Source organism: Diceros bicornis, chromosome 6, assembly GCF_020826845.1.
Source record: "Diceros bicornis minor isolate mBicDic1 chromosome 6, mDicBic1.mat.cur, whole genome shotgun sequence".
NCBI lineage: Eukaryota > Metazoa > Chordata > Mammalia > Perissodactyla > Rhinocerotidae > Diceros > Diceros bicornis.
In genome coordinates, this window is record NC_080745.1 from 55,580,928 (window position 1) to 55,636,465 (window position 55,538).

General features: G+C 41.6%; 2 protein-coding genes and 1 pseudogene across 3 annotated transcripts; all 3 read left to right on the forward strand.

The window, feature by feature from the left end:
• The first annotated feature begins 5,909 nt into the window (after positions 1-5,909).
• LOC131407608 (interferon-induced protein with tetratricopeptide repeats 2-like) lies at positions 5,910-11,946 on the forward strand (annotated as a pseudogene).
• Positions 11,947-17,378: 5,432 nt separating this feature from the next.
• Positions 17,379-34,685, forward strand: LOC131407234 (interferon-induced protein with tetratricopeptide repeats 1B-like). Its single transcript, XM_058543496.1, is given in 3 exon segments — positions 17,379-17,453; positions 32,074-32,549; positions 32,552-34,685. Coding segments are annotated over 3 exon segments (1,419 nt in total). The 5' UTR covers positions 17,379-17,448; the 3' UTR covers positions 33,490-34,685.
• Positions 17,385-55,303, forward strand: LOC131407232 (interferon-induced protein with tetratricopeptide repeats 1-like). Of its 2 annotated transcripts, none has more exons than XM_058543494.1 (2): positions 17,385-17,453; positions 50,969-55,303. In XM_058543494.1, exons 1-2 carry the CDS (start codon positions 17,449-17,451, stop codon positions 52,398-52,400), a joined length of 1,437 nt encoding a protein of 478 aa, XP_058399477.1. In that variant the 5' UTR covers positions 17,385-17,448; the 3' UTR covers positions 52,401-55,303. The 2 variants fall into 2 exon arrangements, with proteins under 2 accessions (XP_058399477.1, XP_058399476.1); XM_058543493.1 differs by lacking the exon at positions 17,385-17,453 and adding an exon at positions 39,280-39,465.
• Positions 55,304-55,538: the final 235 nt, after the last annotated feature.

The following is a 55,538-nucleotide window of genomic DNA, read 5'->3' on the forward strand; positions in this document are numbered from 1 at the left end:
CATGCTGTTTTTATAATGTAGGACCCAACAGAGGGGCATCCTGAATGAGCAGAGGTACCCCAGCCTGACTTCTGTTCCTTGAGCCCATGCCTGCTTTCAGTTCAGCACAGCATAAGGTAAGGCTGAAACAGCCCAACAGCAGACAGCCCCAGGTTTCAGTTTAGAGTCAAGGCCACGCGATTAGATCTGTGAATTCCAGATTCCAAAAGTCAGCTGCTTTTCCTCACGCAGCAGCAAAGCCAAGACACTGCAGGGCCCAAACAGTCTTGGTCCAAGGACAAGGGACAAGCAAGGCTTTCCTAAGCCCTTTTTGTCTTTTCAGTCTTAGAGTCCTAACTGACCCACTCAAAAATATGCACATGGGGCTGGAAAATCATCAGTCTCTAAGTGTCAGACATCTGACTTCACAAAGGGTTTCATTAGCAACTAAAAACTGCTTTTTCTAACGTCAAAAGTGTATCTCAGCCTGGAGATTGCCTCTCTTTTTATGCTGTCTCCCTTTTTCCAGAGGCTCCAAAAGGTAAACATCATAGCAAAAATCATTAGTTATGGAGACCTATTCTGTTTCCAGTACTCAAAAAATTTGAATTCCAACGCTGGCCAAAGGGGCAAAAAGCAAGACAGGTGCATCCTGCCAATACTTTTTTTTTCCTTTTGTTTTGGCAGCTTTACCTGACTGAAATGATCCCACTAGCATTTAGGAAATTATAAGCATGTAACAATGTATATTAATTTTTATCATATATCCAGATGCTATAGCCACAAAATACAAAGCCATTTCCCTCTTTTCTTCCTCATTGCAAATTTACTGAAACTCCTCTCAGTAAATTCAGCACTTACAAGGCTAACATGAGCTGGGGAGATCTGGGCTGGAATGCAAGAGGGGTGTGGAGGCAGCTGTTCAAGCAGTGGTAGTAGCCAGGCTGAAGAAATGACTAGACCCAGGGTTTTGTTTTGTTTTTTTCTTTTTCCCTGAGAACTGAGTTATCCTTTTTTCCTTGCTACTTGGAAGAAAGAGCAATACACACTTTTAACATTTTTGGTCTACCCAAAACTGGGAGGAGAGAATAAAACCAAAGGCATCGCCTTGGCTAAACAGTTTTTCTCTGCACTCTAGCCAGCTGGGCCAAAAGCAGCCAGAGAATCCCCTCTCTTGGGGGTGCATCCACCAGTTTCCAAATCCATAGGTAATTTTTACCTCTTACCAACAGACAGCAGTATCTTAGCTGCTGTTGCATACCTCGAATGACTCCATAGCCACCAGGCACAAAAGGTTTGTCATCCCCTGCCCCTTCATCCTTCCTTTTCCCAAACAATGCTTTCACCATATTTCAGTGAGTCAGGGTACTTCAACCATGGGGATAGTGGTACCCAAGACCACTCTCAGATGGGCTAATTTGCTTAAAGGACTCACAGAGTAATGTAGTAATAATCAGCATGTGGTAATGATCATCAGCAAGATTTACTACAGTATAAAGGAGAAAACGAATCCTTTTCGGGAGAACTCAGTGATGTGTAACTCAAAGAGGTGGTTAGAGTAGTTTATGTAGCGTAGGGGAGGAAAAGTCTTTTTCCTTCTACCCTCTTAGGTTCAATGGCTGGGCCTGCCAATCGAACTAGTAAGAGACAGATTAGCAAGAGAAAAAACAGTTTAAATTATGTACATACACACAGGGGTTCACACAAAAATATGTGGCTCCCAGAGGTGGCCAGTTGACTGAGGCTTATATACCATCGTGCAGTGTTGATACGTCAGTGGCAAATCTAATCCCTTTCACTAGTATTCAAACCTGAGAGAATCATGATGTCAATAATTTTTTCTAAGGCTTCATAGCCCAGTGTGGTGTCTCCTGTCTCCACGAACACATGAAGCTATAGGACAGGAAGACAATTCCTCTACCCTCTAGGTCCTCTGGCTGGTCTAAGTATTAAGTTGACATGAGACAGAATAACAGGAGAAAATCAAACAAACTTTAACAACATGTATACAGGGGAGAAACCCAGGAAAACTGAGTAACTCGCCAGCATGGCCAAAGCCACCACCTTAAATATCATCTTCAGCTAAATACAAAGGAGGATGTTGGGGGTAGTGGTTTGGGGCTTCAAATGGGGCTGGGGGCTAGCGGGTAGGGGAGAGCAATTACATGAAGATGGAAATGTAAACATTTGTTAAACAAGTATTTGCTGGGCTACCTAAAGACAATGTGACCCGAGAGACGGACTTTGATGAAAACGGGCTTGTTGGTGTCTTTCTATCACACCTATTTCAGCTCCTTCCTGGAACAAGGCCTTCTATCTTAAAGTTTTTTAGCCAGTTAGGGGGAAGGTCAAAGTTCCTTTCAGAGTCTTTTGTTCTTAAAAATAATCAAGGCAAAGAGACACATTTTGGGGTGGCCAATTCTGATCCTCTACAAAGCCCAGAGAGGTCATAGATAATTGAAGTGGGATGCTATAATGGCAGCACCAAGCCCCTGACAATTTGGAATGATGCTGACAGTGTTGGACTTGACCGGAGCCCTGTGCTCCTGGAAAACAGCTCAAGCCAAAAAAATCTACCCACTCCCTAACTTTTGCGTCTGGGAATGTAAAGAGTTGAGTTAAGCTACTCCATGGTATTGCCGCCTCGGCACCCATTTTGTTTGGCCAAGCAGCCTGAGGAGGGCCTTGAACTAACATTAGCCCCCTCATGGATGTGCATGCCCTAGACAGCAGCCTGCAGAGTCACAAGCAAAAGCAAATTTCTGATATGACTTCCCCAACAGCCTTTGTGATAACAATCTCCCCCACCTCCCAGGGCCTTCCTCAGCTGCCCTTCCCCCTTTAGATAAAACCCCTGTGGAGCTTAACAGTCCCCCCCTCCTCTTTGTGGTTTGAATTGACCAATCCAGCCTTACCCTGGGAACCAGAAAGCATTTCACCCATGGACTATAATAAAGGCATGTGCCCCAGGTCGTACCTCCCTCTCTCTGCCTGTAGCCGGCCTTGATCTCCCCAGGTGGCTTCAGGACTTGCGAGTAACATCTTCTTTATTTCAACTTCTCTTGTAGTCTTTTGTTAAACTGCACATTTAACAAACATTCCCATATTACTTAGGTCAGACACAGACCCTCCAAATTCCCATCCCATTCCATGTCTCGAAAATGATTAGCTGAACTAGTTGTCCCCACTGATCAATCAGAACAAAATGCCCGTAAATTTAACTTGACCAAATCTCTCTCCTTCCCGAAAGGACCCTGAAATTTGACTCACCCCTAAGGTTACACGAGCACTGGAATGTCAAAAAATCCTCTCAATACTTGCCTGATGACAAGGAAAGATATTTCCTGCTCAAATGTTGGATCTCATCACCTACTCCCCTCCTCTCCCACACCCAGTTCTTTGTAAACTTGTTTACTCGCCTTATGTATAACAGAAAAGCCCTTTTCTGACTAATCTTGGAGACATTTGCAGATCTTATGATCAGAGCCATCTCCCTATCGCCATAGTCACCCTCCTCCTATTGCAGTAGTCCCCCTCCCTTACCGCAATGGTCTTTTTCTGTTTTTCACTTAAACTTTATTTTTCAGAGCACTTTTAGGCTTATAGAAAAAATGCACAGAAAGTACAGAGTTCTAATATACCTTCCCCCTCCACACCCTCACCCCTCCTACAGTTTCCACTGTTATTAACATCTTGCATTCCTGTGGTATATTAGTTCCAATTGATGAAAAATATTGATACATTATTACCAACTAAAGTCCATAATTTACATTGGGGTACGCTCTTTGTATTGTACATAACATCGTGTATCTACCATTACACTATCATAAGAAGAGTCACTCCCCTAAAATTGCCCTGTGCTCCATCTATTCATCCATTCCCACTCTCCCTAAACCCCTGGCAACCACTGATCTTTTTACTATTTCTTTAGCTCGGCCTTTTCCAGAATGTCATATAGTTGGAATCATATAGCGTGTAGGATTTTCAGATGCTTCTTTCACTTAGCAATACACATGTAACATTCCTTCATGTTTTTCCATGGCTTGATAGCTCATTTATTTTTACTGCTGAATAATATTCCATTTTATGGATGTACCACAGTTTGTCTATCCTCTCACCTGCTCAAGGACATCTTGATTTCTTCCAGTTTTGGCAAATATGAATACAGCTGGTGTAAACATTTATGTGCAGGTTTTGCGTGAACATAAGTTTTTAACTCATTTAGGTAAATACCTAGAAGCACAATTGCTGGATTATATGACAAGCCTATGTTTAGTTTTGTAAGAAGCTGCCACCCTGTCTTCCAAAGTGGCTGCGCCATTTTGCATTTCCACCAGCAATGAATTAGAGCTCCTGTTGCTCCACATTCTCATCAGGATTTGGTGTTGTCAGTGTTTTGGATTTTAGCCATTCTAAGAGGTGTGCAGTGATATCTCTTTGTTGTTTTAATTTGCATTTCCCTAATAACGTATGATGTTGAGCATATTTTCATATGTTCATTTGCCATTTGTATATCATTGGTGAGATGACTGTTCAGATTTTCTGCCCATTTTTGTAACTGGGTTTTTTGTTTGCTTGTTGAGTTTGAAGAATTCTTTGTGTATTCTGGATAGAAGTCCTTTATCAGATATGTGTTTTACATATATTTTCTTCCAGCCTATGGTTTGTCTTTTCATTCTCTTAACACTGTCTTTCACAAAGCAGATGTTTTCAATTTTAATGAAGTCCAACTTATCCATATTTTTCGTTCATAGATGGTGCTTTTGGTATTATATCTGAAAACCTATAGCTAAACCCAAGGTCACATCGATTTTTATGTTATCTCTTATCTGGGTTATCTATTAAAAGTTTTATAGATTTGATTTTATATTTATGTCTATGATCCATTTTGAGTTAATTTTTGTGCAAGGTATAAGGCCTGTGTCTAGATTCTTGTTTTTTGTTTTGTTTTGCTTTTGGTAAATGGATGTTCAGTTGTTCCAGCACCATTTGCTAAAAAGCCTCTCCTATCTCCTTTCAATTACTTTTGGTACTTTGTCAAAGATGAGTTGACTATATATGTGTGGGTCTATTTCTGGACTCTCTTTTCTGCTCCATTGATCTATTTGTTTATTCTTTTGCCAATACCACACTGTCTTGATTATTGTAGCTCCATAGTAAGTCTTGAAGTAGGGTAGTGTCCGTCTTCTGACTGGCCACAGGACATGGAGGGCAAGGAGAGACCAAAGAAAGAGACAAACCACTCCAGATTGGTGGGTGGCAGTCTTAATAAGCAAGAGAACTTACATACAAGGTTTGCCTTGGGTGGTTGCAAGGCAAGTAGATCTCTGCACCGATCTGCTAGAAACTTAAAAGTTTACATAGAGGCCTAAATTGGGTTCAGTCACACATACAGTCCAGATGGTCTCAACAACACATCTCTCTCTCAAGGCTATGTCCTTGAAACAACTCCTAGTGTGGGAATGGTGGGCAGAATGTACATTCCAAGGACAGGGGAGGGAGTGAGGAGCCTCCAATTGCCCAGTAGACAAATAGCAAGGTCAAGAAAGTGCTCAACTAATGAGGACGAAGAAAGACTACAGTAAACAATGAAAAATGCTGTGGATTATTTTAAGAAAGTTGTCGAGCTGAATATTAACCTTCCTCATGCCGGCTTGGACCTTGCCTGCCTCTCGGTCATGACAAGTCAGTATGATGAGACGGAGTATTACTTTCAGAAAGAATTCAGTAAGGATCTGACTCCAGCAGAGAGACAAATGCTCCATGTGTGGTACGGCAACTTTCTGCAGGACCAGAGGATGTCTGGTCCTGCCATCCGCCATTACCTGGAGGGCTTGAACAGAAACGGGACAGTGACTGAGAAGGAAAAACTGATCATAAATTTAAGAAGAACTGCCAAGAAATAACTCTCTGAAAAGGCCTCAGACGCTATGGGTTGGCAACTCTCCAGATTCATTCGTGAACTGATAGAAAAGGGCACCCAACAGCTGACGGCTCGGAGAGAGGACTGGATGCCTGCTGGACGATCCAGCCTCAGACCCTGGCCGATTTGTCTCCCTGCATCTCTGGCTGGGAAGGGCAGTAAGGAAATGGTAGAGGGTACAGGTGGGGCCAACCTCCCAAGAGCAGAAGGCACTAGAAAGAGTGTATAACCAGGCTTCTGAGCTTCAGAGAGAGAAGAGAGAGCGCAAGAGAGAGGGGTAGGAGGCCTGTTTGGTGTTCACGAAGGGGAGGGAAATGGGGATTCAGAGAAGCCGCAACTCACAGAAGCAGGGCCCAGTGGCTGGGCTTTTCATTTTGCTGTCTCTTTTTACAGGTTCTGAAAATTCTCTCATCTAGATCTGGAAATTCAGAATCACTTTTGCTCTGGCCTATAGATATTTTGAGCAAAAGCTCCTTTGAGGGAAAGCACTTGCTTTGGGACTATGTGATTCGGATCTATTCTCAGTTCGCGTCATCCAGATTCCCAACACTCACCCAGGGCCTTGCACAAGGCCTGGCACCCAGTAGACACTGCATATTTGCTGAGTGAATGAGTGAAGAGAATGCCTTTGATGAATGGTCCTCTTTCCTTGCTCCTTAAACTCCAGAATGAATTCCACATAAGTCAAAGTTTTAAATGTTGAAAAAATACAAGTCGTAAAATTACCACAAGAGTTCTTGAGTGAATTTTTTTAATCGTGGAGTCTAGAAGTTCTAAGTATGAAATGAAACACAAAAGGCATAAAATATTAATAAACTCAACGACATTAAAAACATATTGTATAGAAGAAACCTTTAGAAAGTCAAAAGATAAATGACAAACTTAAAAATATTATTTCAACACTTCACTTGGTAAAAGATTAACTTCCTTAATTCTGAAATACTTCCTGTTAATCAATAAGGAAAAATCAACTCAATTGAAAAATGGACAAATTCAGGAACAGACAGGAAATAAAAACTGCTTTTAAACATATGAAATGATTATCAACATCACTCCTATTAAGAGCAAAGCAAACCAACACAACAAGGGAAACCATCTCAGGGCAACAAAGAAAACACCTTTATTAAGAGTATACTAACAAGGATGTGGGTAAACAGGCTCATTGTACATTGCCATAGAGAGAGGGTAAATTGTACAGATGGAGGGAATTTGTTGCAGGCCATCAAGTTTACACAAATCTTTGCACCAGCAATTCTACTTATTAATTTATCTGTATTTGTATATGCATGTAAACACATGTACATGGACGTTCATGAAGCTTTGTTTATAACAACAAGGACTGAAAATGCAAATGTCCATGATTAGGGGACTCATTGATTTAATTTTAATATTTCATACATAGAAAAACCATGCAGTTATTGTAAAAAATAATAAGGCAGTTCTAAATGTAATAATATAGAACACTATCTCTGAAAAATATTAAAAAATAAAAAGTGCAGAAGAGTGTGTACAGCACGCTAACATTATTCAAAAGAAGGAAGGAAAGGCAGGAGGGGAAAGAAAAAAAGGCATATCACAAAGATGTAAATATTTGGGGAAGGATATAGTCCCTCTGGAGTAGTCTCTAAAGAGGGAACTGGTTAGCTGGGAGTCTGTATGGGAGGAAGGCTTACTTTCGACTGTATATCTTTTTGAATTTTGAATGCAATGTTAAGGAGTCTAAAGAAAGGTGCAAAGTCTGCTTGGAAACTGTGAAGGACCCAAGCAGCTTTGCTTCCAGAGACCTGGAGAGGCAGCTGATAAGAGAGGTGGAAATGTTCCTACTGCCAATTTTTCAAAGAATCCAGAATTCATATACATGCAGAGAACACATAAACATTTCCACACATTTCCTCTGACTACCCTTGCTGTCCCTTGTACCTTTATGTGGCCTTTTTCACCTGTCTTTTACCTACCAATGCTTCCTTGATAATCTACTTTTAAAACTCTTTTTATTCTCAGAATCAAACATTGACAAGTATTTGAGGCATTCTTTGAGGACACTAATGTTTTGAATAAATGCTCTCCTAAGGGATACTATGAATAATGGACAGGGGTCTCTGGGACCAACAAGGTAAAAACAGGACCCCCACCCCATGGCAGAAGAGGTCAGAATAAGAGAGTAAATGTCAAAAAGAACCTCCCAGAGGATGGAGCCAGGGATGTGGTGAACCAGGGCAAGAGAGTTCCCATCAGAGAGCAGAATCAGGGTCTAAATTAGAAACTTCCACCATTGCCACCATTAGAGGATCTTCAAAATGCCTATCCAGCAGAATTTCGTCATTGCTACCAACTCGTGGCCTCTGAGGTGCCTCCATGTTCCCGTTTTTCAATTTGGAGTGTGTATTATAGTTATCATGCCCCGCCATTGCACGTGGTTCACATGAATTATCTAGTCTTTTAGTGTTTTTATCACCAGGTCACACGGAGTCACATCCAGACTAGTGGGGAGAACAGTGCATCACCCAGAGAGAGATCCCTGATCATGAGCTGGTACAATGATTGCTTTGACGCTGGGTTGACTCCCTTGGGAAAGGTCTGAGTATGCTCTGTGTTTGGGAAGAAGGGTACATTGTGGATATTTAGGCCCAGAGTAGGATACTCTGATAGAAATACCTCATGGCCCACCCAAACGAGTCTTCCCACTTCCATAGTATGAAGTTATCATTGGCAGGGGGGCTTCCCAGTTTGGAACTATATTTCCCAACTTCCCCTTACATTTAAGTGGTCCATGTACTAATTCTTCCTAATCGAGTACGAGTAAGAGGAACGTGTGTCACTTCTAGGAGGAGAAGTAGCTGTACTTTCTCTACTCTCCATTCTTAGGCTGCAGAGGACGGTAGAGCCACAGGATGGAAGAAGCCTGTGTCCTTGAATCATTGCATGGAGGAAAACTGCCAGCTGTCCGTGAACACCACCCTTGGACAGTTCTGTGAGGAAGAAATAAACCTCTTTACAGCGTCATTTATATTGTTTGAGTTTCATTGTTATAGCTGCTAGCCCCATGATAAGCTAGCCCAACAAGAGCAATATTTCTTCTCTTTTGAACACGTTCCCAAACCTCGATTCTCCCCAACTCTGAAATATTTTGGGTCTGGTTTAAACTTTTCGGCTCTTTTGGCCATACAAATATCCCTCTGTACAGAAGTCCTATCGCTTCTTCCTCCGGAGTATCATGCCAGTTTCTCACTATGGTCAAAGGATAAAGAGAAAAAGAGAATCTGACATGGCAACCCAATGACAGTGACCACTACCTGACAACACTATAGTTAAAGCCCCACATTACAGCACAGACCACTTTTAGGTGATGGTTCTTGGCCCTAGAAGTAAATGCCATTCCTAGATGGTAGTGGTGGCAGTAGTAGATGTAACTGGGCATTTATTATGTACCAGGCACTGTTCTCAGGGCTTGACATATGATGGTCCATTTAATCTTCATAAAATCCTATGTGGTAAGAATTAATATTTAACTCCCATTTTACCATGAAGAAATGCAGGCATAGAAAGGTTTCCAGCTCTATCACTTACCAGCTGTTAGACTTTGGCCCCTTTCTTCCCCCCATATATAATTCCTCTTACCCTCTCTAATTGTTCTTTCATTCCATGGCATTTATCACACACTATCTAATTTAATTTTTTATTATTGTATCAGTTGACTTGGACTGCCGAAACAAAATACCACAGACTGGGTGGCTTAAACAACATAAATTTATTTTCTCACAGTTCTGGAGGCTGGAAGTTCAAGATTAAGGTGTCAGCAAAGTTGGTTTCTGGTAAGGAATCTCTTCCTGACATTTAGAGGGCCACCTTCTCCCTGTGTCCACACATGGCCTTTCTTCTGTGTGTGCTCAGAAAGAGAAAGAGATAGGACACCAGTCCTATGGGATGAGGGCCCAACCTTTATATCTCATTTACCCTTGATTACCTCCTTAAAGGCCCTATCTCCAAATACAGTCATCTTGGGGGTTATGGGTTCAACATATGAATGAGGGGGTGGGTGGACACAAATCAGTCCATATTATGTTTATTATCTTCTTTTCCTGCTAGAATATAGCTCCATGACGACAAGGGTCTTTGTGTACTGATGTATCCCTAGTGCCCAGAATGGTGCCTAGTATATAGTTGGTATTCAATAAGTATTTATCAGAAATGTGAATGAATGATTGAATGCAACAAATACTTTCAGTGTTATAACAAAGACAGGGGTCCAAATGGCCCCAGCATAAGTTTACTTACGGGATCTGATCATCTGCTTAGGACTATAGAGAAGCAAAGTGATTTAACCCCTATCAAGTTCCAGAAGACTGTCCAAATGCAGTTTAAACAATTAATGTTGAACAGAAATAGTGTTGAATTAACTTTAATAAAAGGAATAGGAATAGGAAACTGGCAATTGCGAGCTACCATCTAGATAACTGGCCACCGCCTCAGAATCCCATTGACCCTCTGAGGCAAGCCATTTGGCCGAATCCTGACAACCAATATGTTAAAGTCCTCCTGGCTCTGAAACATCACAAGACGAGTGAAGAAGGTGAAGAGGAGGTTAGCGGAAGAAGCTTTGGAGAAAGGCCTGCATGCAACAGATGTGCTTCACAGTGCAGCAAAGCTCTATCGAAGCAAAGGTGCCCTGGACAAAGCTATAGAACTGCTTAGAAAGGCTCTAGAACGAGTGTCAAACAATGCCCACCTGCATTACCATATTGGGTGCTGCTATAGGGCAAAAGTCCTCCAAATACAGAAGGTAGGAGAGAATGAAACGTATGGGAAAAGAGAGAAGGTACAGGAACTAATAGGACAAGCAGTGGATCATTTAAAGAGAGCTGATGAGATCAACGGAAATCTCCCCGATGCCTGCTCCTACCTTGCCTGCCTCTATGCACAAGCAGGTCAGTATGAGGAAGCAGAGTATTACTTCCAAAAAGAATTCAGCAAAGAGCTGACTCCTGTAGCCAAACAAGTGCTCCATCTGCGATATGGCAACTTTCAGCGGTACCAAATGAAGTGTGAAGACAAGGCCATCCTCCATTTTATAGAGGGTGTGAAAATAAACCAGGAGTCCAAGGAGAAAGAAAAGATGAAAGACAAGCTGAAAAAAATTGCCCAGGGCACTTTCTAGAAATGGAGCAGATTCTGATGCTTTGTCTCTCTTGGCGTTTCTTCAGGAGGTGAATGGAGAATCGGGGCAAGCAGGTGAAAATTCTGAGGGGGCTTTGGACTCTGGAGGCCTCTTCCCTTCAGCATCTTTAGCTGAGGAATGAGGAACTGGGACATGGTGCCCTCAGGGCTACTGCTGGAAGGGAGCTGAAACCCCGCCAGCAAGTTGGTATTCAAAATATTAACAACTGGGGTGGCATAGACATGGACTAAGACACTGGCCTCCGGACTGGATCAGGGATATGGAGAACATTGCCAGGCCAAGTGTGAACACTTGAATTGCTCAGGGCGTTCTGGGAGAGGCACTAGATTGGGACAGGTCCTGGGGCTTGGTAAGGGGGCTATTTCCCAGTGGACTTCTTGGGACCAGTTTGCACGGGGACATTTGCTTAGTCACCTCCCACGCGTGGGGTTTGTTTCTATGTTGATAGAAAGCAGCCAGATTGCTCACATCGGTAACACTGTGGTCCATTTTTGCAATGTTTTTCCATCCTTAGAGTCATTTTAGATCCTCTACAGTTCGGCCCTGCATAGACACAAATGTCCTGTGTCCATCCAAAGGCTAGGGGACCAAAGCTTAGATAGGACTGGGTGTCCCCTCTCTCTGACTTCTGCCTTCTTCCCCCTCCTCCTCCTCACACAATCCTCAATCTAGACTCCCCTACACAACATGGGTTCAATTGTCTCATTAACTGAGGTGGGAATGTAGTTTGAAAATAAGAGCAGAGAACAGGTCAAATCTGGAAGGAACACAGTTAGGAGAAGCAATGGGGTCCAGGCAACCACAGTACCATTTTGCAGGAGCCACACGGGGAAATTTCACCTCTTCTCTGCCCTCCCTAGAATCATAATACAGCAGGTGAAGAACAAAAAAGAAGGACTCAAATCTTCAGGGAAACTACAAAATTCATGATAGGCTTGAGGCAAATGGGATTTTCTAGGTAAATACTGCATAGCCTGCAACATCAAGGTCGGTGTGAACCAAAACAGAGTCAGCTGACCCAGCATGACATCAGCAGCCACCCTCTGGGTTGCAAAATGTTTGCCTCTTAGAATTAGCTTAGATTTAAATGGTAGTTACCAGGGCCTGAGGGGTGGGGGAATGGGAGAGATGTTTAAGGGTACAAACTTGCAACTAGGAGATAAATAAGACCTGGAGATCTAATGCACAGTATAGTGATTACAGGCACACTGTTGTATTATAATCATGAAACTTCCCAAGCGATGAGATCTTAATTATTCCCACCACAAAAAAGAGATGAGAAATATACGGCATAATAGAGGTCCTAACTATCGCTACAATGACAATCATATTATAATACATAAACGCATCAAATCAACATGTTATAACCTTAAAATTACACAATGTTATATGTCAAGTATATTTCAATAAATTTAAGTAGATATTAACATTTTATTAAGCAATTAAAACATTATACTATAAAATTCAAGGTGTTTGTATATTAAAAATTCCAACTACTATCATACAGTTTTATGTCATTTTCTGTTTCTATTATAAAGTGTTGTGTGCACTTGAGATCATCAGTATGTACAGTATGGATTTCTGAAACAAAGTCATAGATTTCATTAATAAATAACTTAGATGTGATGGAACATAAATGGTGTCCTGGATTTTCTGAAATTTTGCTGTACCTTAAGTCTTCCAGACTCAGCTACTGATGAATGAAATGTTACACTGGGTACGAACTGGCTCCGTATAACCCAGACTGGTCTACCATCATAACCACTGAATAGAACAAACAGTTTTTTCTACAACCTTAAGAGTGCAGGGGTACAGCTTACACCCCGACCTCCACCATCATGCACCCCCATGCACACAAACAGCCTGCCCCCACAGTGACAGTGGGTGGACTGCTGCCCTTCTCTGTTAAATCTTGTTAACATCTTGTGCTTCTGGCCACATTCTCTGTCCTCTTCTGACCTCCGAAATGAGAAGTGAGCAAGTGTGGCCCATTCTGTTTTATGCCCCATTCTGGAGGCAATCTAAATGCATGTTGCAGAGTTCTCCCTATTAAGTACAAAATAGAGACACAAAACCCTGAAGTCACTCTTGTTTTTCAAGAGGGCGCTGGTGGAAAACATAATTCACACCAGTTGCAAAGGTAGACTCACTGCTTTGGATTGAATTGGACAAGTGTCCATCTCAGAGGAAGGTTTAGCTCACTTTGCCTGAGTAACTTATTATTGGATCTGGTGCCTGGGGAGGAAAACTAGGAATGTTCTGAGTGGAAAGTAAGATGGGCAGGTACACTGACCCTGAGAGAGGACCACTGGCACCTGTAGAGGGCTAAAGAAGGTACACCAAGTGTATGTAATCTTGTCCCTACATGTTATGCCACCCAAACCCTTGCTGGAACAGGACCCTGAAAGGAAAAAGGAGGAAAGGGTAGGGACGAGATGTATGACATATTATACTTGATATTTAATCGAGGACTTAAAGCTAACAAAATTGATTGGAAAACAATAAAGAAAATTATGTATCTAGCTCATGTTTCCTGAAATCTCTCTATCAGGGATAAGAAATGAGCCATATTAATTGGAATGACTGGAATTCCCTGGCTCTTAACCACATCGCCCAGTGCAGGACATTTGACTCCCCTCATATCCTCACCCAGGTAAATAACAAGCCCCCAACAGGCATCTCCTAGGTGTCGATGAACAAGTCTGTCAGAATCATCTGATCACATCTGCTGTTGGTACTGCTCCAGCACCCACACCCATCAATGTCCTCTGCCCACAAAACTGCTGCAATATATCTCATCATTCTCTGTATTTGATTGCCACCTGGAGAGTACCGACATCCCTGCCAAAGATGTTCTCAAGCATATCAGCGCCCATGAAGGAGGGAGGAGCATTTCTCTCATTCCTGTCAGGGTTCCAATTAGTACTAATTATTTCTCAGCCTCAGCGTCCTCAGTGCAAGATTCACCAGCCTCTGATAGTAGCCCCTTTTCCATAGAGCTCAAACATAGTCCCTGGGGGCAGCCGACCTTGAGCCAGGCTCTACTTTCATCTTTCCTCTCACCTCATGTCAACTGACTGCACAATCCGCATCCAGTAGGACCAGAAGCATGGAAGTGTTAGAATCCTGAAGGTAAACACAAATAAGACTGTGCTAGGATCCTTACCACGTGCACCACCAAACCTTGGAGGCCAACCTGGGAAATGTAGGTTTCAGCTAGAGACCATATACTCCTGTTTCCTCCCTTCCTCCACTACTTCCCCCATCATTTATTTTGGGGACGGGAGTAACTTAATTTGACTAATTAGAAATTGTCCGTATGATTTACAGTGCAGCTGCCTCCTTGCTGGTCATCTACACCTTGTTGGGAGGCTGCAAACAGGGAAACTGACTAAAATCCTTAGTGTAAACTGGCACAGTGACTTGGGAAAACAGTCTGGCACTTCCTCAAATGGCTAAGCATAGAGTTACCATATGACACAGCAATTCCATTCCTAGGTATATACCCAAAGAGAAATGAAAACATATTCACATGAACTTGTATCTGAATGTTCAGAGCAGCATTATTCATACAAGTCAAAAGTGGATCCATCAACCAATGAATTGATATATTAAATTAGGTATATTCATACAATGGAATATTATTTGCTAATACAAAAAAATGAAGTACTTACTGATACATGCTCCAACAAAGATGAACCTTGAAAACATGAGGCTAAATGAAAGAAGCCAGGCACAAAAGGTCACATATTAGATGATTCTATTCATAGGAAATGTCCGGAGTAGGCAAATTTATAGAAACAGGAAGTAGATTAGTGGTTGTCTAGGGCTGGGAGAGATGGGAGGATAGGAGGTGATAACAAATGGTTTTGGGGTTTCTTTTGGGGGTAATGAGAATGTTCTAAAACTGATAATGGTGACAGTTCACAGCTCTGTGAAATGCTGAAAGCTATTAAATTGTACACTTTAAATGGGTGAATTGTATGGTATGTGATTATATTTCAACATAACCATTAAGAAAAAAGAAGGAGCACTCTTGTTTCACGTATATAGAAAGCAAGAAAGCAAGCTTTTCTTTCATCGTCTTTTTTTTGTGTGTGTGAGGAAGATCAGCCCTGTGTTAACATCTGCCAATCCTTCTCTCTCTTTTTTTTTTTTTTTGCTGAGGACGACTGGCCCTGGGCTAACATCCGTGCCCATCTTCCTCCACTTTATATGGGACGCTGCCACAGCATGGCTTGCCAAGCGGTGCGTCCGTGCGAGCCCAGGATCCGAACCGGCGAACCCTGGGCCGCTGCAATGGAGCACACGCACTTCACCGCTTGCGCCACCTGGCCGGCCCCTCATCTCCTATTTTTAACTCTAAGTTTGTTTGCATTGCATTGTGCCATTCTTCTCACTAGCATTTTCAATACTCTCATTGCTTTTACACTCAACAGATATGTTAGAGAAATTCTGTATTCTATTTTCTGAACAGAGTATCAGTATGAAAATCTGGTCCCACATGATTTTATTTTTAAATACCCATACCCAGGAACCATTCATCAGCCAATTCCCACAAAGGAAGAGTCCAAATGCAGAAGAATATTAGACTCTATGTGTAAATCTAAATCTGCATGTGCACAGTTTTAGAGTACTATGAATTTCTTAACATGCAGAATGTTATTGAAACACCACATGCAACTGTTGCAAATACCATGCTAATTCATGTGTACTTCTTGAGCCAGGCGTTAGAACTAGAAGAGAAGCAAAAAAAAAATGGGCAGCTGGTGCTACTGTACTGGAAAATAATTCTTCATTAGGCAAGAATCTATTACATTCAGATTGAAAAGAAGGCTTTGACCAGCGCAGTAAATTTTCCTTATCTCTGATCTAACCACTTCTGTTGCTCAGATCTCTGCACTCCAAGCAGTGTCTGTCCCTAAAACCCGCATCCTCACAACACATGACACAATTTCATGAAACTTTCATGACACAATTTCTTTTTGTTTTGAGCTAAGTCAAGAGATAGAGATACATTTTCCCTGCGCTGGATGTTCAGGGTTTCAAGTCCAACTGTGCCAGGATTAAGCAACGGACTCTGAGCAAGAGAGATGCCATGTGTTCTTTTAAAAATTTACATTTTTTTGTGTCTGTGATATGTGGTGCCCTCTAAAGCACAAGACCACTGGTAGGGGTTCCCCTTACCTGGGTGTAAGGGTGGTATTTATACCTTTTATAGTATCACAGTATTTATACCTTTTAGCAAGGTATGTCACTTTATTACTTCCAGGATAAATTGTGAAGGAAGACAGCCCATCAGAATTACAGATTTTTCCAAGTTGCATGTTACTTTCAATGGACATAACAATCTCTAACCTCAAAGTATATTATGATACTCCAGCTGATGGAAAAACCACGTGTCAGTTGTGTTACACAGGAGTCTCTGCTTTCTGCAGCTTCAGAATGGAGACAGCCTTTCTCCTATCTAACTGACAATTACTTCCTCATCAACTCAGCTATGAGAACAGTATGAAAACTATACTCCCTAGGTTTTTATGGATGATTACATTATGGCTAGGAAGTTTTATAAAAATGAAAAAGGAATCTCTCAAGGTAATATTACTCCTTCAGAGCTCAAAGCATAAATATGCAAATTTATCAGCTAGCCAGCCAGCCATTAAACAATATTACAATGTGTTATTTCCCATTTTACAGCTGGGAATGATGGCCTTAGACCTCAGAGATTTAAACTGCTTGGGCTTCACTCCAGGGCTTGGCTTCCTACGTGGAGTATGGGGCAAAAAGGAAATTTAGGCTAAGTGATTGGACTCAGGGTTAATCCCAGAGTTAGTTAACTGAACACACACAAGTCAAGCCAGGTCTCCAGGAGCAAATTGTCTCCCACAAGTCAATTTACTGGAAGAAACTACTTTTTACAAAATATTTCTGGATTGGTGTTTCTCATCATGTGGTCCCAGAAACCCCTACATCAGCATCCCCTACAGACTTTATTAAAATGCAGTTTCCTAGGATCCACCCTAGATTTTTGGTCAAATTCTTGGCAGTGCTTGCACATCCCCTCAATCTGCAGTTTCAGAGTCATGATTTTAAACATTGTACTTCAACTGAGTCATCACAGATCTCAATCTTCAGTTTTCTCTTCCTCTTCTTGACTTGAAATCAGTTTCACTTTCCAGTTCCTCCTCACTTTCATAAAGGCAATCACTGAGAAACAGGGAGAAAGCATCAGCTGATGCATGCACCCCACCCCCAGTTTCCCTTTATATAGTTCCTTTAGCGCTTACTTGAGGCAGGCTAGGAAGATTTCTGAAGAGCAAATCGGCCTGGATCCCAGCTTTTCAGAACAGCAGAGAAGCAGATCGCAGTCATGAGGTCAGTGAAAGAGTTTCTCTGGTGCAGGCAAGTTCCTGAGTTGTCCTGTTGTTTATGGACTAAACATGCCTTTACCGGTATGGTCACTTTTTACTCCTGTGGCTTTTTCTAGTGTACACACTCAGGCTCCCTAAGCTTCTAGAACTGTTCACTGGGTGGAGCTGGGAGCCAGAAGCTGGGATGTGAGGGAGGCTTGGCAGGAGCGGTTAGATCCACTCAAGCACAAAGTTTGCTGATTCAAAGTTAGACCTAAGGGAAGTGCTTTTTGTAGGCTTTTCTGTTGTTGTTGTTTTCTTCGAAAGAACTAAGAGGCTCTCTTCTTGTCATTTTAAAAGAAAGCATTTCTTTTCGGCAGATATTATTACAGATGGAATTGGTAGTGCAAATCCAACTCACGTTGATGGGAATTTTGCCCTGAAAGTTTGATCAGTGCAAGGTGGGAAGTGGAAGAGATGATTCTCACAGATGGGCATTTTCCATTTCTTATCTGAAAACAAAACCCAAAGCACAGAGTTTGCTTTATACTGCTGTGACGAGAGCTGGGTAGCAGCAGAAAATAATTTCTCTTCAAAACATAATGACCTAATCTCTTTTCTTATACTGATCTCACCTCTAGTGATGGAAAGCATATCAGTGGTTGCCTGGGGATGGTGGAGGGTGGGGGTGGGATAGGCTAGGAAGGAAAGCACACTGGGAAATCTTTGGGGGTGATACGAAGAACCCACAAGGTGATGGTGGTGGTTACATGGGTATATACATTTGTCAGAACTCATCAAACTGTATACTTAAAATGGGTGCATTTTATTGTATGCAAAGTGTAATCTTTGTAAACTTGATTTTAAAAAATGCATGTAGACCTGCTCAAGATCTGCCACCAGATAGAGCAGAGCTGAGAGAGAAAGAAGTCTTTCCCACCAAACATCTATGAGGAGGGATTGAGGGCTTGATTGCCTGGGGAGGGAGGATCCCAGTGACCACTCAGAGAGTGAGGGAAGGAAGACCAAGGGTTCCCAAATGCTCTGCAGGCTCATATTTGGGGATGATACGAGGAATTCACTGCCAAGTGCCTCAGGTTACCCTTTTCTACATAATGGCTTCCTAGTCATGAGTGATGTTAATTGTGTCTGCATGAGTGAGGTTGACCAGAAAATCTGGCCCCGCCCAGTGCCCTGGCAGCCAGTCTGCTCAAGAGGTTTTGCAGTGACCTGTGCTTGGGTGTGCCAGAGCCCCGTGACTTGAAGAGGCCGGAGAGAGGCTCTCTGGACTACACTGGACTAAGCTCACATCAAGGGGCCACTGTTCCCAGAGGCTGCAGGCACAGAGGCAGGTTGGGCCGCTCCTCCCAGCAGTGCTAAAATTTGCCAAAGGGGAAAACCACCTGGGAAAAGCCTGGACCTGCCTGCTGATGGCTGCCTCCTCTGCCCCACCCACTGAGAGCCTGGGTCCCTACTCTCTTATACACAAATACACACAGTAAAAATGATAATGCTAATAACTAATACTACTTATTCTGCTTGGTAATTAGCTCCCTCTGCCTTGATCTTTCATTGCATTACCTCAGCATTCTCACTATAGTTCTATAAATAGAACTATAATATAATAATTATTATATTTATATATAAATGTCATATAAAATTATATAAAAACATGTAAATATAACATTAAAATATATAAATTTATATAAGTATATAATGTGTTTTATATATTTATATAATAAAATGAATATTATTGTCATTTTGCAAATGATGTATTTGGAAATTGTAGTTAATTGTTTAAAGCCATACAGCTAGAAAATGGCAGAACTGGTTTATCAACGAGGTTCTCTGACTCTATGTTTCTCAATCACAAATGTATATAAGAAATGAACTATCTTACTGCTCTTTATTTATTCAGTTTTGAAAAGGAATGGGAACCTAGAAAATTTTAAGTGCTTAGCATCCTATTTAGAGAGTAAAGACAGATCTTTGATGACATTTCACCTCATAGTTTGCCTATGGCTCAAAATCTAGAAGCTAAAAGACGACACATGTCAGAGAGGATGCACCCGTATTCAAAGAAAAGAAAATCTCTCCCACTTGGTGCCAAAGCAGCCAAGCATTATTATTTAGATTATTCACAGTCTGAAAGGACAAGGTATGGGAATGAAATCTAGTCCCTGTTTGGCTTACCACGTTGGCCTAAGTCTCTTACCTTAGACTTCTTATCTTACTTACATAAGAAGATTCTCAGAATCACAGACTCACGCGGCCAAGGCAGAAAGTTTTGCAACAGGTTTTCGAGTCAGAGAATCCAGTTTCCAGAGATTGCTTGTGAGAAAGAATTGGCAAAATAATAATGTGGAGGAAAGAACAATGAAAGGGCTAAGATGTGTTTCGAGAAAGTTCTGGAAGACAAACCCAACAACCTAGGTTGTTGGCAATCCCAAAGAACACCCAAGGAGCTGGGCCACAGAGCTGAGTCCTAAAAACTGGTATGTTAAAGTTATCTTTGCCAAGAAACTTCAAAAAGTTAATGAAAAAGCTGAAGGAGAGAGGTTAAAGAAAAAGCCTTGCAGAATCTTATGAGCAACAGATAATGCTTTTCAATGAGGTCTTGCAAAGGGTTTCTTAAGTAAAGCTAGCTGTCTGTGCTCTCTACTGCCATCATCTGTTACTTCTAAGCAAGTTCTACCTTGAATATAAAGTCTTCCTTAGACACAAGCACATAGATCTTTGAATTCTTTTACAAAGAGATACTCATTGTGATACATAGATGGAAGGAATGGCAGAGAGAATAGCATTTCCAAGCTCCTATTGAGCAGGGATACATACATATATTCCCCACAGACAGCCAAAGATGACTGTGCCCAGAAGATATGGGCAGTTTCTTACTGAACTACACAGGATGTAAAAGCTGTACACTCAAGAAATAGGTGTCTCCCAAGACATCTGCTACTTCCACCAAAGTGGGTGGTGGAAGGCAAGCATCTTACAGTGCAGGCCTTTCTCTAGAGCTATGCTGTCCAATACCATAGCAACTATGTAGCTATTTATATTAATTAAAATAAAATCTAAAATTGAGTTTTTCAGATGCACTAGTTAACATTTCAAGCGCTCAACAGTAACCTATAGCTGGTGGCTACCACATTAGACAGCACAGATTTAGAACATTTCCATCATCTCAGAAAGTTCTTTTGGAACTAATGTAGTGTTTCTCAGTCTTGGCACTATTACCATTTGGGGCCAGATAATTCTTTGTTATGAGGGGCTGCTCTGTGCCTTGTAGGATGTTGAGCAGCAGCCCTGGCCTCTACTCACCAGATGTCAGTAGCACCCCTATCTCCACTTGTGACAATCAAAATTGTCTCCAGCTATTGCCAAACACCACTTGGGTAGGGGGCAAAATTGTCCCCTGTTGAGAATCACTCTTTTAGTGCAATGACCAGCTCCAGTAGGGATGGGCCAAGCCCCACTAAGAGGACATACCCTAGACCTCAATACCGAGAGGCTGGTTGACTTGGAGGCTAAGCGTGTCTAATGAAAGACCAAGCACTCCTACGCCTGATTCCACTGCCACTTCAGGATCTCAACACAGAAAAGCAATCTTGAAAATTCCATGATTCCATGAATGGAGAGTCATGGAATTATCATCACATCAGTGCTATAACTCTTTATTAACCTGCAGGTTGGAGACCAATAACATGACCCAAGAAGTCTCCTATGAGCCTCAGAAAAAAAGAAAGTACTTATGTGTGTCTGTCTCCCACTAGATAGCAAGCCACTTGAGAGGAGGGAACGGCTCCTCCATCATTTTACCTACAGCTGCCAGCAGAGTGCCAGGCGTAAAACAGATAAGCACTACTGCTTCGCTGAACATCTGAACTGATAACAAGTTCCTGACAACAAATGCTGTCTTGGGAACATGGGGCTACTACTGGTGGAGATCTCCTACCGTCTATCCAATTATTTTTAGCAAAGGAACCTTAAACATTCGTGAAATTATCAGAGTTGGGAGAATAATGTGTGTGCTGAGCCATGTTCTTTTCAGTCCATCTAATTTAGGATCATAAATTTCAGTTGCAACTACAAAATGTCCTTATTCCTCTTGACTGCCTTTGGCGCACAAGTTCTCCTTTAGTGCCATGTATTTCAGAGATATCTAAAAACAGTGGCCTCACAATACCCATACGCATTAAGGCAGCAGACTACGTGATGTCTTATATCTAGCTTAGAAGAAGAAATTCTCTCTAAAATTTATGTAGATGATTCCATTGAATTACTCTTGATATGAAAAAAGAAATTGAGAATCACTGTATTGAAAATCAAAAATCTAGGTGAACCCTCTTATCTAACCCTTGAGGAAGTGAGGCTCATAGAGGCTAAGGATCTTATCGAGGTCACCCAGCTAATCTGTTAGTTACAGAGCTTGCTCTGAAATCCTGATGTCTGTACTCAAAGTCTGGTTCAAGTAGGAACCCTGTTCAGTGAGAATAAATTTCCTTCTCCAGTTTCCATTTTTCTTTCATATTTGTAAACACATATACACATTGTCAGCTATTTCCTTTGTGCTTGATGCTGCTTTATCCTGTGTGTCAAGGGTCTGTTTATCCCAAGGACAAACACTGCAGCTAAAGAATGCTGCCCCTTGTGCCCATTTCCAGAAGAATAGGGCAGGCCCTCTGGGGGGCGCTACCAAGGACACCCAAGGCACAGAGCTTGGATGAATGGAACCAAGGCTATCTGCTAAAGGTGAGACTAGCTACCTACTCTCACCTGCTTAGCAGCTAAAGTAGGTATTCAACACAAGTCCTTGTTCAGAGGAACCAATGCAACTCAAGGGAGTTTTTGGACTCTTCCAATGTGTTTGACCAAATGCACATGCTGGAAGAGTGTGATGTCACTGCACCATACTTTACACACGTAGGTGTAGAGGCTCTTGATACATACATACACCAACAGGGGTACCTGATCAGCCTACTCACTGAGAAAAAATGGGTATCATCTAGCTCTGCACCTCTGCTTCTCTGAGTCCAATCTGTCCCCATGTGGTATTTTGCCTGCCCTTGGAAAAGTAAGGGGCAGATCTCACCTACAGACCATTGAACAATTGATGACCTTCAGGAGGTACAACTGCCAAGACACCTGAAACAAACTCATACTTGAGTGGACACTAACAACATATACCACATCTCGGGGTCCCTATCATAGAAAACTTTCTATTTCCAGAGTACCGCTTGGGTGGCCAGCTGGCACTTTCACAGTTACATGTTCCCTCATATCTGCTTCTGCAGGATTACTGTGACTTGAGATATGAGAGCTGGTTTGGTGGTCCCAGCCCAAAGCTTTCTGGAAGCTAAGTGTGTACAGCCAGCGTCACTGCACACTGCACAAGTAGCCACAAAAGCTTTCCCTCTAGGGACAGGCCTGGTCACACCATACAGTCTTGAGGATATTCTCTGAGTGGGGAGCCAGCAAGACTGTGATTCTGCCAAACACTTCAGCCTAAAGATCAAGAGTTAACCCAAGAAGATTTTTCTATACCTCAGGAAGAGATAAACAACCCTTCCTCTGTGATTACATAGTGACAAACGTCTACTCCTTTAGTACAAGTCAATTAAATGCTTATGAATCTGTCTCTCCTGCTAGATGGTAAATCACTTGAGAAGAGGAAATATGTCATAACCAGGTCCAGACAGAGTGCCTAGCATGTAACTAACGATCATTTAGGGTATGCTGCCTTTGAAATGACTTGAAACTAATGGCAATGAAGGCTGCCTTGGACATGCCAACAATATGTTTGGATCACAGGCTCCTTAAACATCTGTGCGCTTCCCAGAGCCATGGGAATGACATGAGTAGTGGAACTTTTTTTTTCAGCCCAATTTAGAATTCCCAATTTCAATTGCAACTAGAAAATATCTTTACCTCTTTTCATTTTTCTTAGGAGACAGGGACTCCCCAAGTCCCAAGATAGTTCAGACAAGTCTAAAAACTATTTGCCTCCCAGGAACCTGAAGAACTTTGCTCCTAGACATTATAAGAGCAGACTATGCAATGTCTTGAGCCTAGTTCAATGGTGTAAATGTTCTTTAAATTTCCATTGATAATCCCAAGTGAATGAATGCTTGACATGTAACAATGAAAATTCAGTTAGAACTGGAATACGTGGGAGTCAGCCAGAAACGTAAATCATCGTGGGCCAAAGATAGCCATCAAGACCCTTGAGATGGTATGACAATTACTGGACCTTTCAGTTCTTGGTGGCTGAGTATTTTCTCTATGGATGTGATTGGCATGTGTTTGCAAACATGAGTAATCTCCAAATCAAACCTCAGACATGCTGTGTAGAGGTCAAAGCACTTTGACCCCCATTCCCTTATATTGTGTGGATTATTAAGGTACACACAGAGACACCAAGGCACAGAGAAATGAAGTTACTGACCCAGAGCCTCATAGAAAGATAGGTATGTACTGGGAGTGAGACCCTTTCCACCCTTCCCTAGACTTTAGGCCTAAAAGGGACCTAGGAATCTTCTAAGAGAATACCTCTCAAACTTTAACCAATGAATCACCTGGGCATCTCGTTGAAAAGAAGACTCTAATTTAGTAGGTCTGCGGATGGGCCTGAGATTCTGCATTTCTAATAAGCTTTAGTTGATGCTGATGCTGTTGATCCACAGACCATACTCTGAGTAGCAAAAATCTAGCTCACTGGGGTTTTTGTTTTTGTTTTTTTTTCTTCTTTGTGAGGAAGATCAGCCCTGAGCTAACATCCATGCCAATCCTCCTCTTTTTTGCTGAGGAAGATGGGCCCTGAGCTAACATCTATTGCCAGTCCTCCTCCTTTTTTTTTCCCCCCTTTTTCTTCCTAAAGCCCTGATAGATAGCTGTATGTCATATAGTTGCACATCCTTCTAGTTGCTGTATGTGGGATGCCACCTCAGCATGGCTGGACAAGCGGTACGTCGGTGCGGCCCCGGGATCCGAACCCGGACCGCCAGTAGTGGAGCGCGTGCACTTAACCGCTAAGCCACGGGGCCGGCCCCCCCAGCTCAGTGGTTTTTAACAATGATTGCACAATAAAATTACCTTGGAGTTTCTTTTTTCTTTTTTTTTTTTTCTCTTTTTTTTAATTACTGATAATATCAATGCCTGGGCCTCACTCCCATAGATTCTGATTCATTAGACTGGAGATTAGTTTAGACATCAGTTTTTTGTTTTGTTTTGTTTTGTAAGATTCTCAGGGAATATTCTAGTTTGCAGCCAGGGTTGCAAACCACTGTGCAAGGCCAACCTTTTTATTTCATTGATAAGGCAACTCCTAGAATTTAAATTAAATCAAATTCACCCAGTTTGTCAGTTCAACACAGAGCTGGTCCTAGAATCCTCACACTGAACACATACTTCAGTGCTTGAGTTTCATTTCTTCAAGTAGGAACCCTATCCATTAGAAATCACTTTCCCTCTCTAGTTTCCATTGCTCTTTCCTATGTGTAGATACACACACTCACAAACTCACACGGAGACACACTAACACACACTGTGGGCTGTTTCCTCTCTCCTTAATGCTGCTCTGTCCTGTGTGGTTCATGGGTATGTTTATGCCAAAGACACATTGGGTAAGATTCTGACAAGCTAATCAGCTGGCCAGAGCCCCACAGAACACCACTGCTGCTAATTCATAGTGATCATATGATCAGCACTTGCTCTGTTTCTCTGACAAGCTGTCACTAAGCAGTAATTTTATGCACAAAAAATCCAAAGCCACACTGCTGTCAGTGCAAACACGGTTCATTTCAATATTTGCTTACGTTCCTATCCCTTTCTTTCAGAGTTGGCTTAGGGCTGGTGCCTTGCAGAAAATATTTTCACCTGAAGACTCAATTGGGCTACTATGAGACTGCCATGTGATATAGAACTAGGAGAGCGCTGAGAGAAAGTAATCCCCCTTCCAAAAATCTCTTCTCTGCTTATACAGGTCGGTCCCTCCTAGGGAAGGGCTGGACGCCTGCTGCCCAAGAGGCTTTGCCAGGCTGTATGGTTGGGCATGTCCAGGGCTCTCTGACATGGGCTCTAAGGTGGGACTATCTAGATGGCCCTGGTCTGAAGCTCACAGCAGAGCACGCTGCCTCAGCAGCTGCACAGTAAGAGTCATGATATGAGGCACCTCTCGATGGTCACTGGGAAATATTAGAATGCGCAAGGGCTTCAGCTGGAGGTCAGCGCAGTGCAGACTGCCAGCTTCAGAGACGGACAGACTTGTCACATATCATGAAAGCAACACCCACAATTACTGAATGCTCTTCAATGAAACATGCTTTCCATGCATTACCCCATTTCATCTCACCACAACCCCATCAGGAAAGTCCTATGACTGTCCTGATTTCATAGGTAAGGAAATGTATCTTAGAAAGGTGAACCAACTAGTCCACGATCACACAGCCAGCAAGTGGCAAACTCTAGTAATGAATCTAGACGGTGTGACTCCGGGTGACCTTTGCCACGGAGCAACACTGTCTTGTGTGCACAAAAGCAAGTGAAGGTGAAATGTCTTACTATTTCTCATTGTGCCCAAGCTGGAGAAGAGGGAAGGTAACCTCAGGAAAAATATCCCATTGGCCTCATATCCAGAAAAGGACTGTTCCATGATGGAGCTTTACCCTCTTGTACTCAGAACACATAGCCCTAAAATAGGTGAGATGATATATGTCTGAGGAATCCCCCACCATCAGGTGATTCTGTAACGGGACAGGTCTAGCAGGTTCTTCCTAGTGCCCTAGGTTTGCTCATCCCCAGATGAAACAACGATTGCCTAACAGTCACTCTTCCCTTTAGGAAACTCATGCTCCCACAGGGCCAGGTTCCCTTTCCTTTGTTCCCTGAGTAGTTCTGCTCTCATTTCCATGCTCCCATTTTGCTTAGAGAGTTTTACTGCCTACTTCTATAATTAGAGTAAACTTAGGGAGTGGGATTGGAATTCTCGTTATTTAAATAATCTTGCGATTTCTTAGGTTTGGGGAAGAATCCATGGATCTAAACAATATCCTGTGCTTATAAGACGTCAGGCGAGCCAGCATATTCTTCTAGGAACTAGGAATGAGCAGATGCAGTCTACCTCAAGATGCCTAAATCCCTCCTTGAACGAGAGATGGAAATATGTTTTGAATTCACACAGAGAGAGATCTTGCACCACACATCTTCTCAAGTGTGCCCTTTCCCTAAGATATCTGCATATTTGAACTGGAAATGCTTAAAATAGACACATTTCCTGTTTGATGTTCCTTTCCTGGGTAGTCCTTCTTGTCTATATAATCTTTGACCTTAGAAAGGTCGGGATACCCCTCTGTCTGCTGGATCAATAATGTAGAAGTTCCCTGAAGAGGAAGAAAATGAGCCCTGGACATCCGGGAGCCAACCCAATGCTATCAGCTAGGCCTTGGAGTTGCTACAATGCGACCTGGCATTGACAGCAAGGACTCAGTGTTCTCCTGTAGCACACAAACAATTTCACATTACATCAACATCAGATAAGCCCACCCTGAGACCACAATGGATCAAGACAAAAACAAGGCCACTCCATAATCATGTCTGAACATAGAGAGAAATATCAACATTGTCCAGTTGGGTCCAAACAGCCCCCTATCCTGGCTAATATGAGTGACTGCTACTTCTTTTCAAATTATACCTATAAGATTTATTAAGATACCCAATCATAGAATCATTCCTGCTTCCTGACAGCACCCAATCCTAAACAAAGCCTTGTTTCCTTAAACCCTCCACAAACTCACCTAACACAAGCCCAATTGTCATAAGTCTTTTCTAATACCCTTTTACTGAGACATCCTGTGATTCCCCGTGGTGTATGTCCTCCTTCGCGGCAATGAGGAATACATTCAACTTGCTCAACCACAGATGGGTTCCTGGTAGGTCTTTGGCTAAAGGAGATTGACGCTGACAATGTTCAGCTCTGGTTGTAGACACCCTCCATCATCCATCACTAATTACAGCAAAGCAAGACCAGCCAGAGGTCCAAGGCAGACTGGGAAATGTCCCAACATCAGAAAACACACTGAAACAGTAAAGTAATATCTAACCTGGGTGGGCATTTCAGTACACAGTGACTAAAAGCGGACTAAGACAGGTTTCTGAAAATTCTTTCTCTCAGTGTCTTAGCAATTCTCTCTTTACAATTAAAGAATTAAAGTACTGTCTAGCCCAGCAAGAGTACGTAACCTGAATTTCAAGAGTTAATGATATCGAAGATTTAGAAAAGTATATACAATTTTAACTTTTTATGATCATCTCTGTTAGTTAAGGTGATGCAAGCTGTTATCACAGATTAACTCTGAAATGTGACTGGAGAAATAACATAGAAGTTTACTTCTCACTCATATAAAAGGAAAAATAGGTATTCCTGATTAGCAGGTGGCTCTCCTCCATCCAGTGATTCAGGGACTAAGACTCCTTAGTTTCTTTTGACTCCACCATCTTTAATATGTGGCTTCCAAGTGTTCACATAAAAAAGAAAAAATCATAGAGGAAACACATGAAGGTTTTATGAAGCAGGCCTGCAAATGACACACATAACGTTTGCCTCTCTTCCATTAGCCACAACTCAGGTACATGATCACACCCTACCACAAAGAAGTCTGAGAAATATAATCCAGTCATGGACCCAGGACAAAGAGAAAACAGCACAGCCAGACAGTTCCACTTGATAACTGTTTGTAGACTGTAACGAAATATACACCCCTATCTTGAAATATTCACTCAAAGGGAAATTGCACTCAGGCTTTGCTCTTTTGCTTATCCTGTGTACTACCCACTTTGTAACCAAGACACAATAACTTATAGGATGGCTCAGCAACCCTTTGCGTGTGGATTTCAGAGTAGCAGTTTTCCAAATTTCCCTGCTAACTGTGTAGGCAACTATACCACTCTCGGTCTCACAGAAAGTTTTCATTAAACATGTGAATGTCATTTCATTGACCCTCTGGTGATTGCTGCTTTGTAACAGATGACCTAAAAAATGTTAGGAATAGAAGAAATGTGAGAACAATCCAAAAGAATTATTTGAATTTAGATTTAGATATCCATACATCATAGAATTCTCTCTAGACCCCAATGGCCCCAGCACATTCTGATTGTATGCATATGTCCCTCTACTGACCAGTGAAACACAGTTGTTTGAACCACAGATGTTGAACAGCGAAGACCATCAAAATAGTCAATATGCTTGAGCAGGCTCCACCATGATCTGAGTTGGCAGTAATGCAAATGATGCTAGAGGATGTAAACAACGTGAGACTTTTCCCACAGACCAATATCCCCAAACCCAGAGGGAGCCTTTTTGTCTAACAGAGCCCCACAGAAGACCTAACCATCTGAAACCTCATTTTCCCACAGACTGACAGTGGCTCTCTACAGTATTCCTTTAAGCATAAACCTCTCACCCTAGTCCCAGGAGTTTCCACTGCAGATGTCCCTGGAACCACATGGCTGGGTACATTGTGATAGTTACAAATTTGACAACAGTCTGACATGTTCCACAGAAATCTACCTCTCTGTCCCCCACTGATCTTTCTACAACACTGAATGTCATCCTAAGGTCCAGGTATTCCCTATCTTCGAAGCCACATTGACTGCAGCAGGGAATTTGCATATCAAAAGTGTCTCTCACAAACATCCTCTCAGCTGCCCAAACTGAGCATGTTCTCCTAATCAAAGTAAGACAGCCCTCTCTCTAAGTTTCATCTTCACCCAGATGGAGCCCTGCCAATTTCACCGGGTCTGGAGGGTTTACAAAATCGTCTCGGCAGAGTACCCATATATAAATGCCACGCTTATCTGAGAAGCCCTAGAACTCTGTAGACAAATCTTAGAGCAGCCTCCCCGACTGAACCAAAGCACTACCCAGCACCTGCTGTCTCATGGCTCCTTGAGGTAATGACTTGCTCTGCTTTGTTGACTTTGTTTCTCTGCATTTTGAAATTCCAAAACGCTCCTTAAGGGCTAGTTCTTAGACAGGTCTCTTCCCAAGGGAGCAGACTCACTCATGATTCTGACTCTGACTGACACCCGTAACTTGGCAACTGAGGAGACTTCAATAAGGTGATTGAAAGAGGGCTACTGAAGATGGTTGTGGGCAGAATTCAGGGAAATCAGAAGACAGTGCTGGACCCAGTCCCTAACAACAGTGGTAACATGACTCCACCAGGCCTACAGGGCAACAGGAGGGAGCAGTCACCAGACTCTGAGAGACCCTCAGCTGTAGCTGTAGGGGAAGGGCTTCTCAAGAGGCCTTTGGTGAAAAACTCAACCTCTGACAACCCAAAGCCTGGCACAGTGGGAGCTTAGGAATTAACACCATGACCTTCACCTCCTTCTGCACTCTAACTTCGGGATGGTGGCTTCCAATGGGCCAAACCCAGAAGAAAGTCAAAAACCAAAAAGGTCCAGTTAATGAAACCCATACTGTCAGTTTCTGCGAACACGCAGCTCAGTGAAGAATGCAGGAAAGTAGATCTGATGGACAACATAAGAATATACCCACAGAGGCACCTTTCCTAACTGTCCTATTCCGGAGCTTGCTTAGTGAGAGCAGCAGTGCTCTTAAGAGAATGAAGGAGAAAGCTGTCTTAATTCCAAAGGAGATGTCATTTATGTAGCATTTTCTAACGCAGTAACAATTTCCAGGAGACACTTATAGAATGTTCATCAGAGGACAGAGGTCTGAGCCTGGAGGGGAGGCCAGCATGGGGCCCAGTCAGGGTGACAGCATCTAGATCCTTCCAGGCAGCATTGATTAAATCCAAGCGGGAAGGACAAGGAGCTGTTTTTAACGATGGCCATTTAAAGTCTTGCCATTACCATGAAACGATGAAATTGTGATCACTATGAAATTTGTTTTCTACTAACTCAACTGTTGTCCAAGGGTGGTCCCCTGACCAGGAGCATCAGCAGCACCCGTGAACTTGTTAGAAATGCAGATTCATAGGCCCCACCCTAGTCCTGCTGACTGACACCCGTCAATCTGTGTGTTACAAGTCTTCCAGGTCACCATGATGCTTGCTAAAATTTGAATAGCTACAGTCCTAGATGTTAGACAATAAAATATCTTATCAGGGTTGTGATGTGTTTGTTTCAAAAAGAATATGTTCCTTTCTTTCCTGGTTTGGTTAGAACTGGTGAACTGCAGAAAATATGTTCTGCTCAAGGGTTCTCACCTACTAGAGTTCTCCCATCTGACATTACAGTCAGTGGGAGAAGAGTGTACAGTAAAGGGCCCTCCTTCAGGAGTCCTTCTCCAGCACACATCTACACCTGTCTCGCAAAGAGACTGCAAGTGAGGGATTGCAACGGAATTTACCACAAGAGTCCGTGGGTCTCTCTCTTTTAGCTTTTTGTGAGGAAGATCGGCCCTGAGCTAACATCCCTTGCCAATCTTCCTCTTTTTGCTGAGGAAGATTAGCCCTGAGCTAACATCCATGCCCATCTTCCTGTATTTTGTATATGGGATGCTGTCATAGCATAGTTTGATGAGCAGTGCATAGATCCCCGCCCAGGATTGGAAAGTGTAAATGCTGGGCTGCTTAGGTGGACCATGCGAGCTTAACCACTACACCACCGGGCCAGCCCCTCTGAGTCTCTCTTTTTAATATAATAGACTGCTGGTCATAAAATGACATTAGTGATGTCTGCAAGCCCTCCCACTCCCCCAGCTGTAATAGTGAGGCTCCCTAAGAGATTGTGCAGTGGCCTGTAGTCATGTTTGTAGACCCTCCTGACCTAAGGCAGCCTAAGGGGGCTCTGGAGTATCTAGGCTGAATAAAAAAACCTAGGCTGAATAAAAGAGGAGGATTGGCAAGGGCTAACAAGGAGGATTGTTAGCTCAGGGCTAGTCTTCCTCACCAAAAAAAAAAAAAAAAAAGTGAGACTTACTCCTTCTTCCCATAGACACCTCTGATCTCATGCAGTGTTCACCCATCCTCTTACTTCTGTTCCCATGCAGTAAGTCCCTCATTGTGAGATGATTCCACCCATTTTTCAATCACTCTGGGATTGGCTGAGTGAGTTCATACAGGTATAGGAGGCAGGATATTCTACCACCTTCTCCATCCCAGCTTAAGCATTCATGAAATTCATTATTTGGAACTATATTTGGCTCTTATATTTCACTCAGAACACTTGCTGGGCAGTGAAGAAACCAAAATATGTGTCCATGTTAGGATCATGGAAATGATGAGTAAGAAATCGACCCTTCTGTGAACACTCTCTCCACATTTCTTCTGAGAGCATTAGTGATATACTACAATGTTGAGAAGGGGCAGCAGGAGAGAGAGTTTTGCAAGGTTGAGGATGTTGCTGAAATTATTTTCACATTAGCAGAATTAATGTCGTTTGGGTTGCCTTTTAGAGTTCACATAGCCTACCTGTTGGCACCATGAAGTGATTAGCATTTCCTCAGGGTTTTTATCAACCTGCTCTCTGTCTTAATGACATGACCATAGAACCCTGGGAGGCTAAAAATAATGAAAGCATGGACAGAGTGGGGTAATAGTTCACTACTCAATGTGCTGGCTTCATTTCCATTAGACTGAATGCTCCTAAAAAGTACAAATAATTGTTGTCTATTTTTCTAGTGAGGAATCAAATGGGAATCTCACTGAAGATATCCTGCGTCAATTGAGATGTCACTTTACATGGGATTTGCTAATTGAAGACACTGAAATGCCTGACTTAGAAAACAGGATCTTGGATGAGATTGAGTTCCTGGACACCAAATACAATGTGGGAATACACAACCTACTGGCCTATGTGAAACACCTGAAAGGCCAGAATGAGGAAGCCCTGAAGAGCCTGAGAGAGGCTGAAGACTTAATCCAGCGAGAACATGCCGACCAATCAGGCATGAGAAGTCTGGTTACCTGGGGCAACTATGCCTGGCTGTACTACCACATGGGCAGACTAGCAGAAGCCCAGGCTTACGTGGACAAGGTGGAGAACACTTGCAAGAAGTTTCCAAATTCCTCCAGCTATAGGATGGACTGTCCTCACATGGACTGTGAGGAAGGATGGGCCTTGCTGAAATGTGGAGGGAAGAATTATAAACGGGCCAAAGCTTTGAAAAGGCTCTGGAAGCGGACCCCGAAAACCCTGAATTCAGCACTGGGTATGCAATCACCGCCTATCGCCTGGACGGCTTTAATGGAGCACCACACAGTAGTGAGGAATTTTGTCTGAACCCACTAAAACAGGCCATCAGGCTAAATCCAGAAGATGCGTATATTAAGGCTCTCCTTGCCCTGAAGCTTCAGGATGTAGGACAAGAAGCTGAAGGAGAAAAGTACATTGAAGAAGCACGGACCAACATGTCCTCACAGACCTATGTGCTTCGATATGCGGCCAAGTTTTACCGAAGAAAAGGCTCTCTGGATAAAGCTCTCCAGCTCTTAGAAGAGGCCTTGAGGGCAACACCCTCCTCTGCCTTCCTGCATCACCAGATAGGGCTTTGCTATAAAGCACAAATGATCAAAATAAAGAAAGCTACAAACATGCAGCCTGAAGGACAGGATAGAGAAAACGTCAACAAATTGGTTGGCCTGGCTATAGAGAAATTTCAAAAGACTTTGACACTAAGGCCCACATTTGAGTTGGCTTATGTTTCCCTGGCTCAAATGTATGCAGAAATAGGCGACCACAGAAAGGCTGAGGACAATTTTCAGCAAGTGTTGTGCATGAAGATCATTGATGATCGTCTACTGCAAGAGATTCATTACCAGTATGGTCGTTTCCAAGAATTTCACGGGAAATCTGAGCATAAAGCAATTACCCATTATTTAAAAGGTCTAAAAATAGAAAACATGTCCGATACCAGGGAAAAAATTCTCAATGCTTTGGAAAAATTGGCTAAAAGACGTGTGCATCGGAATGTATGTGTTGTGGAAAGTTTCAGCCTCCTTGGACTCATCCACAAATTGAAAGGGGAAGCGAGTGAAGCCTTGGTGTGCTATGAGAAGGCTCTGAGGCTGGCTGCTGACTTGAATACCATGTTTTGAAGTAGAGCTCACCATACCTCTTTAATGTGTTCATAACTAAATATAACAGAAAACTTTCCTGATTGCTGCCTTCAGAAATATATAACATGCTGATACAAAATAGTTTGATACAACACACACTCTGCTGCCTGCTGACCCCCCTCTTTCTTTCCCCTTCCTTCCATGTCTATGAGAGGAGCATCCACTCTTCTATAACGCATCCCTGTACTCACTGACCAAAGCTGATTAATGCTGTTTGGGGCACCTATCATCTGCTAGACCAACAAGAACCCTTTTCCCTAAGGCTTTGCATTTGGAACGAGCAGCTTCCATCCTCAGTCTAGCTGGTCTCCTGAACAGAGGTGTCTTAAACAGGGAAGGTTTCAGCCTTCTCCTGGGCCCAGCACACAGGGTCACATGCCAGTATAGCTGTGTGCACACACCCGTACATCTGCAGGCATGCACCTGCAGGACATCCACACATTAGTCCAAAGACATTCCTGCTGGTTGGTTCACACACTCAAAGCATGAATTCCTGGAGACAGTTATTCTGAACCAAGAGCACGGGCTGCTCATATACACATGCACCACGCAACTCTACACTCACACACTGATTCTTCCGCTCGCATAGGCGCATTTGTACATATTTGTGCACATACACGTTCTCTATTTGGAGAATACATGAAACTACTACCCACTCACAATTTAAAAAAAAAAACAAGGAAGTTTCCTTTTTCCTGTGGGTTGGGGAGCTGGCCTATAAGATCTAAGACCAAAGCAAACAAGGAAAGACAGAGTTAGAGAGATGAAGAGGGCTTCAGGAGTTTACTGCAGTTCCAGCCCTGGATTCTATTTCCCAAGGCCCTGCTATAGCCAAGACCTCCTGGTCAGTGAGCCAAGTCTATAACCTCAGAATAAATTAAAATTTTTCAAGCCACTGGCAAGCACAAGGGATCTACGTGTTCCAAACACATTGCTGGACATTCATTCACACTGAAGAAATGTTAAAATGTATTGGGGAAAGACAATGTAGGGGAAAAAACTGTTCAGGATGTGCAAGCCGAAAACGACATAAATACCTCAATGCAGTTTTTAAGTGTTTGCTGTGTGGGGTGTGATATAATCTTCTCCTTTTTCTAACTAAAATATTTTCTACAAAAATATTCAATAAAGCTAACAACTTCATTAGTTAACAAAGTCTTTCAGTGTATTTTATGTGTGAAATTTTAAAAAGATGTGTATTCTAGGTTTGGGTGTAAATAAAAAACACAGAAGCAGCCTATACAGCAGCAGAAGGCCTGAGGCAGAGGAATCCATGTAAATATAAACCCTACCAAGAATTTTAAACAATATTGGGGAGAGATTTGGCCTACTTCTACAGGCCATGGAAGTATAAGGTTGACTTATGTGACCTTGATACCTCAGAGCTGGAATTGACCAACGGTGGGGAGTAGGAGGAGTTTGAGTGGGTCATTTAGATGACACCCGAGGAACACACAAATAACACCCTTTTCAACTTTGTTGATACTAAACAAAGAACAGATTTATTAGATTTAACCAGAAGAAAACTAGTAGAGCAGGAATACTGTCTTTTCTCTGTAAACAAGGTGTGACTCAAGTCGGAACAATATGCATGCTGAAACGTTTTATCAATTAATTGTATTGATTGCCTCTTATGCAATAGCAACAAAACAAGATAAATTGATGGATAGAGAAACTGATGGATGAAAAGATATGTAATAAAGCAAATATAGTAAAATGTTAACTGTAGAATCTAGGTAGTAAGTATATTAGTGTTCACTGTACAAGTCTCTCAACTTTTCTCTACCTTTGACAATGTTCATAATACAATGCTAGGATAAAAAGGTCAAAAAGCAATAAATAAACAGTAAATAAAAATGAAGAAAATAAACCAAAATATATACGAGATAGAGGCTAAAACTACACAGAGAAGAAGAATTCCAAGTAATTTTTTATAAACAGTAATGTGACTCAACATCTTTAGAAAGATATATCTTATGGACAAAAAGACCAGCAAAAAAATGTTAAACTCTACTCAGCAATCATTTTGAAGGTGTGTTGTTGATTTTATTATTCTGAGACTATTGTTATTGTATGTGGACTACATCATATGAATGTTGGTATCACTTAGAAAAGTGAGATTCAGTTCAGGAGGAAAGATACATAGTTGTGAGAGCAATTAGGTTAAGTTAAAATCATGTCAACTTGAACTTGTAAGATGAACTCATGATATATTTTATCCTTAAAATAGACACACAGTACCGGTGTCACTTTCCTGGTTTTCTTATTGTACTACAGTCATATAAAATGTCACTACTGGAGGGGCTGGGTGAAAGGTATACAAGACTCTTCCTACAACTTCCTGTGAGTCTAGAATTGTTTCAAAATAAGCCTGAAATGTAAAAAAGGAAATGATAAAAAATTCAGTTAGCACTTGAATATGTTGCAGTAAGCCAAACTATGGGTCAAGGTGGGCTGAGTGGACCCTTGAAGACCCATGAGAAGATGTGAAAACCATCGGACCGTTCACAACAAAGGACTTCTGGTGTCTTGGAGTCTATCTCCATGGATGTGATTGAAAGTATTTAGGAATAATCTCAAAAACCAAGAGCATACTTTTATACAGTGGTCAAAACACTCAGAGTTCCATTCTTTTTCCATGCCATCCTGTGCATCAGGAAGAGACTGAGGAGTTAACTGCTCACTATACAGGTGGGGAAACAAGGCACAGAGTAACGAAGATACTGATTCTGGGCCTCACAGAAAGGGAAGTAGGTCCAGGGGTTGAGTCCCAGATCACCAGTCAGAGAATTTGGGTCATACAATAGACACCAGGGATCAACTAGGCCCTGGTTCCAGCCCCGGTGTACATCAAAATCACCTGAGGATTTCTTTGTAATACTGAGACTGGGGGTCCACTCCCAGGGATGTATTCAATTGGTCTGGGAAGGGGCCTAGTTAGCATTATTCTTAAAAGCTCCCTAGATTTTTCTGGTATGCAGTGAGGGTTGAGATTGGCTCATCTGTTCCAAATCACTTGTTTATCAGCTGAGGAAACAGAGGCTCACAGAGGTGAAGTGGCTTATATAGCTGGTCAGTCACTCAGAAAGCTGGACTCTAGGGAATGGACTTAGAGCCTAGTGCTGAAAATTCTTTTTCTAAAAGTTTCACTTTCTCCAGTTCTTGTTTTCTTTCCTAACTGTAAACACACCACACACACATGCACACACACGCACGCACACACACAGTCAAGTGTGAGTGCACTTTGTTGGCTGTTTCCTCTCTCCTGAATGCTGTTTTGTCTTGTGTCCCTCGTGGCTCTGTTTATCCCAAGGAGACAATGGGCAAGATTCTGAAAACTTAATCAGCCTGAGCCAGAGCCCCACAGAACCAGGACCACTGCCAAATTCACAGCAATGACAAGATAAACATTTTGTCTGCTTTTCTGCATTCTATCTAGTGCACTGGAAAATTACAAACCCAACTGCCTTTCTCCATAAGAATTCCAAAGACATCTTTCTCCCAAAAAGGAGAAGTTTTCTAATTCGCTTATTTCAGCGTTTGCTTATAGCCTAAACATTGATCAGCATACATGGATAAACCTGTCTTATTTATTCAGAAATTTTTATTTGTGCAGACTTTCTGACTAGTTCAGGATGTCTCAGTGGAAGCTTATAGAATTGGTAAGGGCTGAGATGGGCGATGAGCTGGGCGGGAGGGATTGAGCAGAAACTTTTTAGATCTGGGAAATGAGTCCGATTAAGTGTTTCTAAGAGGAAAACATTCTTGCAGCTGCTCCTCTTCTGTTTCTTCTTTTAAGACAAAGTATGGGTAGCATTTTATAAATAAAGCATTATTTTAACTTGATGACTGAAAATAATAATAATAATAATAGTCTCCTCTTATTTGCATGCTTTATGTGACAGGTAGTTGCTAATTATGTAAACTCAAGTTCCATGAACTATAGCTCAGGTTGAGTTGGAATTTGACTCAGAACATGGGTGTCCATGAGAGACCAATAGAGGGCTCTCTATGCCAAACCACAGCACCTTGCTTTTACCTCCTGCCCAAGTGATCAGGGATTAAGAGCCTTTCTTAGTATTTGGCCTACCTCCTTCATTCCTGAACCAGTGGAATTGTTTATTTCTGTCAAGCTTATACCAAAAGTAACAAACAGAATTCTGGTCACTTAATTAAGAGTAGGTTTTATATTTTATAGTAGAGTCCTTCTATACACATATAGGAGGCTAACTGAAGATGGGGCTATCTCCCACAATTCTCCCTTCTCTGCACAGTCATCCAGAATCCAGCCACCAACCTCCAGGATAGGCAATAATAGGAGGAAGCTCTCCTTTAGGGTATGAGGTAGATTTGGTTGCAAATCCTGGCCAGTCACTGGGTTTCTGTAGCACTAGGCACATCCCTCAATACGGTCTGAGTCTAGTCATTGGTAACCTGTTTTCATACAACTCAGTACTCACCAGGAAACCCCATAAGACACTGCACATGGTCCTTGCCCCTTGATTCTTGATGATGAAGCTCTGAACAACAGGCATCAACAGAAACTTCCAACTCATCTCAAATTCTCTGTTTCTCTTAGCTCAACCACTTGATAGTCTACGCTGTAAAGAAGCTTCCTCTGTTTTTATTATTTTCAGGCCACATGGAAAAACATGGCTGACAATGGTATCCAAAAATATATGTTACAGGTCCAACACTACCCAGGGAAGCAAATCTAATTGTCTCCTCTCAATAAGGGGCTTCCCCTTGATTAAATTAACTGTGGTTGGGGATAAGTTTGCTTTGCAAAAGCTGCTGGGGAATCATCACTTTACTACACGTATCAGGAGAATGGGGCAATTTCCAATGACAAGTAGGGAGAAACAGGAGCTTGGCAGACACCAGTAATAGGAGCCTAACCTGTACTCAGGACCCCAGTCTCGGCACTTATTCTTCTCAATCTCTTACCGCAACCACGACTACCGAAGATTACATGGGCCAGGTTGAGGGAGGCCAAGCCCGGGTGCCATGGGCGCCAACGGGACTGGAAAATGCTCTTGCATAGGTATGATCATCACATCTGGTGAGTAAGAACACTTCAGATGACTACAATAGAGAGCACCGACAATAAGAAAGTACTTTCATTTAGGCCAATCATGTTTGGTTTGAAGTCTCAAGATGCTAGCACGTATGTTTTCTCTGTTCCTATGAATAAGGAAGAGGTTACAGGCCTCTTATTGTCACTTACCATTCTCCAGAAGGGTACACAGAGGCAGAGAAAAATTAGAAAGATACAACCTCTCAGAGAATAGGAGCAAATTTAGGTTAAGACTCCAGCTTAATGATTTACAGAATTTTATACCATAAAAAGAACAGTCTCTGTTTCCAGATGAGCAAACAGAGGCACAGATCAGGGGGCATGACCCTGGCAAGGTCACACAGCCAATTTTCACAGGTCTCCCTGGCTCTGGGTTCAGTGGACTCTACATAACTGGCATCTCCTAGCTCCTAGGTTTCTATGAGGCCTTGTAGAACCCGAGAGAGGAGTTAGCACATCAATAAAACTGCTTTTCACCAGCCTCTTCTCAGTGAGGGCTAGTCTTCCTCTCTCTCACACACACACACAAAATCAAAACAGAACAAAGCAAGCTATTAGTGTTTAAGTTTCATTTTCCACAAACAGGAACTCTGTCAACTTAAGTTGCACTTTCTATTCTCCGTTTTCATCTTGGTTTCCAATTTACCTTTGCAACAACACGCCCACAGATTACAGCATTAGCTGCTCTTTATCTCCCTGATATATGTAGCCCTGCAGGTTGCTTCATTAGCTGCTGTTTATCTCCCTTCTATGTGTAGCCTTGTCCTGGGGCTCAGATTTATCTGAAAAGCCACAAGAGAGGCTGGCCAGATCACAGAGGAGCCCAAGCAGCTAAACAAAACACTGAAGTACTGCTGCCACTTCATACCAACCATGAGGTAAGGATTTCTCTGCTTTTCCGCCTTTCTGTCTAAAGTTTTTGGAAACATGTTCATCAATACTGTCTCAGCCGACTTCGTTTCAATGATGTCAAGTTTCCTTACTCTTCTATTTGAGCATCTGCTTATGGACTGAATGTGTGTGTGTGAATGTGTGTGCGTACACACATTCACACACACACATAAACTCTCTTATTAATTCAGGCATTTTTATTTTTGTTAGCATCGGCCTGAGGAAGCTTATCTCATGTTAAAACCCAAAGAAGAAGAGGGAAGTGGGAAAAGGGTTTTGCAGGAAGGGAGAAAATGATCTCAATCTCTGAAATTATTTTCCACCAAACTCACTTCTGCCTGACTTAAGGAGGGAACGGACAGTTTGTCTGGATAGGGACATTGCTTTCTGCAGGCTCCTCTCACCATGGAGGAAAAGTAGGACCCACACAGCTGTTTGAGCCACAGTCGTGGAGTCTCTCAGATGTCTTGAGGGAAATATCGTGGGGATGTGGTGGGAGAAGCTCACTGCTTAGAGAGCAAGGCCTTTCTCTTTCTCTGGAGGCTTCTGGTCTCACTATCTGCACTGCTGGGTGCCTAGGTCAGGTCTTCTCAATCTGACTGGATTTAAGATTAGCAGATTACCTCTCCCCTAAGGAAGCCAGGTGGTCTGCAGATTCTTGATATCCTCCTGTCTACAAGGCTTGCCTGGAGTTCTGTGCTTGGAAATATCCACACCTTCCTTAGCTAAAGGGCCTAATGTGGGATTTTCTATATTGTCCAAATTGAATCTTGATTCAAATAACCCCTGATGTCAGCAGATTAAAAAAAAATCACATTAATTAATATTAACCTGCAAATTTCCCCTCAGTGTTCCCGTGGGCAAAATTTTGAAGGGGCAAAACTTATAGAAAACGGATAATTACGGGCCTATAATCAACGCACCTCCCCCACTGTGGCCCATAGACAGAGTAAGTTGTCACTGATAATTAAAATAATAATATAAAAGTAGCTATCACTTCCTGAATGCTTATTAAATGCCAGCCTGCCTTCTAAAAGTATTATGTAAATTACTACATTTAACCCTCAGAAGAAACCTGTACCACAGGCACTCATATTATACGGAATTTGCAATAATGAATTTTAGATTTAGAAAAATTAAGATCACACAGATAGTAAGTGATACAGCTGAAATGTGAACCAGAGTCTCTAGTCAATGACACCTTATTGAACCTTTAAACCAATGTTTCTTAAAGAGTACCAGAAGGGGTTTATGAAATCATTTCAGATGGCATACTCATTAGCTTTTATGTGTTAATGCTTTTGTGTTTATTTCAACAGCTACTAGAAAAAATATATATATAATTTATAAAATTTCTGTTCAGGTTCATAATATGATTTTTATTGTGATAAAATATATGTAAGACAAAATTTACCATTTTAACTATTTTTAAGTATACAATTTAGTGGTATTTAGTACATTCACAATGTTGTACAATCATCACTAGTGTCTACTTCAAGAACATTTTCATCACTCTGAGGAGAACCCCACACCATTAAGCATTCACTCTCCACTCATCCTTCATCCCAGGTCCTGGCAACTATTAAGCTGCTTTCTGTCTCTATGGATTTGCCTATTGTGGATATTGCATATAAATGGAAGCATACCATATGTGGCCTTTTGTGACTGGCTTATTTCACTCAGTGTAATGTCTTCAAGGTTCATCTATGTTGTAGCATGTGTCAGAATGTCCTTCCATTTTGAGGCTGAATAATATTCCATTGTATGTATATACCACAGTTTGTTTATCCATTCATCCATTGATGGATACTTGGGTTGCTTCCACCTTTTGGCTATTGTAAATAATGCTGCCATGAATATAAGGATAGAAATATCTGTTCAAGTCCCGGCTTTCACTTATTTTGTGTGTATACCCAGAAGTGGAACTGCTGAATTATATGGTAATTCTGTATTTAATTTTTTGAGGAATCACCACCATTTTCAGCAGCAGCTGCCCCATTTTCCGTTGCCACTAGTCAAGCACAAGGGTTCTAATTTCTCCACATCCTTGCCAACCCTTGTTATTTATTTATTTTATAATAGCCATCCTAACGGGTGTGAAGTGGTATCTCATTATGGTTTTGATTTGCATTTCACTAATGATTGGTGATGTTGTGCATTGTTTCATGTGCTTATTGCCATTTGTATATCTTCTTTGGAGAAATGTGTATGCAAGTCCTTTGCCCACTTTTTAACCAGTTGTTTGTTTTTTTGTGGTTGAGTTGTAGGAGTTGTTTATATAGTCTGGATATTAATCCCTTATCAGGTACATGATTTGCAAATGTTTTTTTCCATTCTGTGAGTTTTCTTTTCACTCTGTTGTGCCCTTTGATGCACAAAAGTTTTTAATTTTGATGAAGTCCACCTTATCTATTTTTACTTCTGTTCCTGTATTTGTGGTGTCATACTCAAAAAGTCCTTGCCAAATTCAATGTCATGGAGCTTTTTCCCTGTGTTTTCTTCCAAGATTTTTGTAGTTTTAGCTCTTACATTAGGTCTCTGATCTTTTGAGTTCATTTTTTTGTATACAGTGTAAGGCAGGGTTCAACTTCATTCTTTGGCATGTGGTTATCCAGCTTTCCCAATACCATTTGTTGAAAGGCTGACTTTTCTGCATTAAATGGTCTTGGGGTGTGTGTTGAAAATCATTTGACCATTGTTATGACTGAATTGTGCCTCTGCCCCCCAAATTCATATATTGAAGCCCTAACCCCCAATGTAACTGTATTTGGAGATAGAGCCTGAAAGGAGGTAATAAGGGTTAGGTGAGGTCATAAGGGTGGTGCCTTAATCTGATAAGGGTGATGTCCTTGTAAGAAGAGCACTCTCTCTGTCTCCATGCCTCATAGAGGAAAGGCCATATGCAGATGCCAGAAAGAGAGCCCTTACAGAAACTGAATTAGTGGGCACCTTGATATAAGACTTTCAGCCACCAGAGCTATGGGAACATAAATTCTGTTGTTTAAGCTGCTCAGTCTGTAGTACTTTGTTATGGTAGCCCTAGTTGAGTAATACAACCATATACGTGAGGGTTTATTTCTGGACGCTTCATTCCATTTCTTTTGTCTATATATCTGTCTTTATACCAGCACCACACTATTTTGATTACCGTAGCTTTGCAGTGAGTTTTGAAATCAGATAGTGTGACAACTCCAACTTTGTTCTTTTTCAAGATTATTTTGGCTATTCAAGATCCCTTGAAATTCCATATGAATTTTAGGATGGATTTTTCTATTTCTGCACAAAACATCATTGGGATTTTGATAGCGATTGCACTGAAGCTGAAGATTGCTTTGGGTGGTATTGATATTTTAACAATATTAAGTCTTCCAGTCCATGAACACAGGATCCCTTTCCCTTCATTTGTGTCTTTAATTTCTTTCAGCGATGTTTTATAGTTTTCAGTATACAGGTCTTTTGCCTCCTCAGTTAAGTTTATTTCTAAGTATTTTATTCTTTTTAGTGCTATTATAAATGGGATTGTTTTCTTAATTTCCTTTTTAGATTGTTCATTAGTAGTATATAGACACAAAACTGATTTTTGCATATTGATTTTGTACACTGCAATTGTGCTGAAAACGTTTATTAGTTCTAACAATGTTTGTGCGGAATCTTTAGGATTTCCTACATACAAGATCATATTGGTTGTGAACAGAGATAATTTTACTTCTTCCTTTCCAATTTAGATGTAGTTTATTTCTTTTTCTTGACTAATTTCTCTGGCTAGGACTTCCAGTACTATGTTGAACAGAAGTGGCAACAGTGAGCATCCTTGCCTTGCTCCTGATCTTAGAGGAAAAGCTTTCAGTCTCTCACCATTGAGTATGATGCTAGCTGTCGATTTTCAATATATGGCCTTCGTTATTTGAGGTAGATTCCTTCTATCCTAGTTTGTTGAGTGCTTTTATTACTAAAGGGTATTGAATTTTTTGTCAGATGCTTTTTCTACATCAATTGAGATGATCATATAGGTTTTTTTCCTTCATTTTGTTAATGTGGTGTATTAAATTGATCAATTTTCATTCACTGAACCATTCTTGCATCACATGAATACCTCCCACTTTGTCATGGTGTATAATCCTTTTAATATGCTGTTAAGTTCAATGTGCTAGTATTTTCTTGAGCATTTTGGATCCATATTCATTAAAAACTTAATCTGTGGTTTAATTGTTTTGTTTTTGTCTTTGGTTTTTGTATCAGGGTCTCATAAATTTATGAGTTTGGAAGTGTAGTGTTCTTCCTCTTTAATTCTGGAAGACTTTTAGAATTGGTTTTAATTCTTTTTTATGAGGAGTCGCACTCCGGGTTTAAAATCTATGTGTGATTTTTCAGGCCTGACCATAGGTAATTACAGAGGCTTTACCTGACAGGCCTCATGGGGGAAAGCTGCCTTCCCCACACAGACCTGGTGCACAGCCAATGCACTGCAGTCTCTGAGGAGAGTTGTAGTCAAGGACTCAGGCCCCTCTGGCTCATCATGCTCTTCACATAGTTGCATTCCTAGCCCAGGCGTCTTCATTCCTTGGTCTCTTGATCTGAGGCCTCGGGGAGAGTCTTTTCCAGGCACTTCTGTTGAGTCCTCCTTATAGGCAGAAGGAGAGGAAAACTTGAAGACACTTTTCCCCACTCTGACTCAGTACCCTGTACTTTTCCACTCTCAGCCCTTCCCCTCACACTGCCCCCACTTTGGGGTGGGGGCAGAGACTTTTTTCGGGGCTTTCAGCCATGTCTGTGCTGATTTACCTGACCTTCAACTTGTGTGCCATTCTGTTGAGGAAAATGGAACAGGGGTGTCAACATTTTCTCCAGTTTTCTCCTCTTGCTTATATCATCACAGTAATGATGAAAGGCTTAACTCTTTCATTTTTGCCTTGCTGCTCTAACTGGCTACTTTGACACCAGGCAGCTCAGCTTTCTCTCACAGCTTAGCTGTGCTCTTGACACTTGAAATCCATGGTGGAATTCACCAGTGAAACCATCTGATCCTGAGCTTTTCTTTGTTGGGAGAGTTATTAGATTGTATGTACACATATACCTATTGTCTCCTAGATCTAATATTTTTATTGTTTTCTGGGCTTGGGTTTTTTTCTTTTTTTTTTCATTTAAGTCATTTAATTTGTGTGGAAGGTAGGGTAGTTACTTACTGAGATTGTAGTCTACCCAGTCTGCCTCTTTCGCATAGGAAGTATGGAATGACTAATGTAACTGAGAAGACCAGAAACTGTCATCCATGAGCCACATTCTTACTCAGTAAAAGGCAACTATTTCTGACTTGGCTTACTTGGACATGCACAGTGTTTTCTTCTCCTCAGTTTCCTTTCCCCAGTGCCCTAGGACTGGCTGGATAAATTCAATATGACATATCAGATCAACGCATCCTCACATTCCGAAATGCAGCTCTACCATCTGAAAACTTGGCTAGGCCTGACTCTCTATTCTGGAAGTCAGTGTCCTACAGAGAAGGCATAGGAGGAAGTGTTCTTTCCCTTGAATAACAAAACTATTTCCTTACCTATAGAGCAAATGGAGAACATGGGGAAAAAAGCAATAGCACCTTTCCCCTACCCTTCTTAACACACACACACACAAACATACACACACAATCGTTATTCTCATTTCTCTTGATAGCATTTTAGTGATGGCAGTGGAATAAACCATATTAATACTTGGGCAAAGGACTTCTGCATCCAGAAAGATGGAGTAGATGTACATTTCCCATTTCCTCTTAGTATGTACAGTTAAAATATAAAACAAATATAAGAACATGCTGACTGGTGGATAAACGACAGCAGACCAGCTGGGAAACTTGGGACCCAAGGAACAACACTGCAGTGAATCTTACGGGCATTCTCTTTTCCGCATATATCCCAGACTGAGTGCTGGAGAAACCAGCAACCTAGAAATGCCAACAGGCATGGATGGAAAAGTCTCATGAAAAGCCTGCTCTCTCTAGCCAGAGGACCAAGAAAGGGACAGCCTAGCAAGACAGAAAACTTATAAACAAACACTATTCAACTCCAGCCAAACAGCAGAGGAAAAAAACAAACAAACAAAATTGTAGCCCCATTCTGAACAGTGCCAGCAAGGCTGAGTGGGGAGCCTAGACTTCTAGCCTAACCAGGCTATTGCTAGGCATCCCATCTCTCTCCCTCACCCTCTGCCCACCAGGGTGATGCCAGACAAGGCCAAGTGGGGTGCAAAGACTTTCATGGGTAGTAACGAGGGTCCCTCTCTCTGCAGTGTCTGTGAAGTCCACAAAGAGAGTCTGGACATTAACCCCCACCTGGTGGTAATGAGATGCCCTCCCACTCCCCACTGAGGTGGTTTCAGAGAGGCCTAGTGGAGTTCAGGATTTTCACCACCACCCAGAGGTAATAAGGCCACAATTCCCCAGTCTTCTCCCTTCCTGGCTTCAGTAAAGGCCACATGGGGAAGAATAACAAGGCACAGCTGCCCCTCCCGGCCAGGGTAGTATCAGCAGAGGCCTGGGGGGAGCCTGACCTTCCACCCCCATCCAGCCCAGGACCCCCATAAAGTGTTACTGAAAGACAAGTGGGTAAACTGGATTCCACCTTGACCTGGTGGTGTGGAATGAGATGGCCTTCCGCTACTCCTAGCAAAGCAGTATTAGAGGATGCCCGTTAAAACAGATTTTTCAATGTGACTCAGAGTCTCATAATACAATACCCAAATGTCCAGGGTTCAATAAAAATTGCTTGTCATACCAAGAACCAGGAAAATCTCAACATGAATGAGAAAGAATAATCATCAGACAACAACATTGAAATGAAACAGATATTAGTACTGTCTAACAAGCATTTTAAAGTTGCCATCATAATAATGCTTCAGTGAGCAATGATGAACAAACCTGAAACAAATGAAAATATAGAAAGTCTCAACCAAGAAATAGAAGATATAAAGGAGAACCAAAGGGAATTTTAAAACTAAAAAGTACAATAATCAAAATAAAAAATCAATGATTGGGCTCAACAGCAGGTTGGAGAGGACAGAGGAAGGAACTCATGAAGTTGAAGATAGAAATTATCCAATCTGATACTAATTTCAAGTAGCTGAGCAAACTCCAGAAAATAAAAACAAAAAAAAAAAATCCAACATACATCACAGTCCAAATTCCAAAAACTAAAGACTAAGTAAAAAACCCATGAAAGTATTAAGAGAGAAATGACACCTTACTTATAAGGGAAAAAAAAAAAAACCTACACAATTCTAATGGCAGCCAATTTCTCCTTAGAAGCCAAGGAGTGTATAAGAAAAGGGCAAAACATATTTCAAGTGCTTAAGAAAAAGAACATCAACCCAGAATCCTATATCCACCAAAAATATCCTTCTGGAATGAAGAGGAAATCAAGCAATTCTCAGATGAAGGAAAACTAACAGAATTTTTTGCCAGCAGACCTACCCTAAAGGAATAGCTAAAGGAAGCTCTCCAATAAGCAAAAAAGGAAATAAAAGGTATACAGATCAGAGAGGAAAAGTAAAACTCTCCCTATATACAGATGTCGTGGTGGACTACATAGAAAATCCCCCAGTATCTACAAAATAACTCCTAGAAGTAACAAGTGAGTTCACTAAGGTTGTAGAATACAAGACTCACATACAAAAATGAATTGTATTTCTATATACTAGCAGCGAACATCTGGAAATTGAAGTTAAAAAATACAGTATAACTGGGGCCGGCCCCATGGCTTAGCGGTTAAGTGCGTGTGCTCCACTACTGGCGGCCCGGGGTTCGGATCCCGGGCGCACACCGACTCACTGCTTGTCTGGCCATGTTGAGGCAGAGTCCCACATACAGAAACTAGAAGGATGTACAACTGTGACATACAACTATCTACTGGGGCTTTGGGGAGAAAAAGGAGGAGGATTGGCAATAGATGTTAGCTCAGGGCCAGTCTTCCTCAACAAAAAGAGGAGGATTGGCATGGATGTTAGCTCAGGGCTGATCTTCCTCACACACACAAAAAAAGATGTATTAAAATATTAAAAAAAAAATACAATATAACTTAAAATTGCTCAAAAAATCATACTTTAGTATAAATGTCACCTCTCACATACAGGACTTGAAGGCCTAAAACCACAAAATGCTGATGAAATAAATCAAAGAAGACCTAAACAAACAGAGATATAGCATGTTCATGGATTAGAAGACTCAACATAGTAAAAATGTCAATTCTCCCCTAATTGATATAAAATTCCTATCGTAACTCCAGCAAGATATTTTTATAGATATAGACAATATTAACTTAAAATTTATATGGAAAGGCAAAGGAACTAAAATAACAATTTTGAAAAACAAGAATAAAGTGACAGGAATCACCCTACCCAATTTTAATACTGATTATATGCAAAGTTGTATGGTATTGGTGGAGGGATAAATACATAAATCAGTAGAACAGAATAGGAACCCAGATATAATCCCACACAAGTTCGGCCAACTGATTTTTGACAAAGGCGCAAAAGCAATTCAGTGGAGGAAGAAGAGTCTTTTCAACAAATGGTGCTGGAGCAATTGGATATCCATAGGCAAAAAAATGAGCCACCAACCTAATCTTCACACATTATGCAAAAACTAGCTAAAAACGGATCACAGACTTAAATGTAAAATGTAAAACTACAAAACTTGTAGAAGAAATCATAAGAGAAAATCTTCAGGACCTAGGGCTTGGTGAAGAGTTACTGGACATGTGTCTTGACATGAGTACAGCCATGTTTGGCCCTTCCATTGACCTACAGCCACCAGCACACAAAGAAATATAAAGCTACTTTGTGGTGGGAACTGGCCCTTCTCCCACGGAGAAAGTTGCAAGTTGTAACATTTCAAGGCTCTTTGGGCATCATAGCACGGATGGACTGGCCATCTGTGCCGGGCTGGGACGATAACCAGAGAGAACAAAGCACGTACACAACTGTTGGGCTGGGACGATAGCCAAGGGGCTCAGTGCACGTACGCCACTGATAACCATTTGTGCATGGGAATACTAAATGCTTGCTCTGCAAAACTCTGTAACTGCTTATATAAACTGCTGGAAACCAAGGCCTGATGAGAGTTCCACCTGTGGAAGGGACGCCTTGCCCAGGACATGTGATTCTCGCCCAGCCATGTCAATTGAAGGGACTCTCCCTGCAGTGGGGCGTGGATGTTGTGAGTAACCGATCTGATGTGTTCTCTTTTCGGTCAACCTGGTGTTTCTCTTTCCGATTGATTTGCGTCATTTCCCTTCACTTGATGTGGATATTTTCCCTTTCCAGTCGACCTGATGTTTTTCCCTCTCATTATATGACCTATTCGAATCTGCTTCTATCTCAGCCGATGTGGATGTTTTCCCTTTCCAGTCGAGCTGGTGTTTTTCCCTCTTATTATCTGACCTATTCGGATCTGTTTGCGGACTATCACCTTTACTATCCTCTATATAATAAAATAAACCTTTGGTCCATTTATTTGGAGTGGAAAGTTTCTTTTACCTCTCCGATCGAATCCCCAAACCTCTCATAACAACATGATACCAAAAGCATGATCCATAAGAGGAAAAATTCAATAAATTATACTTCATTAAAAGTAAAAACTTTTGCTCTTCAAAAGACCTTATTAAAGGGTAGAAAAGACAAGCTACATACTGAAAGAAAATATTTGAAAACCACATACCTCACAAAGGACTCATATCTAGAATCTATAAAGAATTCTTTTTTGTTGTTGTTGTTGAGGAGATCAGCCCTGTGGTAACATCTGCCAATCCTCCTCTTTTTTTTTTTTTGCTGAGGAAGACTGGCCCTGGGCTAACATCCGTGCCCATCTTCCTCCACTTTATATGGGACGCCGCCACAGCATGGCTTGCCAAGCAGTGCATTGGTGCGTGCCCAGGATCCGAACCAGCAAACCCTGGGCCCCCGCAGCGGAGCACGTGCACTTAACCACTTGTGACACCGGGCCGTCCCCTACAATCTATAAAGAATTCTTGAAACCTAAAAATAAAAAATAAACAATCCAATTAGAAAATAGGCTAAAGATATGAAGAGACATTTCACCAAAGAAACTACATGGAGGGCAAATAAGCAGGTGAAAAAATGTTCAACACCACTAGCCATTAGGGAAATGCAAATTACACCACAATGAGAGATCACTACACACTTATTAAAAAAAATGAAAATACAAAATATTGGTAAGGATGCAGAGAACTAAATCATCCATGTATTGCTAGTAGGAATGTAAAATGATACAATCACTCTGGAAAATACTTTGGCAGTTTCTTAAAAACATAAGCACACATTTAGCAAATGACCCAGCAATTGCACTCCTGGTATTTATCACAGAGAAATGAAAATTCACATTCATGCAAAAGTCTAGACACAACTATTCATTGCACATTTATGTGTAATAGCCACACCCAGAAACAACCAAAATGTCCTACACCAGATGAATAGTTAAACAAACTGTGGTGTACTCATACCATGGAATATTATTACTCCCCAATAAAAAGGAATGAACTATGGATACACTCAACAATGCGGATGTATGTCAAGGGCTTTAGGATAAGTGAAAAAAAGCCAATCTGAAAAGGTCACATACTGTACAATTCCATTTATATGACATTCTTGAAATGACAAAATTATAGATATGAAGAACAAATTAGTGGTTACTAGAGGCTAGGGATGTTTGGGGAGGTAAGGAGGCAACAAGTGTGACTATAAAGGGATAGTATTAAGGAGATGCTTCTGATGATGCAGTAGTTTCAGTACTCTGACTGAGGTGGTGGTTCCATGGATTTACTCATGTGATACAAGGACACAGAACTGTACACATATTGTATAAAGTCAGTTTCCTAGTTTTGAGATTGTACTATACTTGTGTAAGATATAATCATTGGGAGAACTGGGTTAGGGTACATTGAATCTATGTATTATCTCTGCAACTTTCCGTGAATCTAGAATTCTTCTAAATAATAGGTGGGAAAAAAAATTTGGTCAAATATTATCTCTTTTAGGTGGTCTTAATTTGTTGCATAATCTGCAGGCTAAAGTCCTGAGATCAATAATGTTTCCCAATGTTCTGCATTTCTAATGGGTCTCTCTCATAATTACATTAATAGTAAAATAAGAAACTCTTATATAGTGTGTAATGTGATTTAAGTGCTTTACATTTGTAGGCTTATTATTCCTCACCAAACGCAGTGCAATAAGTACTATTATTATCCCCTTTTTACAAATAAGAGTCTGAAGCACAAAGCGGTTACTTGGCTAGAAAGAGCTAGGGCCAGTGTATGGAGCCAAGCAAATGCACTCAAAGTCTATGTGGATCTTAGAAATGCAGAAATTCTAAGGAAAATCAAAGCAGGTATTCCTTTTTCAAGGCTCAGCTCTAAATATGAGGTGTTTCATCTGGCTTTTTTCTACTGGCTGTTCCTCACCAAAGAAAATCTGCTTTTGTTTTTACAGTAAGAATGCCGATGAAGATCAGATCAAGGACAGGCTGGAGCAGCTGAGATGTCACTTTACATGGGATTTGCTAATTGAAGACACTGAAATGCCTGATTTGGAAAACAGGATCTTGGATGAGATTGAGTTCCTGGACACCAAATACAATGTGGGAATACACAACCTACTGGCCTATGTGAAACACCTGAAAGGCCAGAATGAGGAAGCCCTGAAGAGCCTGAGAGAGGCTGAAGACTTAATCCAGCGAGAACATGCCGACCAATCAGGCATGAGAAGTCTGGTTACCTGGGGCAACTATGCCTGGCTGTACTACCACATGGGCAGACTAGCAGAAGCCCAGGCTTACGTGGACAAGGTGGAGAACACTTGCAAGAAGTTTCCAAATTCCTCCAGCTATAGGATGGACTGTCCTCACATGGACTGTGAGGAAGGATGGGCCTTGCTGAAATGTGGAGGGAAGAATTATAAACGGGCCAAAGCCTGCTTTGAAAAGGCTCTGGAAGCGGACCCCGAAAACCCTGAATTCAGCACTGGGTATGCAATCACCGCCTATCGCCTGGACGGCCTTAATGGAGCACCACACAATAGTGAGGAAATTTGTCTGAACCTACTAAAACAGGCCATCAGGCTAAATCCAGAAGATGCGTATATTAAGGCTCTCCTTGCCCTGAAGCTTCAGGATGTAGGACAAGAAGCTGAAGGAGAAAAGTACATTGAAGAAGCACGGACCAACATGTCCTCGCAGACCTATGTGCTTCGATATGCAGCCAAGTTTTACCGAAGAAAAGGCTCTCTAGATAAAGCTCTCCAGCTCTTTAAAAAGGCCCTGAAGGCAACACCCTCCTCTGCCCTCCTGCATCACCAGATAGGCCTTTGCTACAGAGCACAAGCGATTCAAATACAGAAAGCTAGAAACTGGCAGCCTAGAGGACAGGATAGAGAAAATATTGACAGAATTGCAAGATTAGCCATATCGCATTTCGAATTTGCTCTGGAAGAAAAACCCACATTTGAGATTGCTTATGTACACCTGGCAGAAATGTATACAGCAGTAGGCAACCTTAGCAAAGCTGAAGACGCTTATCAAAAAGTGTTATGCATGAAATTAATCGAAGAAGAAAAGCTGCAAAAGATACATTTCTACTATGGCCAATTTCAGGAATTTCAAAGGAAATCTGAAGTCCATGCAATCGTCCATTATTTAAAAGCAGCAAAAATAGAAAAGGCAACATTTGCAAGGGATAAAAGTATCAGTTCTTTGGAGAAATTGGCTCTAAAGAAACTTCAGAGAAATGCATTAGACATAGAAACCTTGAGCATCCTGGGGTTCATCCACAAAGTGAAAGGAGAAATGCATAAAGCCCTGGAGTATTATGAGTGGGCCCTGAGGCTGGCTGCTGACTTTGAGAACTCTGTGGGACATGATCCCTAGGCAATGAAATATGGACCACTTTCCTATTTCGTCTTATTTTAGGTTAACATGTACTAATCCTCTTATCTTCTTGCTGCTTTCAGAACATATTATGTAATTCACTGTAATGATGCAAGGTTTGAAAACTTACTCCAACCTGGTAAAATAGTAGTTGCATTCAGAAAACAGTGAAACAGAATACATATGTCTTTGTGTGTGAGAGAGAGAGGAAGAGAGCGCGAAAGAGTGGAACCATATCTCTGTGAATGCTATATAGTAGAAAAAAACAGTTTGTTGAGTAGATTTGCAGCAAATGAAACAATGGACTTACATAAAATAAAATGTTTAATTCATTCATGTTATATACAAATAGTTTTCAGTGCTAGATACCAAAAATACTATAGTGATGTAGGGGATGAAAAAATGCTTTTTCCTCTACCCTTCTTAGGTACAACGGCTGGGGCCCCATAAATTAGACGGATAAAAGACAGATTAATAAGAAAAAAACAAACAAGTTTATTAACACATGCATCACGCATACACACGGGAGTACCGAATGATGAGTGAACTCAAAGAAGTGGTTAGAACTTGGGCTTATATAGCATCCTAACAAACAAACAATACATTTTTAGAGAACTGCTAAGATAAGGGAAAAGAACTTTGAGTTTCTAGGGTAGCAAAGTAAATATGTGGGGGAAACTAATGGAAGAAAAGAGCTAGTTAGTAAGGCTTGTTGTGTCGATTCCTCTGGTAGTGACTCTGGGCTGATAAGAGCCTAAAGTTGTTTCAGGAGATTAACTTCTGTCCTTCCTGGTGGGGGGGGGACACCTTTACAAATTTCTGTCCTGCTTTTAGGCAGATATGGGGATAACAGAGAGCTTTTCTTATATCTGCTTCTTCTCAATTGCGTTCAGCTCAAAATAAGCCTTATGCCAACATGGTATATTTTGGGATGGCATATTCTGCTACCCATCAGTGAACAAAGCAGACATTTTCCCCAAACCTCCTGCAGCATATAGTCTAGTAAGAGAGAGAGACAGTAAAACAAGCACACAGTCAATTAAAGGTCAGCTTTCTCCATGAAGATGTTAGAAATTTAATTCATTGTCAAACTGTCCCAACTAGTTTCTCTTGTTTTATGCCCTTTTGTTTGAAGCACTATTTATTTAGTCATTTGCTGGAGCTGATCTAGTTAGATCAAGAAATATGAAAAGGATACTAAATGATCTGGGAGATGATCTGTAGCAATCACCTTTGATTATGACATTTTATTAAAAGGCAATTCACAACAAATAACATTTTTAAAAAGAAAACTAAGGAAACAATGTTATTTTTTCATTCTTGGATTTGTTTTGGGAGAGGATGTATTAATTTCCTACTGTGGCTGTAACAAATTAGCACAAACGTGGTATCTTCAAATGACACAAAGTTATCTCACAGTTCTGGAGGTCAGAAGTGTGAAATGGGTTTCATTGAACTCAAATCAAGCTGTTGGCACAGCCACACTCCTTCCTGAGGCTCTAGGAGACAATCCTTTTTGTACCTAATCCAGCTTCTAGAGGCTGCCTGCATTTCTTGGTGGGGACCTCTAATTCACAAGAGTACAAGTCCCCAAGGAATTCACAGAAATATTGGGGAGGGCTTTGGATATTTCCCGAAATTCTATAGTAATTGAAGTGAGCAAAATTTATATCGTTGAGGGGCTGGCATAAGAGTTACATAAAAGTAATCTTCCCAACCTCATTATCACTAAAACAAGAGATTTATTAGATTTAACAAAAACGATAGTTTCAAGTGCTTGATTTGGAGGAAGGATGCTGTGTGGTGCTAAATAAGTAACCATTACGAACTCTCACAGAGTCAGTAATACGAAAAGCAAATAACTGTTGGATAATTGGTCAAATCTTTGACTATTAGGCAATTCTTCCCAGACATTGCTATACATCATTTGCATCCAGAAAGCAGAGCTCATTAATGCAAAATTAATCTCTGGATTATGTATTCTGTTCCTAGGGGGTGTGTCTGACAATCTCCAGAGATCAGGATTACTTAGTGTTTCTTATAACTTAATACCATCTCACTATCCAATCCTTCCCAACTCGACAAGAGATCTCTGCACTTCCCAGAACTCAGTAATACTAAAGTGTGGGACAGTCTAGATGTTCACGGAGAAAAACAAGCAGCAAATTTAGGAAAATAGATGCTCTTTGGTATTGAAAATACTATTGCCAAATTTACACATGAATATCTCCAGGCATTACCAAGAGGTCTCTTTAAATTGACAGCCTAATTTCAGAAGCTTGTTACTCCCACGAAAATGACTGACAGAACTTCAGCTGGTGTCCTTATTTAGAGTTCTTCCACTCAAGAATTTCTCCAAGTGTCCAGTGAGTGTCTTTCATGTACCCCTAAATCAGGCCAAACTACAGCTCCTGCCATTCACTACTGTTGTCGGTACCCCAGCCCAGGTCTTTGCTAACTGCTATCTAAACACTACTGCAGGCTCTAGCTCGAGCCTTGGGGATCACCCTGGCCACCAACGTCTCCATTCTCATCATGCTGCTAGAGCTGGACCTGTACTGGGACAAAGGGCCTCTACCCTATAGCCTGCCCCAGCTTGAATTACTCACCCTCAGTCTGTGTCCATAGATCTGTATCTTGTCCCCAGTCAGACCAAATGTGATTCAGCCACCTCCACTCTGGAGTCCCAGGCTGAAGGGAGTAGGCCTTCTCTGACATTCCCCTTGATACCCACCCTCTCACCCAGGCCTCCTCCTGAACTCCAGTGCCATCCTCAACTTCACTTGATCTGTATTCAACTTTTGCTCTCCTACCTGAAGTCTACCTCCTATCTCTTGCAGGCTGTACAATGAGAACCAATTCAAATAAATTAGGAATATACATGAGGGTAGTATTTACAGCAGTGATACTCAACTTGGGGCAGGGGTGGGGAGATGTGCTAAGAGGAGAAAGGAGGATTTGGGCCTCAAGCGAAAAAGAAGTTGCATTTGGCACCATCTGGAGACAATTTTGTTTGTCACAACCGTAGGGTGCTACTGACATCTGGTGGGTATATGCGAGCATGCTGCTTAACATCCTACAATGCACTGGACAGCTTCCCACGACCTAGAATTATCCAGCACAAATGTCAACAGTGCC